The 72,089-nt window shown below is 29.2% G+C and overlaps 3 protein-coding genes across 10 annotated transcripts in view; all 3 read left to right on the top strand.

The window, feature by feature from the left end:
* LOC107165259 (facilitated trehalose transporter Tret1) overlaps nt 1-1,947 on the top strand; it is a 9,519-nt gene extending 7,572 nt beyond the window's left edge. Inside the window, exons 5-7 of the mRNA XM_089227273.1 lie at nt 373-486; nt 570-859; nt 1,373-1,947. Of these exons, the coding sequence (XP_089083399.1) occupies nt 373-486; nt 570-859; nt 1,373-1,731 (763 nt within the window). The 3' untranslated portion in view covers nt 1,732-1,947. The remainder of the gene's footprint in view (nt 1-372; nt 487-569; nt 860-1,372) is intronic.
* A 15,140-nt stretch (nt 1,948-17,087) lies between these two features.
* Nucleotides 17,088-65,295, top strand: LOC107165268 (trehalose transporter 1-like protein). Of its 4 annotated transcripts, none has more exons than XM_089225321.1 (7): nt 17,088-17,116; nt 49,318-49,670; nt 60,087-60,436; nt 62,014-62,292; nt 62,535-62,843; nt 64,072-64,180; nt 64,422-65,295. In XM_089225321.1, the coding sequence occupies exons 1-7, from the start codon at nt 17,100-17,102 to the stop codon at nt 64,724-64,726; spliced, it is 1,722 nt and encodes a 573-aa protein (XP_089081447.1). In that variant the 5' UTR covers nt 17,088-17,099; the 3' UTR covers nt 64,727-65,295. The 4 variants fall into 4 exon arrangements, with proteins under 4 accessions (XP_089081447.1, XP_015368913.1, XP_015368914.1 ...); XM_015513427.2 differs by lacking the exon at nt 17,088-17,116 and adding an exon at nt 17,962-18,550; XM_015513428.2 differs by lacking the exon at nt 17,088-17,116 and adding an exon at nt 32,508-32,657.
* A 2,834-nt stretch (nt 65,296-68,129) lies between these two features.
* Nucleotides 68,130-71,754, top strand: LOC107165254 (PSME3-interacting protein). 5 transcript variants are annotated; one of them, XR_016191333.1, is made up of 7 exons: nt 68,145-68,403; nt 68,549-68,660; nt 68,725-68,823; nt 68,986-69,193; nt 69,285-69,451; nt 69,697-69,766; nt 71,357-71,754. XR_016191333.1 is itself a non-coding variant. In XM_089225322.1 (6 exons), the coding sequence occupies exons 1-6, from the start codon at nt 68,350-68,352 to the stop codon at nt 71,422-71,424; spliced, it is 708 nt and encodes a 235-aa protein (XP_089081448.1). In that variant the 5' UTR covers nt 68,130-68,349; the 3' UTR covers nt 71,425-71,754. The 5 variants fall into 5 exon arrangements, 3 of the variants coding, with proteins under 3 accessions (XP_089081448.1, XP_089081449.1, XP_089081450.1); XR_016191334.1 differs by having other exon boundaries at nt 68,151-68,403; nt 69,285-69,418; XM_089225322.1 differs by lacking the exon at nt 69,697-69,766 and having other exon boundaries at nt 68,130-68,403.
* Nucleotides 71,755-72,089: the final 335 nt, after the last annotated feature.

The raw sequence follows: 72,089 nt of genomic DNA, 5'->3' as shown, positions 1-72,089 counted from the left end.
TTGATAACGAGTTTTAATTATTACAGTTGATAGTTTTGTAAGTCTTTAGTGATTCAACACCCGGGCTATGAATACATCCACGCCTAGTTATGAAGTTAACTTAAGTATTAAGAAATATTAAGCGTGAGTAAATGCATTCACACTCGGATGGATGCAATATAGATGCATCGCGTGTTTCGCGGAATTTCACAGATTGTTTTTAAGGGGTTCAGAGTAGGCAATATCCACTTGAATGCACGTTTGGAGGTCTCATATCGCCGTCAAACATGGTCGACAGTGTGGTAGTGTACTATAATACTATATTGTATATATTATGTATTATGCGAGGATAACGTAGAGAATTTTTATACGATGTGTGTTATCTTAATACAGATGGCTGCAGGGAGACGACTCCACAGTTACCGCGGCATTCGATGAGTACGCGAAATTACAGACCGAAGACGACGCGCTTCCCGTCGACAAGGATTTGCAACCCTCAGGAAGAAAGTACGGTCGATTCGGTCAAATCGGTTATTCTTCTCGGACAACCACGACACTGACATTATAATCACATCACAATGTTGTTTCAGGCGAGCTTTCATCAAAGCAGTGGTCCTGTCGTTGGCGTTGGCCACGGTGCAGAGGTTGTCCGGTGCCGGAGCCATCATACAGTACACTGCGAAACTTTTCTCCATATCCGGATCATCGGTGGCGCCGAACACAGCGTCGATAATAACCGGAATTTTCCAGCTGACCGGTTCGGGCATCACCATTTTCCTCATCGACCGGGTGGGCCGCCGAATACTTTTACTCGTCTCGTCATTTGTCGTGGTGGCGTGCTTGGCAATGTTGACCCTGTACTTTTATTTCTTGAACAAAGGTGCGTGCTATACTTTTTTATGCGTATATAATTTACTCGTATGACGTATTGTATGTCTTGCTCCGACGCGATGACAATATCCGCTTAGGTCGTCGTAGAGTTACTCTCTAATATTCGACGCAAAATAATTAAAAGGTAACACTTTACCAACGATTTGGTGCAACAGTGTCACAGTGACCGCACACCAAGCGGTCACCACTGAAGGACTCCCGTTTTTCTAGACCTACTGCTTGTATAATATGCATTATTGTTCAACCTAGTTCTATTTCGCTACATGTGCTAAAAACTTATACTGACTAATACTTACTATTAAAAATGCTGTTACTTATTAATTATTACATACATGCGTTTACTTAATCTAACTAGGTTAACTAGATTTAATATTAATAATAATCTATGATGTAATAATGTATAGTGTACCATTTCAAATGGTACGGAAGTCGACTTGGGTTTACTTATAGGTGACGTGAAATAATATGAAAAAATGATGTAATGTTTTGACGCTATTTGCAGGCATGCTGGAGGACTCGTTGAAAATACTACCGATAATCATAGTATGCACGTTCATCTCGTTCTTCAGGCTCGGTTTGGGACCGATACCGTGGTTCATAACCACCGAGCTGATAGGAGCCGATCACTCGAATCGCGCCCAATCGTACATAGTCTCGTACTCGTGGATATTGTCGTTCGTAGTGATGAAGACGTTTGTCATGCTGGTCGACGAGTTTCCCGTAGCCTTGTGGCTTGTCTACACCGTCATATCGGTTTTCGGATATCTATTCATATTGTTTTTCGTACCAGAGACCAACAACAAGAATGCCGATGAAATCCGTCTATCACTAGCGAAAACCTATCACATAAATTCGTCCTGATTATATTGTATTAATAAAAAAATTACATTAAATTAAATTTTTTTTATATATTATAAATATATTTTTTTCTATGAATTCATTATTGTTCTAAATAATGCGTACAGAAATTTACTTTTTTGTAAATTATTTATGTTTACGTTATTCTTTGTACTTTTTTATTTTTTATAGGTGTATTATTCTCCTTATTATACAAATAAACAATTATAGTTAAAATAAGTTATTGCAATACATTTTTTTGTGAACTGTGTTGAATACGTATTACATTATATAATATTGGTCTTGAATATATCAGAATATTGATATTCATAAAGTAATATATTTCACATAAAAATATTTAGTCATATAAATTAAATATAACTACATTCGTCATAGGCCAAAGGGGGGTTTTTTTTTTAACCTAAAACGCGTTTGAAACTACGTGGATCAATATAATTTTGTTGTGTTTTATTTAAGTATCAAAATCGTATATTATTTATAGAATTGGACTTTAATTGAGACATATATTCAGTAGATGTGCGTGTATTATATATTCGTACTTACATAACATAACAACTATTACAAGACGTTACCTTCACTGTCTGTTGATCTTCAGTAACATTGTTGAATAATTTCTTCCATTTGTAATAAATAGGGTTCAGATTTGAAGGCAAATGCCTTTCTTTTATTTATCATAATAGAAAAATAATTTTTATACAAAAATGTGTTTCATTTAATTCCTTAGACGATGGATGCATTTTGTTTTGCCTTTTTACTTATAAATGCCTATTTTGTGTTTAATTTTTTCAGTTAATTTTATAATTTTATACACAGCTTGCGTATTATCGCTACAAATGGGTTTTATTATTCGCAATATTTATAAAAATATTTTAACCCCTAACCGTAGCCGTTTTACTGAAGACTGCCTATCAAAATACATGGTAGTCAATTTTTTTTAAAATACCAACTAGTTTATTTTGCATGCATAATTTTTAATTTGTATTTTTCTCAAAATGTGTGCAAATGAAAGTGTTTAAAAAATGTTCACTTTTTTATTTTGTAGTATATTCATGAATTGCCTTTTCATATAAATTAAATGCCTTTTTTGCCTTTTTTTACATTTTAAATGCTTTTTTTATTGATTATATTGCCTTCAAATCCGAACCCTGGTAATAAAAATATCAATTGCCGATTGACAATCGGTGTATTATCATAAGTTCATAACAATATAATATAATGCGATACTAAACCCTTTGTAATCCTGAAATTCCCACGAATGCACCAATACAAGTCTAATTAGGAAGTTAAGTATCGTTCAGAGACATAATATTAAATGTTCTACGTATGTGTCAAGTCGACCAGAATTTTGTTTTAACATATCAAACTCATGTTGAATAATATTATGAAGAGTTTGAAGATTTTAATTTTACAACAAACTGACAATACAATAAACAATTTATACATTTACATATACATGTATTACGTCATGTTATTTACCTCATTTAATATTGACGTTTAATAATTAGTATTTAATTTATTTTTAAAATAATGCTGTTGATTCCTTATTCAAATAATTGTATCAATTATTACCGCTAACGAATCTCATAGAAAAAACATTAATATCTAAGGACTTACGGATGATCAAACTTTATACTTGTATCGATTTGTTTACGTGTACTGTTAAAATTTTAACTCATACCCATTTACATAATTACATACGTATGACATCTGTTTTGTTCAACCGTAACGCATATTGTATTGTTTCTCCTATAAGCAGAAAATACCAAAAAGACTGAATTACACCATTTACCGTAATCACCTGACCGAACGGTATAAGTTACGATGTTGGTTAAAAAAATTAAGCACGCGTGCATAATGGTTGTTGTTACAATGTTATGTCCACATTATCATATATATGTAGAGACAGTTTAACGGTGTTTAAAGTAGTATTTGGAAAGCAAAAATAAAAGTCGTTTTAAACAATATATAATCGAATATTATATTGCTATTCGTGTTGGAGCAAATTACTGCAGTTATTAAGTCGTTCAATACATCAAATATATTATAGATATAAATACGAGTAAACTAAACATTTGACGAGTTTGAAAACTATGTTGGTATTTCGAACGATTATACAAATTTTATACTTGGACAATACGTTTAGAATTTCAAGGTCAAATTTTTTATCGTAATAATAGTAAAATATAGTGCTGCGCTGACAGAATTTTAGTTGGTCATGTCTATATAGTTCGATGAAGGACAGACGATACTAAAATAATATTGTTGAGGTGTACCTACCTATACATAATAGTATACTAAATTAAAAATTAGAATATTGCATAATACAACTGTACATTGTACAAATGTTAAATTTATGCATATGAATTTATATCGATGTGACAACTCATAAGATAAGGTTTGAAAAATAATGTAGGTACTTTCTTAGAACTATGTGTTATGAAGCATAGAATATACACAAAAAGATATTTGAAAAATTTCTTTATCGTAAAATACGATTTTATTTCTGTTTTTCTCAGTGTAATAATTTCAGATGTTGAAGTGGAATATTTGAAAATATTCGTAGTTATGACTTCAACTCTGTCAACTCTTCTTTTTATTATAATGTTGGCAGTTAGCTATACATATTCCGTTAAGACATTAGACGTATATAATAAATTATATGTCCTTGTTCACTAGTTTACTACAATTTAAACTCAATAATAATTAATATAAAACAAAAGAAAATTATATGGTAATGGTGGGGGGAGGGGGACTTTAGCTTGTCAGGATATTCAGATCATCTGAATCAGATGTGTGCATATTCTGATCAACATGAGGAAACTTTTCATATACATACTACTATAAACTCTCGTATTGTTAAGAAAATTAATAAACAGAACTCTAAACGAGAAATAATATCATAAGATTAATTAATGTATTATACTTCAAGATGTGACAATATTTAAATAGCTACTATTCTGTAACAGAATGATCTTTATACACAGTAGTAAATATATAGTTTTTATATATTATTAGTCCACATACAAATGACCATTGAGTTTATGCTGTACAATATGTATTCAATGATATTACCTATACAAATAATGTTAACATCTAGTGAACATATCGTATTCTTGCGTAAAATCAATTCTAAAAATGTTCGCACTGCAGCTATAATATCATTATAGCGCCAACTGTTTTAACAAGATACCATAATATTACTGTATTACTCACGTACAATAGTAAAGGTCACTCACTTATTAATTGATGAAATCGACACTTCAACGCACTGCAGTGCAATATCCGTATGTATAATGACATAATATTTACAGATATTTGGTTAGACGAATGTATAAACTCTCCTGGCTCTACTTCAGTACTAATAAATTTCATTAAAAAAATACTAAAAAATATTGCCTTTAGGTATCGTAGAGTATAATTATAACCAGTGTAGTATAGATAAAATAAAAAATCATAGAACAAATCAAACATTTAAAATTAATTTTAAAAAAATCAATAATATAATAATAAAAACTCGGGAGCGTTTATACATTTCTTTCGGATAATATTGACTCTGGAGACCAGAAGAGTTTTACATACAATTGAGAGTGTTTACAATCGTCCATTTGATACATTATGTGGGTACCTATAATAGATTCCACTAAAATATATTTGGCACCCCTGTCAAAAAGGAGTCTTACAGTACAGTATTTTGACGATTTATTTTTATCTTACAACATAATATTATTAAGTATGATGTATGGGAGAATGCACTGAAAACAGTGGTTATGACTTGTGAATGCAGTAGACAATAATAATAGTATGTTCTCGTGGTACCGGTTTACCTTGAAAGTTCTAGTTCAAGTGCATCTTGTTCGAAGCGTAACTATATCTGTTTATGGTTGGATATCGTACAAAATACGACGGAATGAATATACAGTCTAAAATATAAGTTCAAAATTGTATAAATTAGTGGTGTGTAATAAAACGTAGATTAAAGTTGTTTTAGTTGATCAATCTCGCAGAAAAATCACGTAACCTAATTAAATCACACCACGGTGTGAAAATAAAGAAAATGTTTCTTGAATGAATTGTTTAGAAATTGCGTTTTTTAAGTACAGAATAATCATTATAAAAAGTCAGACAATAAGTTATACCACTTTATTAAATATAACCTCGCTTTAAAAATTAAAGTAAAAATATAAAATACAATATAATATTGTTGTACTTATCAAGTCATTATTATTTACACTAAAAAAATTTAAATTGTACCTAATACATATATATATATATATATATTAACAATAGTAAAATCATAATTTTTTTTAAACATTTATTTTGAATATGCAATTTATAAAATATTTACGAAGCATAAGAAAGATAGGTTATTAGAAACTACCCATCAATGTTCTTATGTCTTATAAATTATTATATCTGGATATTATAGAATAAGGGAGAAATGAAGAACACAATATTATGGCATAATTTGTTCATACTATTATTATTATATTATCACTATGATTATCAACTTATTATTTTTATTCTGTGTGCTTTTTCGATCGATGTATTACCTAGTCTTTTTGAATTTTGAAATTTGAATTATTGTATTTAATTGAATACATAATATTATAAGCACTAAAAAGTTACTTTAATGTGTTATTTTAATTTTGGGCTTATGAACGTATTTTTGAAAATTAAAAATTTTATTGAAAAAGAAACGTATAATGATCTTCACTCCTAGAACTTCTCAAAGAGACAAACCTGCTGCAAAAAATATAACATAAATAGTAAATACTTAACATACCTACATACCACATACAATTCATATTGTTATATATCTATTTGTATCATATTAATTATCTTATACACATCTTTTTTGTTTTTCTTTATAATCCTTATGTAAATTAAAATTAAATTATACTATGTATTTCTAAAATGCCAATAATCCTGGCAGTTGAGGCGTATTTCTAAATAAAAAAAATAAAAAAACATATAATTAATACTGAATGAAACTGTACAATTACCATAGTGATTGTAATAATCTATAATTATTTTTATATTATTATATAATATTGTTTATAGTACGATGTTAAATTTATTGTTTTTTATTCTTTTACAATTTAATAAATTACCCGTGTATAAATTAATAATTAGAATCTGAAGTTAATATACTTGCCGAATTATTTGTACCAGTATGTATGAATAGACTAACTCTGGGAAGGGGATTGATAAAAACTTCTGTCTCTTAATATTGAGGTTTGAAAAATCCTTGAATTATAATATCATAGTTAGGTACCTAAATCTGTAACAAGAGAGGGTTATACAGTGATCCAGTTCTCTCAAAATTATTTAAAAATACGTTTAAGCTTAACAAAATATGAATGTTTAATGTTTTGAAAAATTTGTTTACAGTTATGGTCTTAAAAGTACCTATAATATTATATAGGTGAGTATAATTGTAAGGTACTGTTGGTGAGAACTCATTAAATAAGTTTCAATTTGCCCCTGCTATATAGTGAAGTATAACGATAACTTTTATTAACATCTATACTACATGAAATGCAATTTTTCATAGTGTTATCATATGTACAATAGATTTTGTAGAATCATTGTGTAAACTCTATAGAAAACAATAACAGATGATATAAATCAAACTGTGAAAATAATATCATTTAGGTAAAATTAATAATATTTATATAATATGATGTAGTATAATGAATTTATGATAACTGAATATTATATTATATTGTATACTTGCGTAGGAGTTCGGGTCAATCTGTTTCCGGTCCTGTTCTCGTCTGGTCTGAAATGCTCTGAATGGAGAAAAAAATTGTGGGGTTAAAAACATTTTTGTTTGCACAGATTTATATTGTACAAAGACATAATATTATATACAATATACATAATAATATAACATCAATAATTCCTTTCTCATCACTTGTTGATATTAAAAAAATATAAATATATATTGCATTGATTTATGAAATGCTAAATGGCACAAGATCACGGAAAATAAACTAAGAGAAATTAAACACTCTGTTGAACTCTGGCCGAGGTTCACTGATCTAAAAAGAAAAAATGAAGTAATTCTTCATAGACTCAGAATAGGCCTTAATAGAACCTTATGGCAAAGACAGATCCACCCCTATGCGGCTATTATGCCCAACATGCTATGAAAACTACTCCATCAAACACATTATCGTCCACTGCCCAAACTTCAATGAAGCTAGGAAACACTTCGACATCTCCGACAGCCTGTACGAAGCCATTTGATACATGTTCCAACCACCATAATATAATCTTAAACTTGAAAAATATCGATTTGTATAATAAAATGTAAATTGTAAATATGTAAAATTTTTGTAAAAAGCTAATAACCTGTGTAGTTGATGCTTAACAAATAAAAAAATAAAAAAATATAATATCCATAGACCATAATAAACGTCATAGATTCATGCATTATACTGTAGGTATGTAAATGTAATATTTAAAAACATTCGTAAAATTATTATTTGCTAAACATCTGTAGGAAGTATTGGAAGACAGTGGCGGCGTGACAAGGGTTCTATGAGACCCGGGTCTCATGACTTTTTGGGTGGGTGGGTGGGTGGTCGTAGGTTGATGTCGTGTTGGTACACATTATACCTACGGGCGGGTAGGTTTTCTGGGGTGGGTGGTCCCTAAGACTGTTTTGGTCTCATGAACGAACAATGTTCACGCCGCCACTGTTGGAAGATATACAGTAGGTTTTTTTTTATATATACGACAGTGTATAAAATATTTTCATGTATTATAAGTACTATTATAGTAAATTTTTGTATGCAGACGGAGAAACTCGTTTTTTTCACTGCGTTTTAACGCTGTTTATTTTATTAATAAATCATAGTTGTTTGTATGATTCTGTTGTAACAGACAATCTATTTGTATAATCTTAATTTGGGAAAAATTACGTTAAAGGAGGAGAAACATTTTATGTGAACTCCCTTTTATAGATCCGTAGATCTGCCTTATAGACACATTAGCACATTTTTACTTCACTTATAGACGCCTTCGAGACGATTGTTGGCAAATAGGTATACGCATAATATAATAGGAGTACCTACGACCACACGAAAATAGTTGACTGCGTATACGAGGTCATGTCATTCTGTGTCATTGTTAGGCAGGTATACCTATAACGTGAACGTTAACTGACGTCAATCCTATACAATATTCACAATAATAACGTCAACACCAATTAATTTATGATGAACGCATATTCTTAATCTTCCCTCTCACTATGGAGTGGATTTTTAAAAATTCTAATAAAAAAGTTACTACATACGTTATGTTTTAGTGGTTTATATGGTACTAAATTTGAATGAGCTCATTTAAAGTGAGCTACACTAAGTGCCATTAATCACCATTAATCCACGAATACCCAATAGCGATTAGCGGTATACACGAATAGCAAAAGACGCGTAATGACGGGCGTAAATTTTGTTTAATATTTGAACATAAAATTGACAAAACTACATGATTGATGATCATTGATCAAAATATAAATTTTTTTTTTCCTTTATTTATAAATACACAATCTGTTCCTAAAAGGTACAATAAGAGTATTTACTATAAGTTAAATAAGTAACACGAGAATTTGATAAAAGAAGCCACCCAATGATGACACTTTTAGCAAAATATAAATATGAAATAAAAAAACAAGGGGTTTTAAATTCGTATCATGGCTATATATATTGTATTCTAAAATTTAAACTTTAATTTAATTTTTAAATTATTTAATTGCTATTTTTTGCATTGTATACCACATTTACCATACACAAGCATCTTACCTTCTATTTCTTTTTTTTCAACTTATTCAATTAAAATATTACGCATTGTGTCTAGAAACTCCCCCTATTATAGTACCGTAATGGTTTTTTCAGTATACATGACCACTAATTATAACCGATATCAGTATCTGTTATTTTTTTATTTTTTATTTATTTAAACTTCAACAACTAAGGTGATTGGCTAACAATAACATTAATAAAGATACATTGGTACATTTTATAAGGTTGTAAAATATAGTTCTTTGTAGAAATGATATAATAAAATGTTGCTGTAGTTTTCAAGACTGGATCCAAGTGCTTCATATAGATAATCCGGAATGTAAAGAGATGTTCTGGTATCGGCGTAGTTGCGGCAGTGTAAAAGGATGTGTTTAACGGTAAGACTTTCCCCATATCTGTTATTTGTATCCGGTCTTGACGTCCGTTTACAGTTTTTGATATTGAAAAATGTAAATATTGTAAAATATTATTACATAAAACAATGTTTTAAATGTTTTAATAATAAAAAAAAATGTTTATCACTTTTAAGAGCTATTTGGTATATATAAAAATCAAATTTTGAACAAAAATTAGTCTATCGATTTTTAGTTAAAACTTTGAAAGTATTTGAGAAGAGAATAGTATACATCAACGTTTGGTATAGTAACTCTGTGACTCTGTGTCCTGTAGTCTTACTGGCTAAACAACTGGAGGGGAGGTTAAATTATTTATTCATCAACATTTAAATTATAACATAATTGTATGTTTATGGGCCCGTTAAAAAAGGTTAGCTTGAAAAAAAAAATATGAATATAACTCTGTAATTACAATTATTCTGTAATAATAACTCATGAGTCATAAAATTATATTTTTGGGTTATTTTTTTAGCCCAGATAATGCAATAATGTTGCTAATACGTAAACTACATATTAAATTTTTTCTTTATTTTAAAAGATTTAAAGAGTTCTGCTATAGTGTTAGCAAATATGAGGAGGATGATACGTTTATATACACACACACACACAGACATTTACGTTATTACCCGTGACGGCGAATTCAATTGATGAACTTTTTTACTACATATCAAGTTCTAATAATTATAAATTATTATCTCCACATACAAAATGTTTTAATCGCATTGAAATTGCATTCTAAAAAAAGCGACTAAGTCGTGGATGTCGCTCTGCTGTACTGTAGGTTACAAGTGGGTTACAGTAATGGATGGAATTAAATTTGAATCCAATGATATTATATCATTGTATACGAAAAACGATTCTGAGCGGAGACGGTTTATCTGTCAAGGACATATATTATAGATTATTAAAAATGTCCAAATCTTGGATATAAAAGGAAATTTTTTATGAATTTCTAGCATAAAATAATTTGCGAATTTTCGTGATTATTACGTATGTTGTCAAAATTCAAACTTTGAATGTTTATAAAAAAAATCGTGCCTATGCATATTTAATATTTTTCAACTGCAATTGTAACAATATATATATTAGAAGCCTTGTATTAAATTTTCAAGCTTTTCTACCCAACAAATACATTTTTATCGATATTAATTTAAAAAAATTAAAAAACTAATTATTATCGAAAATTAGATATGCCTATAAATAGTTCAACTTAAGTCGAATTTCTTTAAAAAATGCATGCTGGATAGAATATACTTATATAAACATTCGGTGAAAATTGCATGTATCTATAGTCATTTACTTCAGTTACATCAAAAACCAAAATCGATTTTATCGAAAACTGATTGTTCGTATAAATTCCCGTTTTTTCCTTAATTTTTAGTTTGTTTATCCCGATTAATTAGAATTATTGAGAATATTTTATTTTTGACACCCCCCCCCCCCCAAAAAAAAAAAAAAAAGTACCAACTAGATTCACTTTCTGATCGAACGAGGTACTGACTCAGTACTACTGAGTCGAAAATCGAAGCACTTTTACTGCTCCAAAACGTGATGATACACAAAAAAAAAACCAGTCATCAACATATAAATATCATTATTTTCAAAATTGTTTATTTAATGTTTTTATAATGACTTAAAACTTTGTATAAATATATAAAATAAAGTATTTTGGAAAACGTTATACTTTCTTTTAGAGATATAGGTAATATTGGTAATGGCTAATGATGGTGTTTTATGAGTTGTGTAATTGATTAACCTAGTGTAATCGATCGATAATGGAATACGCCCGACCCAGCCAATGGTAAAAAATCATCGCAATTTGTCTAACTGCAGTCAAGTACCTACTTGACTAAAACATTATATATGTTATATTAAAAAGTGTATTATGGTGTATCCGAATAGGTTCCGAAATGTCTAAATTGGTTCCCTGATTGTTATGAAGAGTGTATCCGAGTTGGTTTCTGAATTTTAACATTAATTCATAATCCGAACGATTCCAAGATTATTTTAAGAGCGTATTAAATTCTCTTGAATTTCATACAGGCTTAGGAATATCTACGTACGTATTACGGAAGTATGATTAAAATAACCTATGCCTTTTTGTTTCGAAATAGACCATAATGTATTTAATTATCTTTTTTATTGTATACACCCGTACATAAATATGCGGTAAATATTATGTTATATTAAACATGTTAGATAAAATCATTTTATTGAATTTCAACTTTTTCGAAAGTCTTTATCGGTAATCAATTTGGATGTGTGTCACCTAGAATATCGGGAATTGTAAGATGGGAATCAATTGGGACGTCATGCGGATACGAATCGGCACATTACATTAATCAATAATGTAGACTATATTCAAACTCTAAGGCTTTTCTCGACGACATACGGTAGTCGCGTCACCGGAAGGTATACTTCAACAAGTTTATGACAGCTATATGTCTGCAGACTGCAGCAGTGTGATATCGTTTTCGATTAGTTATGATCGTGATTCGTGTGGCGCTTGGACGGTACATTATATAGCCGTATTCACTGTAAATTTTTTTGTTAAATTTCAATTAACGACGCAATGTAACTTTACACAGAATATGTTTGCTAATTAATTTTGCATGTAAAAGTAAGTAAATTTGTCTCAATTATTAAGATAAATAATGTTCACATACATTTCTGTGTGAATTTCAACTAAAAGTGTTGTAGGTATAAATATACAAAGGTTTTCAAAATAAATTCATTTTATAAGTAAAAATGTTACACATGTTAATTTATCTTCAATTTTTTTGAAATTAATTAATTAAAAATAAATTTTTTTTTTTAGTTTTTTTACCAAAACATTCAATTAAATTTAAATATAAAATATTGTAGTCCTTGTTTCTGTGAGACTTATAAAAAAAATTATAATTACCTTATCTGTTGTAGCTTGTCTTGGTAAGATTATAGTTTTATAAAATATAATCAATTTCTTTTCTTGAGTAAAAATGTCTCACAATCAGACCCAACTTTAAAATAAAGATATTGCTAGATGAAATATTAATAGTTCCCAAACAATTGTAAAATCATTCATACTATTTAAACTGAAAATAGTATTATGTTGAATAAATCTCTAAAATCATTGCAATATATTATCTAATTTGAATTTTAAAAAACCTGTTGCTCTAAAATTTTTTAGTACTTTTGGATATTTTGATGATTGTAATTCCTAATTGATAGCTTTATGTCATATATATAATAATCAGTAATGTAACAAATGCATAGGTGAAATTTGGTCCAATCCTAAATACTAGGTGTTTGTGGATAAGCAATGTTTATGGCGTATTATGTGTTTAACATTCAGACCATTCAGTATTATCCAAAGGAATTGGCTGGTGTTTTGCAGTTTCTCTAAAGGTAACTCTTATATTTTATGACAATTTCTATACTAAAAATTATTTAATGTTTTTTTACAGTTGTGTGCTTAATATAAACGAAAAGGGGAATAAGGTAAATAAGAAAAATTCTTCTAAAAATTTGTGCCAAAATTGCTTAAACTACAGCTAACAGATTATGATACTTATGTCAAAAAGTGGACATGTTAATTTTTTTTCTGTATTAAAAAGGGTACCTTTAGTATACTTAATATTATTATTTATGACATCATTATACAGAGTGTCCCACAGAGATCTGACATTCTGACAAATGAAATAACTTTTGTTCTAATCAATATTTTAAAAAAAATTCTTTTAAATATAATTCATAGACACTTGCGCTACATTTTTAGAATACATTTTTTATTTTTTAATACTAAAAATAAAAAACTTAAAAATTGATAAAAAATGATTTCGAAATATTCAATATAGCCAATTTGTAAATCTGATTTTTAGAAAAATGTATATGGTAAAAACACTTATTTAAGTCAAATGGCTGATTTTTTAAAATTTTTTTAAATATCAATATTTTCGTTAAGTAAATTATGATCTAGTTTATGTTAGAAACCTTGTAATTTCAAATAATAATAAAGTTTATTACAAATATTTTATAAGAACATTTTTAAATAAATGCATGTTAAAATCTATTATTTTTTTATTGTATTTATTTTAATAATATGTGATATATAAACTATAAATTACTATAATTTATCGAACGAAAATATTGATATTTAAAAATTTTTTTAAAAAAATCAGCCTTTTGACTTAAATAAGTGTTTTTACCATATAAATTTTTCTAAAAATCAGATTTACAAATTGGCTATATTGAATATTTCGAAAACATTTTTTATCAATTTTTAAGTTTTTTATTTTTAGTATTAAAAAATAAAAAATGTATTCTAAAAATGTAGCGCAAGTGTCTATGAATTATATTTAAAAGAAGTTTTTAAAAAATATTGATTAGAATAAAAGTTATTTCATTTGTCAGAATGTCAGATGTCTTTGGGACACCCTGTATATCCTTTTATATATGTATTGCATATATTATATATATATATACCTTTTTGTTTTTTATTTACTAAACAATATATTTACAATTTATACAAACATTGTATAATAAGTAATTCTGATGAAAAAATTTAATAATGACGTTAAAAAATAGGAAAGCTCCAAGTTGTGCCACCTGACAAGTTTAAGTTTATATTATTATGCAGGTCCTTGAATCATTTGTATTTTTAACCTTCTGGGTATGGAGTGGCAGAGGATAGTCTTAGGATTGGAATGCTAGAGGAACTTTGAATAAAATGTGTGGGTTCGTAGATTCAGGTCTTTGTGGAGGTTTTTGTTGATTACATACCAAAGCGGAGGCAAATAGATTGAAACGACTGCAGAGTTTTGGTGTTTGAAGGCTTTGCTAAAGAGTGAGTAAATTTAAAGAATTTCAATTTCTTAACATTCAAAAATTTGGAACAATTTGAATTTAGTAAAGCTCAATATGATAAATTATTGGGAAAAATCCAATGGAATATATACATTCACTATACAAATAAACGTTATAGTTCATATAGTTAAATGTACAATATAAATGGTATGAATTTCAACTGTTACTAATCCTTAAATGTACAAACTTGTAAGTGTAAATTTACCATGAGTACAAATTTACGCTTATGAGTTAGTACATTTAAGAATTAATAGCAGTTGAAATTCACTCACTTTTTAATTGTACATTTAAATATTAACTACTAACTAACATTACCGGTTACACTTATGGTAAATATACATTTACATTTTACAGGTTTGAAAATTTAAGAATAGTAACAGTTGAAATTTACTAACTTTTAACTTGTATATTATTGTAATTTACTAACTATTAACCGCTAACTAATATGAAATTAAAAGTCACGTATGTTGATAAATATCAACCCATAATAATAGATAAATTTACAAATCATTAAGATAAGTAAATTGCAACTATGACCTACTGATAATTTTACACATCAAAAAGGTTAATACATTTCAACTTCACTATGATTGTAAATTTAAACACATAGTGTTATATTAATGTGTGTTGCCACACGTTTTGTGTAAATTTACACAAACAATTATTAACAGTGTAGGAGCCACGTGGCGACCAGAGCTAGACGCCTAGACATCACTATACATTTATCAGCGTTATAATAATATTGGCACGCGAATTTCGCAATACAATATTATATTATTATTATTTATTTATTTTCATTTAAAAAAAGAAATGTATACAATATACATACGTCATATAAATTAATACAAATATTTATACTTATTATAATATGGCATTATACATAAATGATTGTTTCCATGAGCTTGACTTGTTGACTGTTTTTATTATATAATAATATAATACAAGTATATTATAGTTATATGTATATTATTAAATTACTATTATACTCATAGCTGCACCGATAGCCGATGTGTTATATACCAGCTACGTGTCGTTTTTCACATGCAAGTGCGCACTCCGTATGCGTAGATAATAAAACGCTCATCTTTTCGACTAGCTATAGGTACATACGAGTACATCCGAACATTTTAATTTACCGAAAAAATAATTAGTGTTTTGGCGGAATGTGCACCTATATGTTTCTGCTCGATATTAAATACGTTACAAGATCCGAAGTACTATTTATTTTTTTAAAGTAAACTAAAAATATGATTGTCTTGCTTAATTTGTATGATGATTGATGACTACCATCACTATATTCTAATATTATGCACTTTCGCCTATAATGAATATTATTAATATATTTTGTTCTAGTCATTTGAAATGAATAAAATGTTCGATCATCCGAACACACCATCGTTTGATAGTAAATAAAATAATTAATAATAATAATATACTATAATCAGTATATAATCTATATTCTATATTATTATATAATGTAAATGTGGTTCAATATTGATGATTTACAATGATTTTTTCTGTTGTATTCCGTGAGCTAATTATAATTATATAATTATAAAAACCATCACGAACTTAAAACATAACATTATAAAACAACCGTACACGTGTGCTGCGCAGAAATACTTAAAACGTAATATTGTTAACCATTTATCAGTAACTAAATTTTTTTAGACGCCTTACGTTTCCCTTTTAGACTATATAGATACATATGAGAATACTTTTTATTTTATTTTAGCTATGAATTCGTTATCCGTTAATCGTTTACAATTTTGAATTAATAATATACAAAATATGCATTCCGACAATATACGTGTTGTTCGTCATTTATATTACATTTGCGTAATTACATAAGGCGTTCAAAACACTATATTATCCCATAGTATATTGAGGATCTATAGTAACTAATATGTGAACATGGTATAATGTAATATGTTAAATATAACCGTATTCAGATATTATATTAAATATACATATTATTATTACATTACATTTTTTTTTTTTATTGTCTGCAATATAAACATTTCTCGTCCGCTGTTTTTATCGTATATAACGGTATGCATAAATTGCAAAAATGTACATATTTAAATTTCACAGTTTGTGATGGATATTGTTCACGATTATATTATTGTAGGCCGCGAGTTGTCGCGCTGTCGAGTGTTAGTCTCAGAGTGAAATCGCGAAACAACGTTTTTTTTTCGAGAAGAAAAATACGCTTACCTTTATTGTATGCACACAACCAGACGACTCATTATTATTATTATAAGTGCTACAACGAATATAATATCAGGGGTGGCCAACGTGGGATTTGAGTACGCACACATGTATGATGGTTAAAAAAAGGTTTGTACAATTATTTTATAAATGTAATAAAAACAGTACTTATATGGCTACGTAGTACATATCCTATTATATGGTACTATACACATGTTATGCGCTTATAATATAATAATTGAATGGAAATAAAATTATATTAATATCGAGCACATTAAGTTTATTAGGTTAGGTTTTTTTTCTACAGCCTGACCAGTGATCACCCGGTAGGGGAGGGGGGGGCGAGCACTTAAAAGTTTTGTAAATGTCACTGGGCCGTCCGAAAACGAAATAAAATCTAATAAGATCCATTGATGTAGCCAGGATTTCTAAAATGGGACGGTCAATAAAAATATTTCATAAAAATCAGTTTGTATTGTTTGCACTAGGGATAACTTTAATACTTATTTTATGACCAACCATATAATATTAAATATTTAAATAGATACATCATACATCATCCAAACATCCATTCGTTTTCAACATGTGGCTAAAATATGGCCGATATTGGGCGGATGTCCGCTTTGATCTTCCACTGCTAACATCATATAAGATCTGTCTATCTGTACTCTTTTCATTATTCGCCTTTTTGACTAACCTCGCAAATAAGTCATGCTGTATATAGGCCAACCCCTGATAAGACAGTAATAATAAATAAGACCTTCCCTGACAGGGTTTTCTCTGGCTTCTCGGGATCGTCGTCCGCTAGAGAAACGCGCAGTGGCCTTCGCCGCCGCCGCGTCGCTCGGTCGGTGGTCGGTCATCGGCGGCGGCTGTCTACGTCGCGGTCGCCGCGGAGGAGAGCAACCGCAGCTGCGTGCGTCGAACGAAACGCGTCGCGTGTGTCGGCGGCGGTGGCACATCAGTCGCGTTTCGATCGGCAACCTCGTCGCACTGTTCCGCCGCCGCAGTCGTAGCGCACAATCTTAACAATAATAATAATATCACAACAACAACAACAACAATACTATTGACGTGATAATAATAATAATACAATTCACGTCAAACGTTTCCCTGTCTCGCTGGAAAATCGAATGCCGTGTCAACGTTCGGTTCAATCATAATAATATTATTATCTATTGCCATGGCCCGGCCGAGTTGTGTTGCAGTGCGTCGTGCGACGGTCGCAACGACTTCGCGGCCAACTGACGCGTCGCAATAATAACGACGACAACGACAACCGACGACGTCGTCGACAATCCATAGTTACGAAAATATTATTAAACTATACTTTTAAATCGACGACAGTGACGTACCATCGACGCCGGACGACGGACAGCTGACGCTACGAGTTTTATGCGCGCCGCAGCCAGACTACGACTCGCCACCGACGCCAGAACGCAGACGCAGCGACACCGTCGCCGCCGACGCCGTCGTCGCATCTTCCTCGACCCGGAACCGTTGGCCGCACGCGCGCGCCATGTACGTGTCGCTGTGCAGGGGAATCCCGGAGAGTTCGTTCAGGTACGACCGACGGCCGCCGCGCGACACGTTTAAATGCACTTTTTGCGGGCGCATTCAGATCAGTCGTCGAGGGGACGCCGTGCCCACGTGGTCGCGGTGTTGTCTCCGTCACACGGATAGCTAATTTTTTGTTGGACTTATTGTGTCGGTCGTCACGGCTAATAAAATTAGAGCTAATTTGTCGCGTTGATAACACTATCTCGAGACACTCGACGGTAAGAACGTGTAATATTAATACAATTAGGTATTATGTGATATTCTCTTGAGCACCTTGGCCTCTGTCCATGTATACCATAATATTTTTTTATTTTAAACCGATTGATGAACGTTTCTAATTTAAACATTTTACTTTAAGTATTAAAATATAAATTAGATCTTACGAGGTGCCCTAGATAATGTCCTTGTCTTCGAGTTACTGATCATTGATAATGTCGGTCGATTCGCTCTAATATTAAACGCCTACACGACGACACGATATCGGTTCAGAGTTTAGACCGTGAAAATTTACTACGTTTGTATAACGGATGTAACACGTGCGGGTTCGGCGTCCTCTTAAAATTCAGTTTTCGTACAAAAGAACATTGTACCCGAACACTGTTTGATTTACACTGTTCCGAACAAAATATGTTATTGTTTTAATAATTTCACAACAATAATATGACGTATCGTTACTATCGTTGGATGTTCCGAACATTATTGTCTGTCGTGGACTATATTTTTCGTCGGGGGGCCAATTCCAACGAAACGCGTTCAACAATATTTGTTTGGGATGTAACTATATAAGTATAGGAAAATAATATTGCTCTGAGCATAGTTCAATTTGTTTGTTTGTACGGAAACGAGTCTGTATAATACTAGGAGGGGTGCTTAGGTGGGTCGGTGGGGAAGAGGGCATTGAATGAAACTGTACGTAAAAAACGATATAAACGTCGTAATAATAATGTAATGTAGTGTTATATATATAGTTATTTATATAATAATAGTAATAACGGATTCGAGTCTACACAAATCGAGTTTGACAATTATTTCAAACAATAGAAATATGTTCACTCAAGTATTGTAACCACAGATTTTCACATAGAATATTGTATGGAAGCCAAGTGTCCAGAAAAAAAAAATCAGACCGTGTAACATCATAGTTCATAATATTATTATAAAACAACCGCCGGACACAGTCTGTCGGATTTATTTTCACCACTCGACGTAATATGCCAGCTTACACTCAAAAATTTGTGATTTATTAATCGTATTATGTCATAAATATTATTGATAGGTACTTCTTATTTAGAGTCTGCACGTGCGCGACGACGACGAACTCACTGATGCGATATAGTAGCTTATATGCGGACTGACTTGAATGGTGTTTCTATTTAAACAGTACAATTGTGATGATATATAATTTAAAATATAATATAATGACGAAGGGCGGGGATGAGTCGTTGTGCACGCACATAGTGAATGGGAATGATGGGGTGTGAGAGAGTGAGAAGAGAAGAAGAGAAGAAAACAAATTCCAATTGGCTAGCGAACCCCTAAAACTGTACGTAGTTGGTTAGCTATAAACTATAATATATAAAATATATGTTGCATTATGGATGACAACGATGACGACGGCTCTGGGGTTTCGTCGGAATTGATAATATAATAATAATAATAATATAACATAATATTGTAATAGTTATTGCGGCGTACGCGCGATGTGTGATTGTATAAAACACTGTTAGTTTTTGGCGCCAACAATAAAATGCGGTTTTCACTCCTATACAATATGAAAAAAGATTTCACCAGTAAGAAAGCAGTGAGGGCCGAGGGGCAGCTGCAGGAGTCGCGTGTTTTCGTGTTCACGTTTATACGCCGTAAGAAACCACACCGTGCAGATGCCAGAAAAAAATAACAACAACAACAACACCACCAATTTCGATAGGTCGGAAAGATGGAGACAGAAACTATATTATTATTATTATTATTATTATTATTATGTACGTGCATAATAGAGGTGTGCTCGTGACGTCACTCCCACGTGGAGTTGCATACTGCATTATTGTTAGTCGTACACATAATATCGTGCGCGTTACAGTTGCACCATGATGCGATGACATACAGAGCGATTCAAGAAGCACACTCGTTTATTCAATTTCTGATATATGAAATTTTTAAATATACGAAAAGACAATATGATTTTCAAATAGGTGCTTCGATTTTTTATACAATAATATTGAGATGAAACGTCCAGGAATGATAGTATACACTGTTTTAATCGTGAACCATTCCTTTTGTCTTTGAATAATTTCTAAGAAGATTATTATTTTTTAAATTTTAATGCATTTAAATCAAAATTTGGAGTTCTAGTTTTGATATCATTAAACCTTACGTGAGCACAAGGCTTATAATACATAAAATACAAAAAAATTAATATTTTACTAAAGTATTTAGTAGTAATTTATTATACTTAAAGTTTAAACCACTTTTACTTCTTGAGTTAATAAAATTTCAAACTAGTAGATTATTATCTATAAGTTATTACGTCATATTACAGCTACTTGTTCTATTTCCCCCAATAAATATTCTGCTTTGAAGTATGAAATTAAAAATGCATCGTTCAAAAATGTAAAAACTTAACAACAGTGGTCATACTTATCAAACAATTTTCAAAATAGTAAAACATTTAATCTATTGTTACTAAATAGTTGCTTTGTAATGATATCTTACGATTGAATAAAAGAAAAAAATGTTTAGTAAAACCGTTAATACTTTTCGCCGTACTTTAGTTACTTACCTATATTATGAATGTTAACTGTTAAAATAATTACCCTATATGGCTATATTGTAATATTTTTAATACATCTAGTTACAATTGTATAACTATTCTTGGTGACTTGGCATTTATTTGTAAAATATTATTATAATATTATTATGTTTCATCATTCGTAATGTCGTAATGTGTGTATAATATTATTGTGCGTGTACTACACCTGGTGACGAGCATCCAACATACTATAGTGTGATATTAGGGCATCAACCTGTGTGACTTACAATTGTCAATAATGTTTATAATTATAGCATATTATTATAATCATGTTATTGGTCGGATTTTCTTGGTCTTTGAACGATGAAAATTATATAGGTATGTTGAAATAGATAGACAACAGTTATTCTGATATTATGTTATTTTTTCTGGTAGGAATCCACGCTATACGCTATATTATAATAGTGCGTATTAGAATTTAAAAGAGAAAGTACACGCTGCAGTCGAATATATTTTTATCTGTTGGGACATTTTTATACATAAATAATTGATATTAGTATCTACCTACAGTTAAATAATTATTGCACATTCCATGCTAACTATTATTTACCGTAAAAACGATATAGCGAAACGCGTGTTTGTACTTTAAATTGTAATAGTACTCAAATCATTAAAAAAACATCACACGCATACTTTTTTCTTTGTCTTACATACGTACGACGTAGCAAATTTTCATTCACTAATTTGAAATTTCAATAGTGTATACGTACTGCTAGTTTTGATATTATTATAGAATGAAGAGTGAATCGACTTATTATAAAATTGAAATTAAGATTATTGTTTGGGGTCTCGAGTATGCTTTTAGCATTATTATTATTATTATTATTATTTTTTTTTTTTATTTATTAATTAAAGGCTTCAAATACAAATGTTTATTGGCCTACAATGGTTTACATGTTTAATTTATTGTATTATTATTATATTTGAGTAAATTATCATCATTTTAAAATATACAGTTTCAAAAAGTTCATAACTTCTTTAAAAATAAAATCAATAAAAGATAATAATCTTACGTTTAAATTTTCGAATATGTCAATTCACTACGGTATATTATCAAAACTAACGGCACACTATATTGAAACAAGTGACCGAACATTTGCCATGTCAAGCGTATGTAAGACGAATACGACACATGCGGAGCGACGTCTCCTTAATCATTAGCCATAATAAAATACTCCAAAAACGCGTGCATGATTTTTACTTCTGTAAATTATATAATAATTTGTCTTGTGTCATATCTCCCGGGGAGCTTATAAACCAGGGCTGAGTAAAACATTATTGAGGTAATTATAGTTATAAATTAAATTACGCTTAATGGCCGTTCTGAAAATCACGAATAAAATGTAATAACATTAATTTGATATAATTTCTTTAATTTTATTTTAAACTCTGCAACTGCAATGGAAATAATAAGTCAATTATTGCATAAACTGTAAATCACGTATGTTTTAGATAGGTACCTACTATACTGTGTTGTAAAAATTGTTTATTAGATTAAATTTAAAAAATAATTTATCATTTTAGATGGTTTACAACAATTTTGAGTGGTACGAAAATAGGATTTTATTCTGTTCTTTTGGGCCCCATCAAATCGTAATTGTATTCTACATCAGCTGTATTAACCTGTAATCATACAGCTGACACAATTCTTCAGATAAAAAACATATTTTTGGTGTGCGATAGGGGTAATTTAATAATTATAACTTATAAGATTTTAATTTCTTTTTGATGGTACCCAAGTTATATGCCTTGTAAAATATTAATTCTGTTGAAATAAAAAACGTCAACACACTATTTATTCCGTTTTATTTTTACGTAGTATCGTATGCAAATGTATGTTTCAAAATCGAAAGTGATTTTTTTTTTTAGTCACACTTATATTGGCCATTATCGTATCTTGGCAAGAAAATTGAAAACACTATATTGCGTATAGAGCTGCAGATTTGTGTTTTTATTATTCACTCTAAACAAAATGCATATTAATATATTGTATACACAGAGCAGTTTGTTTAAATCTGATTCATTAAATCGTATTGTAAACGTCGATATACACTTTATTTTTTAACCATCATTAATCCTTCGTTTCTGGATAATTTTTTTTTTTATGTATATTGGCAAAGTCGAAAAAGTTAAGTTAGTAAATAATATGTAGTATTGTAGTACTAGTACACAAACTTTGTATTTAAATCTTCAAATGTATATGATTCAGTTGAATCGGTTTCAAACATTTTGCTTAGTTCGATTTCTAGTTGATGCGATCAGAAATAATGTATGACGACTGACGAGTTTAAAATATATTCTGATTATTTGAGGAATCTGATTTGTATATTACTTCCAAAGAATTATAATCATAACGGCATTTGAGCATTTCATACAACGCCTTAATCAATATATTATATAATCGCAGCTCTACATATTTGTATAGTACCTATATATAGGCATTTCTTTACACAAACAGACAAACTACGGTTTTTAAGATAATATTGATTTTTTTTTTACGTCTATCAGATAATGTTCTGTAATAATTTATATTTTATTTTATTAACTCGTTTGCATTACACAGTGCCATATATTCGTGTGCATATGTATATAAATTCTCGGAATTATGTTACATTAAATTATTAATATGTAATAAGAAATGACTAATAGAAATTATTGTGTATTGATCCAGAGTAGAAATTTAAATATTCCACATCGTTGTATCGATTATTATGATATTAATAAATTGTGCATTCTGATTTTGATTGATAAATCAATATTATGAATTTGAACATTTTCATGTGTGTAATCGAGTTTTGCTATACATTTTATTATATTCACATGTTTTGTTAAACACGTACCTCAACAAGGCATCAGAAACATGGTTTACCTCACCCAAGTATTAACATAATATTATGATATAAATTTGTCATTTGATGCGAAAATGTTTATATATTTTAAGAGTATACCGTTATCGAGAGCAAGTGTGACGAAGAAGGATGAAAAGCAAACGATGTGGATAAGCTCTCGCTGTCAAATTTGAAACGTTTGCATGTGTAACAATTTATAGGTTATGTGGTTAGAAATAAGATAATTCTCAAATTAAAAAAAAAAAAAAAACATATTATATTGGCTCATCTATTGATCCTACTACCGGTTCCTGTTACTGCACTCACTTGTGAAAAACGCCATAATAAGCCACTTCTCAAGTGTGGAAATGATAATTATAGTCGTGAGTCATGACTATTATACCTATCGCGCGTGAACGAGTATCATATAGATGTGACGACACTGAATTAAGATATAATTTTCCAGAGCATATTGTCCAAAATTTTAATACATATTATATTGTTGACTTTATTATAGGTAGTGCAAGTTCATAACTAATTAATAATTATCTTAACGACAAACGACAACAACAATAACAACTTTGACAAGGAAAAAAAAGTCTGTACAAAAATAATGTTACAGATTATAATAATATAATACCGCTACAGTCGCAGTTGAAGTTCATAACATAATATTTTTATGGTATGGAAAAGGTTACAATATTCATGCAGCAGTTACGTAATAATAATAATTGTTCTGCCCATAAACTTGTCGTATCCTTATATATTCACTAAAAATATACAATGTTACGTGGGTGCATAAGTGCATTTAAATTCAGTAGTAATTATTATATTTGTTCTTAATATAGGAACACTGAAACGACTATAATATTCTTGTGCATTGCGTACCTACGCGGTTTTAACGTTCAAATTTATTCGTATTTTAAACGCATCGTTTGAGTTCCTATTGCAAAATCTATACTATTATCCAACGTGTTATCTATCATTATATGATGATGATGATGATGAGGATTTGATGATATATATATATGTATACATATTATATAAATATCAATAAAATCAAATTATTGCAATATGTTGTGCTATTTTAAATCATGCAGTTTCTAAGAACTTATTTTTCTTGCGTAAACTCTATATTGTAGAAGCCGCAATAGTACTAAATAGTAAATATCCATTTTTATATGGAAAAACTAGCTGAACCCATGCACGTCGTACTGTCGTAGCCCGTTAACAATCCTACCTCCTATATATTTTCAACTGTGTGTCGTCAAACCTTCGTTTCATGTGATTATGATAACAGTATATTATTATACATATAGATTGATAACGGTTTTGTATAATGTCAAATAAACTATGGCGGCGCCGCGGAAGCAATGCGAAAGCAGTTCCCGCGGCGTCGTCGGTTCAAAACTGAAAAAAAAAAGATTGATAACGGTTAAAATATACTAAGTAATATAATCTTACAACGATCTTCAATTTAGTTTATCATTATGTAATTTTATACGTTTTATCGAGAAAAATTTGACAATTCAAATATTCAATATAATGATATTATTTGGCCTTTCAATTTTTAACTTAGTCTATATTTTTTGCTCATAGGTTTTTAATATATCTCTGTACAAAATTTCATCGCAATCGGTCCAGTCGTTTAGAAATGCATGCATAAAGGACGGACAGGCAGAAATTCATTTGTATACATATACCTATATAAACAGAGGAGAATATTACTCATGCATAGGCTTGTAGATACTTTTGTTATATCAAAAGAATTGTTTTTTTTGTGAATTTCAAAGTGCAGGTTTTTAAAAAAAATACATAATGAACTCCTTTATAAATTGTGAACATTTGGTGACTTTACAACAATTCTAAGCGGAGCCCCTACACGGGTATTCACGTGTAGTGGGTTTTGCCTAATATCTATTTTATTAAATGGAAATATATGGAGGGCCTTGTTTCAAAGACACAATGGATGAATGGACTATGGTTTTGATTAATGCAAATCATTTTTTGTTCGAAAAAAATACCACTTAGAATGTGTGTGAAAACCTTCTAAAAGAATTCGTGGTAGAACTACGCGCTATTGCATACCCATACACAATAACTTCCTGCAGTTTGAACTTTGAAAAAATGACCAACTCGTTTTAAAATGTAATGATTTGGACAGGTAGATGAGTATACCAATAAATCAAAATTACGTTTTGTTTCGTATATCTATTATTTACTGTCTTGTTACATGTACGTCTTCTTAGAATATTTTGTTTTCTAATATTGAGATCTTCGTCTCATTTCCGAGAAATTTTAGTATTTTTTTTTTTTTTACAAATTCACATTATACATAGACTATTATACACGCCACTGTCGTTAGACATTATATAATTTTCTGGTTAAATTTATAATCTTATTATAATGTATATAGCATATGATGCCTTTTTAAATAGGTAAGCAATTCGTCAGCGGCCGAACCGCTTCTGTTAACCAACTTCGTGCTGCTGATAAAAATATGTTCGTTATCAGTTGTCCACGTGCGGTCACAATCGCAAAGTTTATTCTGAATTATCAATGTTGTCAATCGTCGTGATGACTCACCAACTTTGACCGTTGTGGTGTGATTCGTAGTTTCATGGTTCAAATTTTATAACTCGAATAATAAAACTCGCTCCACCTAGATAAATAGTATTTATGTTATTCGTTGATTTTGATTTTTGTTCGAATATTACCTAAAATTAACTATTACTTCATAGCATTGATTCAGTTTTGTCGGAAGAACAATAAACTATTATTATAATATTGGCGAATATCTATTATATTGTAGTAAGTATACTGAAAACTGCAGAGTGGTCACTATTTTTCACTCTACTAATAATTTTAAATGCACGTCTTACTCGCTTTATGCGCATCGTATGCATAGAATTATTATTAAAATATAAACTTAGTGTTTAACTAGTCACGTAGTACTGCTGCTGCTGCTACTGTCTATTAAGTTAATAAATATATTTACTTTAAAATGTTAAATTGAAATGTTTCATAATTTATATGATTGCTGTGAATATTTAATGAAGTATCTATTGGGAACTTTATAATATTATGCTAATATTATGTTGTATAGAATGGACAAATACTATAATCGTACTATAAAATTATATGTTAATCAAGAGGAGACAGATATTATAGCGTATGTTTAATTGATTATAGTTTGTGTAATTAATTTTTTAAGTAAAAAAGGTATTTATGGAAGTCATTTTGGATTTTGACGAGTAGTTTTATTTTATTTGGGATTATATTATATGGTTAATTGTTTATTGTTATGGTAAATTTATTTTATATTTTCAATTCAATAGATTAATTTGGATAATTTTACTATTTCGGTACCTACTATATGTGTCGAAAACTGTAGTTTTCATAAAACATTATTAAAGGTCCATAAACTGGATCTATTTTGCAAACGACGTGTATTGAGCTGATTAATTATCATGTTGAAAACCTTGATATCAATTGCCTAAATATAAAAGATTGTTATTAACATCACAAAGTATAGTTATAAACTGTAGTAGATCACGTATTCCGTTGAATGACTCTGTCAATTCGTAATATATGTTAAAATAATTTAAATTGTTTTAGATAATTATTATTAAATTAGACCAATTGATATATAATGATACAATTTTATGTACATTTTGTAAACACTTTAACCGTATAATTTATAGTGAATATAATATTAACTCGAGAGTTTTCGTATATTATATATTATATAGATAAGTACTTAAATTTAATTAGAGATCTGAATTTAAAACTTTTACAGTGTCACCTGAAGTAAAAAATTTAAAAAATCATCTATTTCTAATATTCGATGTGTGTGTGCTATTATAGTTTAAAAGTTTAAATCATAACTATTCCTTATTTTGAATGTGAATTCACAATATGGCAATAATGTTTGTAATAACATTTGCAGCATGCACTTCGATTTAAGCGCACGTATAGTATTATTGAACTGTTGGTTTTATTTTATTATTCTATCTCGAGGAAAACGTGAAAGTTACAACAGTTTGTTTTTCTATTAATAAATTACTAATTGATTTTCAATAACACACGGTGTCATAATGTCGAAATGTTTAATAAAGCATATTTTTGATGTGTACTCGTTGTGGCGTGTTAGTGTTATAATACTTTATCAATTTTAGGTGTTGAGGTACAACGAACCTTAACCCGATCACATCATTGGAAGCAAAAAACAGTAGTAGAATACACTTGTCTTAATACACATATATTTCAATAATGAGTTATTTTTGGTTCATTATATCCTTGATTAATATTATATTTAATCGTTATCGGATGTAATATTGAAAACACTTTCTAGAAGCTTTTTGTCATTGGTTATCTAAACAAAAACATTTTACTCCTAGTGCTATAAATAATATGTATTTGAATAATTAATAACTCTTATATACTGCACGAGTCGAGAAAAATTTAATTCATGGCAATATTTTGAATTATAAATCCATGATTTTTGACTATCGTACCCAATAACAACAATCAACTTAAAAAAGTGTGTAAAATATATCTAAATTATTCACATTCGACAGTATCGATTAAGCCCTAGAGGTATTTCGAATATTCAAACCAATGTCTACGCGGCCATGGCTAGTTAATATTATATTATAATTAATGGATATAATATTCACGAATATAGAAGTTCCGATTTTTGTTATATATTTATAATAAAACATTTAGTGTATTTTACTTAACATTGAGTGTTAATTTCATGATGAAAAAACTTTAATTTTTGTCTGATGACCATTGGAAAGCTAATTGCTATTGTGCGATTATTATTGGTGTATTTAAAATCGTAATTTTATTTAGTTGTATGGTTATTAACATCGAACTAGAAAATTCAAACTATTGATGATTGACTGCGTTCAGTATTTCTTTACTATACTCCTCCTGGCTCCTACTACTATTATACGTAATATACCACAAGTCGGTCAATATTGAATGAGTGAAACGGACTTAACTTCAGAGTTCATTTTGATCGTGGAATAAATCAAAATGTCCATGGACAGAATATTTATTAGATGTTTCTTTCATTCTTGGACGGGGCGAGTTGTAGTAGTGTACTCTTCCCTGGCGGTATCGAAACTTGTTTTCTCTTAAATAATATTCATTTACAGTTCATGACATTTTCTATACCTTACGTTTAAGTTATTAGCATTCTTCTTGGTGACTGGTGAGGCGAAAAAATAATACACATTTTGCTGCTATTATAGTGTTATATAAACATCGAGAGCTGTTGATTTTCATTATTATTTTGTCTATGCCTGTTTATCTATAAATTGTTTAAAATTTAAAAATCAAAAACAATAAAAATTATATATGAAACCTAAAAATTGGTCATCATTATTTATATCGTTATAAAATTAAATAATTTAAATACCGTAGTTTGCATACTTATTTTTTTTAATTTCCTCGTCTATTGCGAAATATTATACAAACCTACAATATTCTTTTTAATAAATAATAATTATGCCATTAATTAATATTTAATACGTAATATTTTAGTTATAAAATGTTTATACTTCATGCATTGAAGTTTCAAATGTATTGTATTACCTACTATTAAATGTTTTATCAGTGATCCATTTAAGTACAGCAAACTAATGTGCACAACTACATTGCATAGTCTGGTACACTGTTCACATAAAGTATAACAGATAATATTACATCATAATCAACTGTAATAGTACGAACTATGTACTTTTATATTTTTAGACTTTCGTATTGTTATTATATTACCGAAAATTGTATGTAAATAGTCACTGTGTAAACACATAATATAAGAATTATGTATACAATTTACGTTTATACATCTGTCATTAACATATATTAATTTACTTTGAAATAAATTAACTAATATAAATTGCATATAGGTATAGTTATAGCTAATTATGTATTTATTTTAAGGTTGTTAAATTTGTGGAAAACGAATAACAAAACACTTTACGTTAATTTCAATTCTTAAGTAAACAAAAAAGGAAAAGGAAAATGTTCGTAACTACCATAGTCAATGAACATGAAAATATTCAATCGAAATATTTGTAAAATGTTTTTGTTCTCAACCAGTTTTAATGCTTAGTTCATATAGTTCACGGTTAGGTTTATAAATAGAATTTCTAAAGTTTAGATTATGTTATTTAATCAACAACTTTTATCATTTTTATTACAATTACTGTTTGTGTATTTAGTGATATAAACCTACTCTACGTGGTTTGATAACGTTTACTGAAATCGAACGGCCTCCCACCTAATTGCACAAACAAATAATAATAATATAGTTCCCACTTAATAATAAAAATAATAATTCGTTTAAAATCCAGAAGTGAATTTGTTTCAGAAAAAATGAATGCATTGTATAATAATATAGAATTTATGTAACCTACGTCCTCACTATTCGCCTACCAAAGCATAATTTATTAATATCACAGTAATAGTTCATGTATTAAATTATTCAGTAAAACGGATTCGTAGGTATTAGAATAATATGATTGTTTGATTGAATCCATTGGCTGTTATAATCTCATGCATTTCCAACAATATCACATTATGCTTATTGTAATAATATGATTATGTTATTATTTAAAAATTTTATTAATTTGTGTAATGGAATTTTAAGATGACGTTATACTCGTATCTGTTGTCTCCGTCTTACAAGTACGTAACAGCAAATTTTACGCTCAGCAGATTGCATTTAGTTCCGTAAGTTTAAAACGTAGAGTGAATTATAAAAATTAAAGGTAACATTATTATTATTATTTTTTCTTTGTTAAGCACTAACCGCACAGGTTGCTTTTTACAAAATGTTTATATTTTTTCAATTTACACTTTATATTATAAAAATCGATATTTTGGTAACATTATTATCGAGGGCTTTTCATAGGCTTTTTATTATATTTAAAACGAACTATGAATATTTTAAAATTGTGAATTGTTTGTATGTCTTAAAACACTCACGGCTCGCTTTAAAATTAAAATATAATAAAAAGCCTATCAGAAACCCTCAATAATAATGTTACTTTTAATTTTTATAAGAGGTCAATTCACTCTACATTTTAAACGCACGGAGCTAAACGTGATCTACTGAGCGTAAAATTTATGTTACTCACTTGTAAGACAGAGACGACACATGCGGGTATAACGTCCTCTTAAGCACTTGACTTAATGTTTTAACACTACGTAGGTACAATATAATAGCGAATTATCTGATACAACTGCAGACTACGCTATTTCCTAAATAATTGTTAGATAAGATATAGAAACTATATAGGACTAAACATCGCTGTACACCAAACCACTATAGTGGAATAATATGATTTTCGACATAATTTTATTTTAAAATGTTGTAACGAATTATTTTTTACATTCAGCATTCGTGTAACTATAATAATATTATTATGTTATCTATGGTCTAGAATAATATTTAAAACACGGTGAAAGAGGTACAACTACGGCGATGTTAAAATTAATTGTAACGATTTGCTTTCAAACTCTTATCGCTCAAATGCCCATATCATATTATATATCAACTTAAACCCACAGAGGTGAAAACTCTTGCAATTGAGCGCTTACAGAAACGTCCATAGTTGAATATTAATAATATAATCAGTAAATAGACAGTTAGTTTTACATATTTTTTAAATAGATTTTTTAATTATTTTTAGATGGCCTTTAGTCTTATTAATAACTCATGTCTTATAGGGTTTCATCAAATGGTAAGGAAAAACGTACGTGTAGTTTGTTGTCAATTAAATTTCGTAACCAGAAATTGTAATATAACAATATTAATTAAAAAGTATAACAAACCGAATAACCTAGATTATTTGCAATGAAATATAGGTATATTTTGAATTTAAAATACTAAAGTACATTATTTTTCTAAGCTATTTGTCTGTTTGTATAGTACCATTTTCTAGATCTAGAGTGTTTCTAAAACGCGTGATTGATTAAAATATGTTTTTTTTTTTAAATAACCGTCAACGATTTGCCATTAAGCTAAAGTCGATTTGGATGAAAAGCATTGCTAATAGTACTATACAGACGTAACCCTATTGGTATCGATAAAATATATTATTCGCTAGGTATTTAGAAGTGAACAGATAGGTAGGCACATGTAATAAAATATCTCTACACACCGAATAATGTAGGTAGCAATGGACTTATTACGATTTAAATCATTATCAAACTAATCAGTATTAGTCGTTAAGTCATTAAGTACGGTAGTTAGTTCGGTAGTTCTGACAACGAGTGGTTACTACTAAGTGTATTATTCCGTTTTATACTTATTATGTGAATCTAAAAACCACCAACATCTTATAACCGAAATAAAATTGATGTGTTCTCTTTGGAATTTTTACATCAATTATTGGGACCGCAGTAAGTCGTCGATTACTTAAATGATCAGCTCAAGTCTGAGGACGGTTTTGAAGTAAGCGTTTGGCTAACATTAACGATAATAATATTAATAAATTAACAATTAGCATTATTTTGGAGTGCCACAAACCATGATTTGTAGTTTTTTTTTAAATAAAATGTTTTGTTTGAATATCATTTAGCTAAGTAAAAACTATCATAATTATGTACGCAGTTGATATATTATTTTATTTGTATGTATTTAATTTAACTAACTATTTTGTAAATTGAAACTAATTCTGATATAAATCGTGAAAAAAATCGCAAATAAATGTTTAATCACAGTATAAATAATAAATTCAAAAGCAAAATAACACTATCTTTGTGCACAATTTAGATCATAACAATGATGTCCTACACGTATCATATTTTATTATGTTATCGTGCTTATTATAGTTATTACGGTTACCAAAACAATTTTGTTGCATATCATTTTATAAAGATATAGTATTATTATTCGTGGTTTATAAAATATATTATATTTCTATCATTGATATTAAAAAAAAAATCAGATGAGTATATTATAAAAATTCTCCAACTAATATTTTTGTGTGGAAAAATTAGAATAAGTTTTTTTATTTATTATCATACAAGACAAATTAGATGTATTGTACAACCTAACGTAAAACAGCAATTCTGTTATATTTTAGATACCTATCCTAACCACTTTTAAGGAGTTCAGTATAGGCAAATATTCAAGTATTAACGCACAATGTGTCGTATATTGTATGCTTATTTCATCATTAGTGTGGTGACTGAAGTGTAAAAAAAGTAGTGGAACGCTCCTGCACGTGACCACACGTGGCACATGTCACCAATCTGTTGCCGAAAAGTAATATATTTCAATAACAAACAAGTACGGATATTTTTTCCCACCCTTGCTGTCAAAACTAGTAATGCAATATTCAATCTGAAAAATATATTTAAATTAATTAATTAATAAGTTTACATGATTGAGATGTCCCCACTTTTATGTTTCAAATTTTGAAAAAAGTGGTATAATAAATCTTATGAAAACTTCGTCAAAACGAAAATGTTATTATTTCCAATACAATATACTAATCATACATTTTGTACAAAATAGAAAATACTAATATAGTACATAATTGTTTGTCGACTTGGTTGGCTCACGCAATTACGATTGTCGCCATGTATCTTAGGTGGAGTAACGTATTGATGGAAGGCGTTGGCTATCCAATATTAAAAAATGTATGATTGTAATATTTTATTTTTATCACGAGACTGGGTGAAACTGTTTTTTTAAAATACATACCTAGGTTTTCGTGCGATAGTTATAAAATTTCCATGGAACATTTTACTCTGTGACTTATGATATAATTAATACTCAAAATTGATATGAATCAATCACGGGCTCTGGAACATAAAGGAGGTCTATAGGCTCTTCAGACTATAATATATATTATGGTCTATAATACGTCATGGAATTTTTAAGAATTTTTATGAAATAAATGAGAATAATTTCGATGTTACACGTATGAGTTGTTTGGTTTTAGTTATTTATTATTTTATATTATTTTCTTTAAACAGTTTTTTTGATGTATAAAAGTAACATTCTTATAATGAGTTTGAATCAGAAATGTTACAATCAAAATTACAACGGAACGTGATAAGTTAATTTTTCCAGGATAAGTAGTAGCGGTAAAGCAATCACGCTAGAATATAAAATATTTTATACGACGTTATCATATTCACAAAGCCAACATTTTGTAATTTATGATTTTTACTTTTATTATCAAATATTATGATACCAATCTCAAAAGAGCATTGAGCCAAGCTACATTATCGACAATGATATCGATTAAAAAATTGAATCCAAGCAACCAAATATTATAGACTATCCGTAATATACTGACCGTTATACAGATGTAACGTTCTTAATATTTAGTATTGGGGGAGGGAAATATAAGATAATTTTATTAAGATAAGTGACAACTCCAAAATTAGTAAGTAAATAATTCAGTTTATGTAGTGTTCGATTACTTATAAAGTCGTGTCACATAATAGTGCGTTAAAAAAAAGTGTCTGTTTAATTTTTTAATACGGATATAAGTAATACAAAAATAATTTATTAGTGACTTTATACTCTTACCATATTTTGAATAATTAAAATTATTTAAATGAATATTTTGTTTTATAATACGTTCAAATTTTAAAATAGCAATATCGCAGATTTTTAAGCTCAAACGTGTAGGTTTTTTGTATTATCTACACTGACAATTTTGCTCAATTATTTTGTTGCAAAATAGTAGTAACTGGTAATATTATAATACAAACGATTGTCAAACGACTTTGAAGTTTGAGGAACCTGCAGTCACCAATATAATATTATTTCTGGTACCTTATATGCAGCCATTGCATGCTATACCAGGTGATTTAGTTGTGTGTACGGTGTACCCTCATTATTTTGAAAAGTTTTAACTTTTTTGGAAATATTCTTTTTATGATATAATTTTATGTCATATCAAAATAGCATTTAGAAAATAAAATATATATTTTTGCTATTTTCTATTGTTATTGTTTCTTCAGTATTTTACTTTTCTGACACACCATATATTTTTAATTTTTAATCCAAAAGCAGAATATTTTATTTGGAGTTTTTCAATCATTTGACTTAAAATGTTGGACAATTAATTCATTAGTTATAACTTATACGCATTTTAAGTAGTTTACAGGGGTATCCCGCAAAATGTTGTCCACTACTCCGTTAATCTAAACTTTAAATACTTATAATTAATTAAATATTTCTCAAAAATTTGATTTTCGAGATTTAAATTCTCTAATATTCTACTCTGAAAATATTTTCCTTAGGAATATAATTAAAAACGATATCATACAAAATGGTAAAAAAAAAGATAACGATAAACAAGAGTAAGAGTAAGAGTTATATAGGTATTTTTTTTTCTGAAAAACTTATAAAAAAGTTGAAACTTTTAATACTTAAATGGCACACTCTGTATACATTTTTTTTTGTTCAAAAACGGAATTAATATAGTATCAAATCGCTTTGAATTGCAACAACGGTTAACGATTAGTGAATGTTTTTACTCTATGGCTCCAGTGGAAACGCACCCATTGAAGTGTTGAACTGTCGGGTGGACGGAAGTTTGAAACAGCATTTGTTTGTCGTGTATCGTAAGTTCGTAACCATGCACATTTCAAAAAAAAAAAAAACAAATTAATTTTATACTTGGTAGAAGCGCGTTGTGCGCGTGTATCGTTGTTTACACGCCGAGACATCGAGGAGGCTCCACGCGTCACAATCAATTATTATTATTCACAACACCCGAATCAATTTCTAGTGGTAGATTTTTGTTAACAAGTCGAACAATATACATTTTACACGTATATTCGGTGTTCGGACGGAACGCACAACAGGTGTCTGATTAACGATATGTGTACATTGTAAAACGATATAGGTACCTACTTATTACAACAATTTTTTTGTACATTGTGTACGGTCGCGTATACAGAGTCACCGCACTACCGCCAGTCATCGAATACGCGCGTCGGTCGCTATTGTTCGTCACGACCCTAGTAATTATTAATACTGTCATAATATTTTCGAATCATACACGATCGTCTACCTTGCGGTTTTCATTTTTGAATCTCGACCGTTAAGGTTTTTATTTTTTTTTTTAAGTTTTTCCTCCTCGTCTACCGGCAGCCACGACGTTTATCGATATTTTCATATTATTATTATTATTATTATTTTTTTTTTATTATTGCATTCTTCGCGGTGTTATCGCAGTGCACGCAACAGGTAAAGCCGAATAGTTGTTCATTATACTATCGCAACATTATTATCACTATAATAGTGATGCCGTTACGGATTCGAAATGATCCAATGGCCAATGCACAACCGTGGTGGGGGCACATCGATTTGAAAATCGTGTGTGTATGCATGTGTGTGTATGCGCATATCTGTATTTTGTCCGATCGAATGCGCGCGCGTATTTACACTGCAGGGTGAACCGGTGGGGTCAGGATCGGCTGTTTCGGCGGTGGTCGAGGCGCCAAGCCCCTTCCCAATGTCTGGCCAAACGTTACACCGATATTGGTTTATGTAGTTGATTTTTATATCCCACTCGCGTATTTCATACTTCCAAATAATCAGTGAATCGAAACAATACTGTCATTTTCTAACATAATACCCGTTCGTCGACGACGCCTTTGACAACCGTAAGTTTTAATATTCAAATTTTGTCATCACTTAACGCTACGAGTATTGTTTAACAGCTGGCGTTTGATTAGGGACACAGAGTTTTGTCACGAGAAACCACGTGTGTAGTTAAAAATTTCTAATAAATGTTTCAATTATGTTTGGAATCTTGGAGTTTTTTCCGGGCACACCTGGCACCTATATTAAACAAATTATTGAATTATTATATATTTTTAATGTACAAGTTTATCGTAATATTATAACGCTATTGTAAAACATTGTCGTTTCGGTCGGTAATAATTTTTGAAATATTTATAACGATGAAGAGTCTCAAATCGATGTAGCAAAAAAAATAACATATTTCAATTAATATCCTTAGTAAATCAAGGAAGTATTTTAAATCGTTTCTGTAGTATATACCCACAAGTGTCATTAGTCTTAAGTCAAGTGTAGGTATCTACTATCGACTGCTGTCTGCAGGTCATGCGTTTTTAATGACAATAATAAAATTCGCATTTAACGTTCGTCTTCCTTCGGGCGTCGTCGTCGTTGTTGTCGTTGTCGTCGTAGTATATTCCAAGGGGCCTTTTGAACAAATCCAGAATATCGTCCCACATTCACTACCCCGATGCTCATTCCGCATATAACATTAACATATGACACGAAATCCTACTCGTCCCCATAATATTAGGTCTGAATTAGTTAGCACAGATTTTATGTTTAATTCGTTCGACGACGATTATTACTAAATACAAATAGATGAGCACCAGTTAGGAAATGCGTTTTTTTTTTTTCAAATCAATTTGAGGCTCTCCATTATAATGTCTAATCGGACTCTAGTCCGGGGCTTATAGAGAATACAATTTCGGGGATGACATTGTGTTGGGTTTTTAGGATGTCAATGTTATATAATTTTTGTGTGTTATAATTTATAAGTGTTTAGGGTGTATAGCTCTTACTTATTAGTAAAACAAGGACTTTCATTCACCAAAAAATCATCAAATAAGTGCATTTAAAAATATACACTTCCGCATAAAAAAAAAATAAAAAAGACATTAACATTTTTTTATATTTTTATTTAAATATTTAATTTTTTAATTTTCTCTATATAAGTTTTAAATTGATTTATTTTAGTTACCTATTTTATTATACTAACCAAGTTGATTTATTGCAATCTAGTCCATACCCATTCAAAATTAAGATAAAATGAGTCTCTATCGTCTTTATGAGAAATTATATAGAAACAGTCAAATATAATTATTTTTGTCATTGATTTATGAAAAATATTCACCGTAGTACATGGTTTTCGAAAAACCTTCACATAATATGCAATAAAAACTTAAAATATGCTCTTATGATCAACAATGTCTTTTATACCCAAAAATATGAAATATGCAAAAATATTCTCTAGAACTTTGAGCTTTTGGTCACAAACGTTGTGAAATGTGTTGTATACTTACTCTACATACGATAAACTTAATCAGAAAAAGACGTATGCGAATACGTGAAAGTCCTTGTTATATTTATTAGTAGCCTGCAGTTGATACTAATATTAGTTTAATAGTCTCTAATCCCATAGATTTAAATGTAAACTCAAGATAATGTGTTAATGCAAACCTAATATGATAAAAATATAAAAAATATATATTATCTTGTCCCGTAGTAACAATAATTTATATATCTACGTACTAAGTTAACCACGTCACTACATGGGCCCGGGGCCTTCTATACTGTTCGTGATTGGATTTCAATATTATAATAATATAATTTGTACGCGCAGATGAGCACGAATGACATTAATATAATATAATATTATAGTTTATAATATTTATTTGCAACTCGGTTTTTACGTATGGTACCGTTCGGTCGTCGAAAGTTATAAAAATATTAAAAACGTGTGTTGTTTGTTCAGTTATTGCAAATCATCCATATTGGTACTATAGGTATGCCAATGTTTATGTTAAAATAGGTACCTACAATTATTAATTATTGTCACACACGTTTGACTTTTATATTATCACATATAATTGTATAGTCTACAATAATTATGATTATTATTAATTAAAGAATAATACTGCGCGAGTATAGCAATTATTATTATTTTATATTTTATACTCTTTGAGGGGCGACGCCCGGGTTCTCAGAATTCTATTGGATTATTATTTTTTATAATGCAATATTGTTTTAAAATTTAAGTTGGTAACTATGTATACGTAATATGTATGTTACAATACGTTTACAATTTAATATGCATCGCGTAATTTACTGATACTGATTTACAAGTGTTCATTTTTCAATTAAAACCAGCAGTGTAGGTTCAAAGGTCTTATGATATACAAACGAATAAATTCATCGAGGATGGTATTTTTGGGTGTTTTAATTTATCAGGATATAGAAAAATTTATATTTTATCCCTACTTTGATTAGGTTGGGTTAAATATTTGACGTTTCACAAGTGTTACTCGGTTTTATTAGGACATAAATTATAAAAATTATTTTTAGTTTGTTAGGGTTCTCAGTTACAGTAATTTTCGAAGAATTGAAAACATTTTATTAATTATTAAACTCTATTTTACTATTTTTTCGTTGTGGTATCTCCACACGGGAACGGACCGTTTTTACAATATCTATCTCCATATTATAACATAATTGTATTCTACCTTGACTAGAGGGATTTTTAAAAATTGGTTAGTAAATTTAGTTTTTCAACAACCAATTATTCATGTTTGAGTTATCCATAATACATAAATATCTTTATTGTGTTAAATATATAATAATATAAAAATATGTTAAATTTATTATATGTATTTGTTTCGTACTTGTTTTAATTATAACTTCGATTTCGGATAATAGTTATTATGTACTCATAATTTTACTCATGTTATATTCAATAAGATTAAAGATTTATCGTAAATAATATTACTAAGCTTAAGTACTCAAGGATTAGACTCCTTATATTATGTTATCGTTTAGTGATACACCTATTCATTTAGATTACGCAGCTTTTTAATATAAGCCTTGTAAACTATTACAATTTCGACACAATACATTACCTATAACTCAATAAAGATTTAATGGCATATTTACAAAGTATTTAAAAACTAAACTCGATTTTCTTTTATAAGTTATTAATCCCTGCATGTTGATTTAAGGGAAGGGCAAATAATGAATAAATAATCGTTAAAAAGGGATATTTCCAGCTATAAGCATCGTTTCATCAAAACTTCCAAACTTCGAATAGGTTGCGCTGACAATTAACAACAACAATATCACACGTCAAAATCAACAGGTGTAAATAAAAGAATTAACCACTTTAAAAGACGTAAAAAAATAAATCCTGCTATATGGGAGTATATAATACTTAATTATGACTAAATATATTATAAGTATTAACTTGTAAGTAATGTACGCACATTATTGTTTTATTATCATATATCCGCATAAATAGAAATAAATAATAATAGTTAGATTTACGACATCGAATTCACAACGATACTACGTGCAGTATTCTTGGCGAATGCCTATTAGATTTAAGGTACACAAGACAAATAAATATACACAATATACCTACGTATGTAATGTACCTTGGCAACAAAACATTAATTTATAATATTCTTATTCTTGTTTTGGTTCTTAGGTTTCGTTTATGTAAAGTATATTACCGATGCTATACATGCGATATACAATATATTTATACGAACGCGATTTTGTGAAACACTACCCGCTGTATAATAATAACAATAATAATAATAATATAATGTGAATTTGGTGTCCATGGATTATCTGAAATTAAATTTATACGAAGCTATTCTGAACATACGCGAACGAGATACACATAATACATATACCTAATATTATAATAATTCAAAGATAAAAAACTTAGCACAACAAACTCTTCATAACCATCATCAGCTGATCTGTACCCCAAAATCAAATCTTATAAAACTCGCATGAAAAAATAATTTTTCTACATTGTACTAATAATAGGTATAACGATTCAAATAACTTATTGAATTCGTTTTTCACCTTTGAGTTATTTTACTACTTGTTTTTGATATGTCATAATAAAATTATTATTGTATTTTATTATTTTGTAACCATCATGTGTATATTATGTTAGTTGTGCGATGTTCTATACTCGCGGGCAACAGACTCCTTATACTGTTTTGAAGTTTTGTATTGTGTGTAAAATAATTTATTACTTGTTTGCTATTTTCGTAGCAAGCTAAGTATACCTAGTACCTAACCCGTAACCGCATTTTCGTCGTAATTTTATATAAGGGACTACGTGAGCAATGGACATTCTTTTAGAGTTTTTATTTTTTTAACATTTTATTTTTAATTAGTAAACAATTATTTCATTATTGGAAAAAATAGCTTTTGAAAATATTTTGAAAAATAAATTAGTTATACGATTATATTAGCAGAAAAATTTGGGTGGGGGCATGCCAAACACACCAGTTGCATGACACCTTTGATTACAATAAAACACGCCTGGAAAGCATATTTCATGTATATTAATTTTACTATTAATATCAGTTGTACACCATCGGTATTCTATTTAGTTATTCGTTTTAGCGACCGGACAGCAATATCGCTGTATAATGTATAAATATAATCAATTACAATGTATAATAACATAGGAAACGTATTGTGGTGCGATCGAGCGATAATCAATGAGGTTCAATTGTGATGATATGATTGTTGTAGTTCAGCTATTGAACTAAATGCAATACACACAATCGCGCTTCATTCGAGTCAATTTTTTAGAATTCACTGTACGTCTATACATGATAATAATATATAGGTATATATATTATAATAATATACTACTGACATTGAATTGAATTGAATTTGCCAATATGGTTTTCGCATTTATAAATAATTCACCGCATTGAGATAAAAAAAATCTTAATTCATAGTTGTACCTCAGTATATCATAAAATTATAATAGTAAACGGATCACGTGCGTAAGGGTTTAAATTTATTTTGTAATTATTAGTTATGCGTCGCAGTTACAAGTTATAGATATAGCCATAACTCATAATATAATATATATTAGGACTAGACGAATGCCATAAAGACGCATAAAAAACAAACAAATTTCAATTTAATTTTAGTTCAGTGGTTGTTATATTGTTTGCTCTTTAACACACATTATTGTATGGTATTTTTATTGCATACCATAAAATAAGTTATAAGAATAGTTTTTGTAAGGTACGGTTTCATTGGATGGAATTGGTTGATAACTGATATTGTCATAATCATAAATTTATCGATTATCTTGATCTGTTAACTTATCAAAAATTTCAGTGCATATAAAGTTTTCAAGAAGTAAATAGACACATACTTAATAGTAATTTTTATACTTCGATTATTTTCCAATTTTCATAATAATATACAGTATATGTCAATATAAATTCTTCAGTGTATTGTTAAACTGTGCAATTCGTTATGAATATAGCTATGGTTTTAATTTTTGACTGTGTTTCTTGTAAAATGTAAAATGTATATTTCCATGATTTATAATTTACCTAATATAAATGTTAATAAAAAATTTACTAAACTCTCAGGTATTTATTAGCAATAACAAAATTAATTTATTTTACATGTGTATTTTTTTGAGTATTTATCTAACATTCCTTTTCATATAAAAAAAATATATAACCGTCCAAAAATGCGTGATCATGTTTCTGTCATATTATTTTACTATAGTTGTTAGATGATAAGAGGTAACTTTACTTCAAAGGATTGTGAATATTTTAAGCTAATATAATGAATATTAAATTTTAAATTCATCGTTTTTTCAATGTTATCAAATACAAAAAAATCTTTTTTTTTTTAAATTATGAGTGAAGAGATTAATATATACGTTTTACAATAATGTATAGGTTACATTATTATTTTTTTGTTTTCGTTTTAATGATATCTCATGGTAAAAAAAAAATTTGCTTCGATCTTAAATTTTGATTGTTGTTTTTGGTAGCAAACTAGATTTTATTGGTACTTACGAATTTAGATATTTAAACGAAAAGTTATTTTGTTATAATTTTCTAAAAATATAGTTCGTTGTATAGGACTAGGAACATTTCACCGTTATGGTATATAAATATATATTTATTATTATTTAATAAGTCAAACATATTGACATTTTTAAAACCTCAAGATTAAATTTCTGTTTCTACTTTCTAATTTTGGCTTATAATTTTATAACAACTAGTAATTTGATACAATATTAGAATAATTATTAAAATATTTACGTTATATATACAGTTCAACCAACCGTATCATCAATAGAAACATAAATTACTATAATACTCGTACTATTATAAAATATTGATCGTCTTCGCTTGGAATCATTTTTCGTATGCGATGATTTATCCTTGGATTCATACTTAAGACATATTATATTATTATTGCAGTGAATTATATTCAATAGCCAGGTACGATTGACACCTACTGTACAGCAGAGTGACTTCCCTGGTCTGTGATAGTTAATATACATAATATACAATCTCATATTTTTAGTCCTTCTGCGTGTAGTTAACATTATGTTTAATTTATAAGGTTTAGCTAGGTATAAGGTTATGTAGGTACGATTTCCTTAAAAGGATGATTCACTCACATGCGTTATTATTATTGTCTCCGTCGTACATAGCAAATTGTACGTTCTGGTAGTAATCCATTTAACTTTTAACTATTGTTATTAATATTAAAATATAAAAAGTATTTAAAGTCTAAAAACAGAGCTTAATCCATTTACTTCAGTCTGTACAATATGTCAATTTATTGGTTTGTAGGATTAATTAAATATATTTGTCATAATAAGTATTTCACTAAACCCATTTTTCAATAGATCAATTAAAACTGTATTCATTTACGCTATCTACTGATAATCGATTTGCTGAGATAGGCATTAAATATCTATGCAAAAAATTTAAATTGAATGGACAAGCGCATTTGGTTTATACGTTTAACTCAAACATTAATTTGATGAATAATTGTGTTAAAAAGAAAATGATGATCCACTCTATTAAAGTGACCGGTTAAATGTTATTGATATCCCCGCTTTCCATTATCCACGTTTACATTATCTTAATAAAGGTAGGTACTACTTTAAAATGATGAGTTTTCAATGAAAATGCAATGATAGAACAACCAATACTATAATATGTTAAAACAATACAGCCGATACACTTTCCTCGATTAATTAGAACATTTTCATTGCATATCCATATTAATCTTCCCCTCAGATAATATAATAATACGTTTATTGATGATTAATTTGTGTAAATTTTAAATGATAACAATTCAGATGAGTCGTAATCCATCGAAAATATTTCACTTCAGTTAATTCACACAGAATACACACATAAAAAAAAAATTGGGAATTAATCATAATGTACACTGCTGTGCAAAATGTGTTTTTAAATAAAAGTTTTTGATGGTGATAAACATATAGCGGGAATGTCTTATCTGCATACATACGTCATTATCTTAGTATACATTAATGTACAATCGTGTGGTAGATTTATTTCAACCAGCATTCATTATAAATTACCTATTAGAATATACATTTTAAATTTATAAATTATTTGATATAACGGCATGCATAGTAGCTGCGATATCTTTAATATTAAAACTAAACTAACGATAATTTATTGACGTTATCACTGTTATCAGTAGTAAATATTTAAATAATTTTGAAAAAATAGAATTATACTATAATAGTAGACGTACAGTATTCCTCCTACGTGTAATAAATGAATGATAAAACCATTTTAATTATTATTGAAACGGAATTTTAATCTCTGCGTATTATAGATTCTAATAATTTGTTGGAAAATGTGCGTATTACAGACGCGTTTTAAAGATATCGTCGATAGCATGGCCGCAATATTCTGAAAATATTTCGAAATATTTCGATTTGAATGACGAAAAATCAGTATATCGTTTTACGTCTGAATAATGTGATGCGCCATCGAATTGTCGTGGCCAAATACATACTAGTATACTACCGTCCGAGAGTACGTCACTTGTCGATGACAATCGATCTACACTACTGTTATATGGAAACCAGTGGAACCTCGATAACTCGAAGGAATGCCTTGGCCCCTACCTTCCAATATACAAAACTACTATATATGTCATTGCACTTGTTAATTATTATTTGTTATTATGTTTGGAAAGCGAATTGAAATTGAAGTTGAACCGCACTCATTCTAAACCGCGGGCTACGCTTGCAGAATTTGTTTTGAACGTTTAGACGATATTAATATTATTATTTCCTCTGAAATCGCGAGTAGCAGCTGCAGTCATCCCACCGCGGATCGAACGTTCGAACTTTGAACGGTCCGGAAATCCAGAACTTTCCAGTAAACTCACACGGTGAACAACTATAAATGTTGCGTGATTGCCTGCTAATTATCCACTGTAATTAATACGTGATTCATGCAGATACTTTTTGATATTCCTGTATAGCGTTCTTGCAGCGATCACGGTCTATATTGTAGCCCTGTGTTACGACAAACCGTTCGGATCGTCACACACAATCAATATAAATAGCAGCTCGTTACACAGTAAAGTACTAAATATTTCCACTGGGCTTTCCATCGTAGTTTTTTAATTTTTTTTTTTTTTTTTTTTTACCGTGATCTCTGACCGACCGCATCTGCGTTAAAAATATATATGTCCAATCTGCCAAAACATGTATCGGAGATTCGTGGAATTCCGTACTGACGGCGGCCTCGCGTACTTGACCTGTCGGGAGCGCATGACGGGCAATATGGCATCACAACCATTATCATCGACCATTATACGATTTACGTGTTCCATAATAACCGCACGACGGATGCAGTTTAGGTATACATCTGGAACATTATGTTATGGTGTTGTTAACGTCGTGGTTTTCCGGTATCCACACTTATAAAATGTATATACGCACGTGCCTACAATATAATATTGGTATTAGATAGTGTCAGTATTATAATAATATTAACGATATTTACTTTGTGCCGATAGAATATTGCTCCAAATTCGGACGAGATGCAGAAAATGTTTAGTGTTCCATTCAATTAACATTTTATTCGTATTATTCTATGGATGTAAATATACATTTAAAATATTACAATTAGTTTATTGCATACAACGATTATAGACACCGGCGTATATAAATACGTAGGTACAATCTATAGACGCTGTCGTTTAATTTTCAGATGAGACACGTATCTGCTGATCGCTATCTTCTTACGTTTTATTTTTTATTCATCTTATCATCGTTACTACATTTATATACTTCTTGCTCTCTAACTCGAATACTTATTATTGCCGACTGCCATCCTCTATTCCTTGGTCAACACTGTTATCAACTCAATGTGAAGTACAATAAACGTCTGTACTTTTAAATTTAACACTTCTTAGATCACACATGATACACCGGTGCTGTTTGGGTTTAAAGATTGGATCTGCTTAGGGACTCCCTAAAAACGATTACTTATTCGGAGAGTTTTAACAACACACATTTTGGTCGGAAACATTTTTATTAATATTCCGGAAACAAACATAAACAATGCAATTTATATTACTCGTATTAAGTTTACTTCATCGAACTCTATAGGTCTTAAACAGACCTGTATAGGAATTACTACAGTGTAACACAACTGCGAATGTCGTTCACCGTGATACACTCTACGGTATGTTGGGACTATGTACGAGTTATCAAACTATACTATCGTGTAACACACAACATTAAACATTACTGCAATATTATCAGTGTGTTCCTGCATATACCTTTTATGATTTTCATTCTCTACATTTTTCGAATATTTTATATATGTTTGATTAGCAATTTTATTTAAATGTACACAATATGCATTATATCCTTCTCACACGACTCGTGACCCTGCACGGACAAGTTTAATGACCACAAGCAATCGAAAATAAAAATAATATTTCTGTCTGTATAAGTTAAAAATAAATTACCTTTTTCATGTGAGAAACGTTATAAATAGATACAGAGATGAATTGTTCATATTATATAGGTAGATGTTCAATTGCTTTATCGATTAACCCGGCACATTTACGACAAGCGCCTAAACATCTGAATCGTGTCTCACACCTCGACATAATTAAAATACAATCAAAATCTTTTTACATTTTTGTAAACTCATTATAGAAGCATAGAAAATAAAATATATATTTTTTAAGCAACATTTTTTTTTTTTTAGAACTAACTCATGTCATATAGATATGTTTTAGTAAAATTGTAGGTTATTAAATTACAATTGCCCATTTATAACCATTTATAATTTTATTCATAATAAAATAAAATTTATTTCTCTTAAGTTATAACTTTAGTTTACAATGATAAAATTATTTTCATAGTTCAAAATATGTACTCATTTTAAATGGCACATTTATTAATTTGTGTTTATAAATTATTGTTGTTTACAAATCATTTTATTTAATTACAAATAAAGTGTTATTTTTACCATCAACACGTCAGGTTTGTTTACTATAATATTTATATTATATTATATTATTGTTCACAAAATCAACTGCACTACGGCTCCGAAAGAGCGTCGACACGAAATTTTACTGAACTTCAAATAACATTTATTTATAGTGTGTGTGATGTATAATATTCACTTGTACATATACACATACACGTGGCGTGGCTATGCCTTTATTTGTGTGTGTATATATAATGTATACAAACACCAATCTATGTAGAGATGCTGTGTAATAGTAGTACCTATATACTACGAGTATTATAAATTACTCAGAAAAATTAATCGAACAGCCCTGTATAGCTCTGTAGTTTTGTTCAAATAAAATAATACAAACTGAGAAGTCACTCATCTGCTGTATAACTTCATATGTTTCGAGTGTAAGTCGTCATTGAATAAGTAATATATATTTACAGTCTTTGTATTGGATGTGATAAATTTGATTCAAATGATAAATCATTGCATACAAGCTGGAGAAATGGTGTGTTTCACAATTTCTAGGGATATTTTATAACCTACAAAAATTGTATTCAATTTATTTTGATATTATGTGCCTAATATACTTTTGTATTAACTTTAGTCAATAGGTACTAACAACTAACATAACATAAACTGGTTTAAATAGGCACACGATGAGGTACAAATAATAGACTCAATTATTCTAAATATTTTTATAGCTGAATTCTATGTAGAAAATAACAATATATATATATTATAGCAAAAACTGCGGAGTTCTTTAAGCCCCTTATATCGTCGAATAATATTTATTTAAATCACAAAAAATGTCTGTAGAAAAATATAGTGTGCTATATGGATTTTTAGAAGTTTCCGTTGGAAAAACTTATGGGAAACCTTGTAGTATATTTTCAAGTTTTTTTCAACTTAAATAAAAATGATTCAAAATAAAAATGTTTTAGTTTTACTATGCACCTAAGTGAAAAAACTTATTTAATTATTTGGTGAAAATGTATGGTCAATAATTTATGATTATATATTAGGTACTTATATTATATAAAAAATGAATTATGATTTTCTCGAAAACAGGTGTTGTGAAAAATTCCTTTCTTCAGTTTTTTTTTTAAATTTTTAAAACTAAAGTTATTTAAAAATATATGGACATTTTTATAAGATTGACGTGTATTTAGCTGCTCCAAAATAACAAACGAAACCTCATTATTGTAAAACAATAAAAATAAAAATCATACTCAGCTTTGATTCTAAGAAATCTGAAACCTCTTATATTTAGACTTATCTTTATATGCGTATAAAATAAATTGTAATTTGCAGTTATGCTTTGATTATTGTAGGTGACTTAAAGCTTAAGATTGTTTTTATTATTTTTCACTTGGCTTAACATTTTTACGCGCCGTTAGAAATGACGTTATATGAATCCACTATGCCATAAATATATATGATGCGATATTGATATAATTATGATATGTATCTTATATACGAATTACTTTAACATAATTAATCGGTATAATCTTTTTAATTGCACTCTTGTAATTTTCTTGATTTTTAGTTTATTATGAAACGTTTTGTTTTTTATTTGAACCTGGATACGCAGTGGGGTTTAAAATACATGAAACGCAAACTGTTAATCGTTAAACGTTAATCTCTTTTATAGTCACTCAAATGTGGATTACTAATTACAAATTAGTAATAACTAATAAGCAATATCCATCCACGGTATGCGTGCGGTTTTTAGAAAATGCCGATTACCTAATTTTTTCGTGGTCACTATTAAAATCTCATTGGAAATCTTATAAGAATGCTTTTACTCGCTCCACCTGTATACAATTATCTGCTGTTTAAAAAATCAGTTGTGGCTCGTTTTTTTTTTTTTTTATGTGGGGGAAGGGGTCGAAAAACCGTTGAATTATTATTGTTTATAATGCATTATTATTATAATATTGTTATATTATACGCGACCCCGGACGGCATTGATATTAATTATTTATATTTTGTTTTTGCCGCACGATGTATAGAAAACCGCCCAAGCCGCTACCCCAGCAGACACACCGGTTGAATCTGACCGGAGGCGGCGGTCCCCCCCGGAGGAAGACGTCTGGTTACACACGGCCGCAGTTCGCCGGTCCCATGGAGTTGGAGACGTTGATGGAGGAAGGGGCCTCGCCCGGCCCAGGTAGCCGAGAAGGCGACGCGCCGACGGCGGACGACGGCACTCGCGCATCGCTCTCCAACGGGGACAAAGCTCCGCACCGACATCTACAAGAACAACAGCGACAGGAACAACAACTCGACTCGGCCGCCGCCGCCATGAAATCGAATTCTGAGCGTCCGCGCAGCTCGCTCAACCTTTACCTGGCTGCATGCACGGGTAAGCGCTACGATTTAACAACAATAATATTATGTCGTTTTTTTTTTTTTGTTTTTTGACGATTTTGTAATAGTTCCATGATATTATTAAACATATTAATCCAACTCATAAGTCTGTGGAAAAGGCCGAATTTGTTTTTTGTCCGTATCGTTTTCATTCTTATTCGGCAGATCTCTTGATTTTTACACATCCGTTTTTCAACGTCTAACCGTCGTAAGTATTTTAAAATTCCGAAGGCACATCTGTTTTTAGTTTACTTGTGCATTGAAATACGACACCGGAGAGGGTTAAAAATATTTGAAATATTAAAACACACATCCGATTCTTTGGTTAAAAACAAAAAAATCATTTCTCAATTATTAGTTTCTATACAATATGGAATATTAAATTTCGATTTAGAGTGAACCCAAAATATTTTTATGCATATTTTAATGCAATAAATAGTATTTTTGGCGTTGAATTTATAATCGTACCGAAACAAAAATTTGTTGGTAACAAAATATCGTATAACTCCTACAGCAATTTAAAGCAATTTAATTTTCTTATACTTAGACTATATTGCGTTTAAATCAATGAATATTATACGGGCTCCACATTAGCTCCTAATATTTCCTACCAATTATATAAATAATTAGGAAAAATATCAACAGTGTATATGATTTTATGAGAAACTCTATTATGTAGAGATTGAATTAAATACAAATAATAATATTAGCAAAACTAAATTAGGGGCGTTAGATGTATTGTGAACAACATTTTTTTTAAATTCATTATCTGTTTTATAACACAGCATATTATTCTCGTTGTTAGGATGACAACAAAATAATGTCTATTATTTAATTGTTTGACCCTATACATTTTCGAAAAGATTTTTTTTATCCGTAACTATATGAATAAGTATGATATTGTGTTCACGTTGAGGTAAAACAAAATAGTCGGTGCGTAACGTTTCTGGTTGGGTCATTATTTCAAACATATACAAAACGAATTGGTTTCTCAATATAAACGGTTAACTTTCTTTTTGTTCGTTCTCAGATTGTTTCGATTCATTTGTCGGGGATAAAAACTAAATAATAATATTATTATATTATATTAAAAATTTAAATGTTGATTATATTAATTAAATTGCAATAGTAATAAAATATGAGATTTTATTATTTTATTTTTAAAATAAATTCCATCAACTTTGGTTGTCAGCTGTCGGTAAATATGCTAACCTCTAAAACACATATTATAATGTAAATTTATTGTTGAAACATTATAGTGATTAACTCATACATGGATGTTGAATGGTATTTAATATCGATATTTCATATTATGTTTATTGTTTATACGTAATATAAATGCCCATAAATTTCCCATATTGATCGAAAACATTTATCTTCCTTTATATATGTCTGTAAAAAAGTGCACTGCAGATAATATAGACTTGCATAGTTGCATTAAATCGAAATAAATAATAATTTTTTAAAAAATTTTATAATTTATTATTAATAATAATAATATTTCCAATAACACACAGATACACAAAAACAAAAATGTTTTATGTCATTGTTTATAATGTTTTATGTAGGTATTTATCTATCTTCGAAACAACATTATTTCAAAACGTACTGTTGGATTACAATAATTAATAATTTGTATTCGATCGAATCCAACTATAACTGATATAAGTACTGTAGTTATATTTACAAAAAAAAAAAAAAAACATCCCGTGGTATGTTTACGTGTTGGCAGTATAAATGCACTTGTTGTGTCATCATATTATTAATTTGAACGTAGGCAAAATTCGTGTATTTTTCTTTTTACTACACTGATTGTAGATATCTATAAAAGTTAATGTTTTGTGGGTATCCATAGCTTGGTGGAAAAAAATTGTTTTAAATTTATTTTATAATTAACTAAGTATTAATTATATTGTGAACGCGGTTGATTGAATTTCATATTTTCTTGTTGTATATATTATATATTCTCTGGGAACTTCTAATTTTTATCGGTAGGTTACTCTACAACAGTCTTGTAAAATATATTTTTTTAAGTATTGAAGTGCAGATACAGATACTTTTTTTGAAATGTATTTAAAATAAGTATTTAGATACTCAGCAAAAAAAAAAAAAGTATTTGAGTACAAAAATATATATACTTTCAAATATTGTATATAACATTTAATTTTAGGTTATAAAAATCACCTGAACTGAATTTTTTTAACATTTTCATGTTTTACATGAATTTTAAAGATAATTTTACACCATGCAATTTGGGTAATTATTCAACATTTATCTGTTTACTTTTCTAAGTTATTTTAATACTATCGGTTGGGTATAGGTAATAGTCACTTAAAACGAGTAAATTACTATCGTTAACCTCACGCATTACTCAGTTGTCCAGATATTCACTAAAAATTGCTTTAAAACAAAAAAATTATAGAATTATATATTACATTAAATTATATTTCTTTTGTAACATTTTATATAACATTTTTTTTTTTTAATAGATTTTATTTCGTGACTAATCCACACAGACATTTCTCACATATTTATTTAATTCGATTGAATTAATAATAGATGATATATTATATTAGTAATAAACAATAATATATCAATTAACTAAAAAGAAAATGTATTTGAAAGTTAGAAAATAATTTTAAAAATAGATGCTAAAAAGTATTTAAATATTATTTGAGTACTTTTACTTAAGTACTTTACAAGACTGCCCAACTTTGAGGACTGAAATGTAATCAACGCGATCAAACAAATATTAATAAAAACTGTACACGGTTATTGTACTATAACTACTAACATTATATAGACTTCCATATATTATATATATTATATTATGCTGTGTTGGGGATCGAACGATGTAATAAATGATAATAATATTTTTTCAGCCCTATTGATGCATGTACATACTACCTACGTATTATATTTTCTTTAAAAATCTCTACACCGACGTGTCAGGTATGGTATGCGGTCGGTGTTATAAAATATCAAGGTGTATAGGCTTATGTATATATGAAAAAAAAATACATTTTATTATTTTTAATGCTTTGATAACTCCACGTTGGGTTGGTTGATTGAAATGATTCGTTTCGTATAATGCACGTGTAGGTAGGTAGGCCTAACTTGTTGTTTTTATCTTCTTAATTTATTACTTTACCAGTTTTTCAAAATGAAACAGGAAATCTACGACAACCGAAAGATATATACGCTGCATTTTCTAAAACGAAAATATGCCTATATACACTGCAACACGGCGTCCCCCAAGGTGTAGTCTTTATTTTTGAGTATAGTGGGGAGCGCCGAACGTAGGATTATATGTCTGCATAAATATATATATAAAAAAAAAACTGATCACGTTGTGTCACAAAGAGCGCCAAGTATAATATTATAAAAAAAAGAAATCGTAAAATCTTATTTGTTGTCCTTTGTATTTTAATATTATATATACATCTCACTGGACCTTCCAAAATGAAAACAAGATTCGTTTAGACCTTAAATTTTCTATACACTTAAATTAAATAATATAAATAAATTATGCCTATAAGCGTATAGTATATAGGTACCTGCATTATGGGCATAATAAAGTTTATGGCAAAAGTTGTAGCATTAGTAGAACGTCCATGAATTTATTAATTTCATTTATACTTTATAACTATAAAATAACATATTATAAACGTTTCGAATTATTAAATTATTACACTACTTGTGTAGATAATTCATTAGTAATTAATTCGTATTTATTATTCAATATTTAATTTGGTGATTCGGTGTCATTATAAAACTACATTTAATAACGGCAGTAGTTTCGTTGATCGTACAATAAATAAAAACGATATTAATTTTAATTCTGAATGGACCGAATGGTAACGGTGGATTCAACGGCTGCAACAATAACATTTTTATTTCAATAATAAATCAAAAATCAAAATTTACATTACAATTTTTTAGTGTTCGAAATATTTGCACTACATATTATTATATATTTACATGTGTCCCAACAAATATTAGTAATAGCTTTAGTTAAACTTAATTTTTAATGTACTACTTACAAAATTATCGTAACATATTAAAATACACTTTTGAAAGTGAATATGTTATATTGTAAAATAATGTACAAACCTAATTTTGATATCATAAATTTCAAAATCGTTAATATTTTCATTAACTATTTTTATTTTACTTCCTGTACAATTTTATGTTTAAACTACTTGACGTTATTATGTAAAATAATAATTGAATGATGTTTCCATGAAATTATAATAATATGAAGACTGAAACTTCAAACTTGTTCAAAAAAGTTCGGAATTTTCTGGGTAAAAATTAATGTGTATGGATGGTTTTTGGTTTTAAATTAATTACATATTTTTGTTTTTTAATCATTTTTAATTTATTTTTTTTGATTTTGGCGATTTATTACTTGCATACTAAAAACATTTGATAGAAAACGATGTTGTTCATTAATTTGATAACCCGTTGATTGACGCAATACGCAAAATACATAATATAAATGTCTATTATAATCTCTCGTCGGAAAATATTCGCTATAAAAATTAGTATTACTATTATCAGTCTATTTCATTTTAATCAATTATTTTACTGATTATATTTCAATCAAATATAATGTTATAATGCAATCAAATGTAACTGAAAAATTAATTTTTTGCCATTAAATTATGACATACAGATTACAGAGTAATTTACTAAGCGTTAAGTTAGTCTCCTGTCTTTTCTTCAATAATGCACAGTTATTTAAAGTCTGATTTTTTAAATTTTTAAGACTTATGTGCTACTTAAAGAGTGTTTTGTAGAGAACAAACTTCTGTTTTTCAAATGAGAACCCTTCTTCTTAACTGTAAATTATTTAATGGATGATTTTCCTGAAAAAATTTTTGTTTTAAGGAAAAAAGTTCATGGTAATGTGTTTATAAGATATGGGGCCTATGTTGATTTGAAAATATCAGTCATTAATATTAATGTGTATCGACACAAATGATTTGTAAAAATGATAAAGTATAAAAAATACTAGTTACAATATTATGCCTGTTTTATATTTTTGTAAAATCAGTTTAAGGACCAAATCCTTAATACAAAGTTTTAATAACTAAGAAACTACTTATACAAATTTTGAATTAGGTACATCGACATTTCCCAAAAAATATTCACTAAATAATTTACAGTAAAAAAGGGGGGATCTCATTTGAAAACAATAGCTTGTATAGTTTTATCACTACAACTCCCAAGACCCTCCTTAAACGGTTTAAAAAAATTCAAGAATTCAAATAAATTCATTAATAAAGGAAAAATGGGGATGAGCATGCCTAGTAAACCACTATATTATATATTTTGTAGTAAATATAACAATATTGTTTACAATATATTATTGTGTGTTATCCAACCCATCGAATATAAATAAATTGTTCATAATTTATAATTTTCCACACATACTGCACGTACGAAACACAGATGTATACTCCTCATATTTATACTAACATAATATTATATTGATTTGCAAGTGCCATAACAAAACATTTACACTCATTATGTTTGAGCATAATAGTAAATGGATTAGTATATTATATTTTGCTAACACCTAGCGGACATTTTATTTTACAAGTTGTACGTAATTACTAATTATTATTGATATAATTAATTATGGTTTTAATAAACCGTTACACAATATTATTACGATTGTCGATTATTCAGTAATTTAATTAAAATAATATGCGTTATGCGTACGACCTTTAATTCGTTGATTGGTGTTGTAAAATAGGGTAAAATAAGGTAAACTATTTTGTTAATAATGATTTAAAAAAACATAATATTTTAAATTTTAATACATTACAAAAAGTGTTTTATAATATCAGGCGATTGAAATTATCTGTTTTATTAAAAGTTAATACGTGGTATTATAGCCATAATAATATTATGCTTGTCTTGTCCGTTTTATCTCTGAACGTTAAAGCCTATTGCCTATTTTATTATTACAAATAGAAAATAAATACAAATATACTTATATATTATTATATATGTAATAGTCGGACAACTCGCATTTTATCTAAACTCGCTAAACTATATTATGACACAAGTAAAAAAAATAAATATATATTCAAATAGGAGACATTATTTTACTATACAATATAAATACGCATAGGTATAAAATATTGTATCTAAATATTATTTTCATTTTTATAATTTATTATTTACGATTATAGGTTAGTTATATAGGGTAAACCTTATTGTTAGGCGAAAATTATAACCTGTAATTGACTGGGTGGTAGTGGATACTGGATCCAGGGGCGTATTTATGGGGGGGCTGAGGAGGCTTCATCCCCCCCCCCCCGAAATCCAGGAATTGTTTATGAAGTCCCCTTATTATGTCCTATCAGATGCAAATTTTCGAACTCATATAGGCTGAATTGGGAATTTCAGTTGGAGAAAATACCACAGCACCCCCCCCCCCCCCCAAAAAAAAAAAAAAAAAATCTAAATACGCCCCTGACTGGATATTATACTATACGCAGATAACTCGGGATAAATGCTATGAGGAAATCTAGAAATCTAAAACCTTACACTAAGGCCACGGTAGTTTTAAATGCGAAAAGATCTTTGTAAATGTGTACCACTGCTGACGATTATCTGAGGTTTTGTTTTTTAAAGTAGGTTGTATATATCTCTATAATTTTAGAACGGCGTGCCGTGGTCGTTCTAGAGATAAATAATGATTAGGAATGGGCGAGAGGGTGAGTGATAGAGATGCTTTCTCGACCGTCTCATATTATTTATTATTTGATAATATTTTAATAATAAATTAGGTAGATAATAATATTTATTTTATATATTATATTTATAATATTTATATCCATACATGTTTCTGCGACAGACATTTACACGATTATTTTCGTCACCCCATCACGTACCAGTTCCTGTAGCAATGGGATAGTATGTGATCGTCAATTTAAAGTTATCGTTTTCAGCGTGATAATATACGTAAAACGAAGAATATTCGGAGGGTGGTGATTTTTGTGCTTAAAGTATTCATATTATTTGATGTTAACTCGTAGAGTAATCAACTACTTGAAACCGCTAAGAATCTAACATTTTAGTTGCATATTATATCGCAGTATAATTATAGTATTAGTAGAATAATATGTACACATTAAAGAAATGCAATGGTATCGTAAACTAGCGTAATATATTGGTTTTGAGTTTTTGACAAAAACCATAAACATCCCATTTCCGTTATCCTGAGTACGTGACGATAGACCAAAACCATTCAGTAATAAACACTTGTTACATGCTGAGAGAATGCAAATTAAAATAGATAATTGCAGCTACTGTGGAAAAATAATAAATACATTTATTTTACTGTCAAGTCACAAGCCTAGACGTTATGAGCTGTATAATCGGTACCACGCAATGGCCTTTATTTGGATGATGTGATTTTGTCATTGGTTCGTTATTGGACATAAAGCGTAATCGGTTATTAAAATGAAAAGGAATGTCGCTGACAGTGTAGATAGACTGATAGAGTCAGCAACACACGCATGTATAATAATAATAAACAAACAACAAGGTCGAATAAAAAAAAAATTCAAATTCCATCAGACGTTGACAGTAGGTAAACGATTAATATCAAATATATATACGATATATATATAATATATATAATATATATAATAATGGTGTATTTTTGACCAAGGAGGTATCTACTTTAGATAACTGAACTTTCAGGGAGCTCGGATATGTATGTATCCCAAGCTGGTAAATGACTTGGTCTGTACATTTTCGTAAAATTGTGATTTATAAATATACATACTATAAAATAAAATACATTGGTGATTTAAAAAAAATATATTTCAATAAGACATTCCTAACTTGCGATATCTAAAAATGTCAAAATAAAATTATATATATGTACTTACGAGTTATTTAAGAGGTTAAATATTTTTGCTAATAAAAATAAATATGTTATAATGTTATATTATAAAATATTAACTATTTCAAAATGTATGATGTGATATTTTATCATCATTAATGTATAACTGTATTATACTATTTTTACGAAGTCATTACTCATAGGCATTAACACAAAATTCAACTTTTTATTAAACTTATGTTTATATTATTTTAAGTATTAATTACCAAATATGACATAATTATTTTGATATTCCTTTAAAGCAAATCTATTTACATTTGTGTCCCATCTTGACCAGTAAATTATTTTTGGTTTGTTAGAATATAACTTGATTTTATGATTATAATTTATTTACCGATATCTGATTATATACAGTTAATTTTTGATTACTTGACTCTCAAGAGCAATACAAATAGAATCGACTTATAGTTATATATAGCTCAAATACAACTTCAAAATATTTCAAGAAACAAGAGAAAAATTTGAGTACACGAGGTTCGTGGTTTTGAATTTTGATTAATATTCAAATACCCATCAAGCTGATATGTTTTCCCGGGCTAGGACTCGTGCACTAAAGCTTGGACTGATATCGTCACCAGAAAAATTTCAGATTGGGTTTATATAATAGGTACCTACATGGCTATATATAATATTACTATATAGATTATACAGCCAACAATAGTCAATGACTTGAATACAAATTTTAAGTTTTAACAATTTTAATCAATGTTCCACCTACTATCACAATTATATCAGTATCACCTGCTCGTGATGTGAACACATATTTTGATAGTTGGACAGTACTATCCATATTCTCATGATATAGTAACTATCGAGTTTTACTATCATCGTGCGACCGTGGCTTAACACATATTACATTTTCCACGAAAACAATATTTTGTTCGCCATCCCCCACTCCGGGGCATGGCAGAAACCTACGGGTGCCCCAATAGAAATTCTGCCAAAACTCTCACCCACGTGTAAAACCAACCTACAGTTCCCTAAGAACCTACAGTACTACCCCCTTCCCAATGGCCTTAGTTGCCGCGGGATAATAAAAAAAAAAATAAAAAAATAAATATTTTGTCGAATGCCATTATAAAAATTACCAACAAATATTTTTCAAACATAAAATAGATAAATCACGATACACATATACCTACTAAATATAATAATTATTAAAATAGCAAAGATATTTTAATATAATATATTTAGAAGACAGATAGTGTATATACGGGTTTTTATAATTACCAATCGATTTGATTCCGTTTCTCGTCCATTAATAACCGACACATTAAACTACCATACTTTTGAGTTGTACAGATAAATTCATTTCGTTTTATAGTAATCGAATGTACGTACTATGTATAACCTAACCGTATGCCCGTATGTAAGTTGAGTATGCGCATTCCTTCGGTGCCAGAGTATGTGATTATTAATGTGGTTGCAGCGACTCGTACAAACGCGACTTGTGCTGAAACAGAGAAAAACATATTTATTGACATCGGAAATTATTGTACGGTATACAGTATGGATATAGTCTCCAATCGAGATTTTATATTAGTATCAAACGAGATGTCGTGAATATATTTTTTAACTTGTAATCCTGTACAGTTTATCGGTATTAGTTACTTAAATACTTTTACTATTTACTTCAACCTATTTACGCTCGTAACTCTAACGATTCGACCTTTCGTAAAATCTTATTGACGAGTCACATCGAGTTATAAATAATTGTCTTATAATCATAAAATATAAATATATAATATAGTTTCTCGCATGGTATGAGAATGTGTACTTTGTAGTATGTTTACATTTGACGAATCTATCTTTATTTTATCGTTTCTAAACCCCGTGTCTCTTGTAATAATATTGTGAAGCGGTTTCGGAAATAAGTTTAAGAGAACAGAGAACGCTACACAGAAATGTATTGTTTCCATCTTACAAGTACGTAGTTTAATATTTTAGCAAGTTTTACGTTTATAGTATTTCATAAACTAAAAATGCTCATAACTTATAATCCCTATAAAAACTCTGATACCTAATAATGTTCTTGATACCATCAAGTTTTATGATAGATCGATTCGTTCTAATTTTTAAACTAAAGAAGTCAAACATGATCTGCTGAGCTTATAAAGTTGGTAGTTACACATTTAATAAACTGAGTCAATAGACAAGTCCATGTAGCGTCCTCTTAATTCGAACGCATATTGATGCACAAGACTATAATATTAACATATAATAATAGAATAGAATAACAAGATTATTTTAGATTTAATTTTTTTATGGACGAATTTGATAATGATATATCTATATGTGCCTATTGTGCCTATAGGTGTCTAATCTACCTATATTACTCGATATATAATGTTCGCATTAAAATTTACAAGGGACAAACATTTTGGGGTGGACTCAATGAGTTTGCCACCATAATAAATGATTATTATTATGTATATCGAATATTTTATAATACCGTAATAATCATGTTTCTCGCGTTTGCAGCGAACATGGGTGCGCTGGCCGCCGGTTGCGCTCTCACGTGGTCGTCGCCGACTCTGGTGAAGCTTCTGGATGGCGACACCGGCATGAAGATCACGAAAGACGAATCATCCTGGGTGGGCTCGCTGGTGACGCTGGGTGCGGCCATCGGACCAATACTCGCCGGGGTCGTGCTGGATCGGTTGGGTCGCAAGTCCACGATCCTCTTGAGCATGATACTGTCGGCGATTTCGTGGATCATCATCGGCTCAGTCCCCGGTCTCATGGCTCTGTACGTGGCTCGCGTGTTGGCGGGTATCGCCGTCGGTGTCATTTTTACTGCCGTGCCAATGTACATCGCAGAAATAGCAGAGGTATATTATTATATCATCACTCATCACACACACACACATACCCTCTAAAAATATTAAAAATTAATATTGTTTTATATATAATGTTTCCCTAAAATTTGGTTTGCCCCTCCTGAAACATGGCTACAGGCCTGCTATGCATCGATGACGTCTTAGCAGTTGTAACCCCGAGTCGGTTGAATTTAAACACATTCTCTTATGAATTTATGGATTTCTTTCTGGCATTAGTATATCCAAAACATAACAATGTTCACAGTACTCCACGCTAAATAAATGTAATGAATGAATAATATGACGTATGATGTGATTTTTTCGAATGACGTACCCGAGTTTATTCATAATAGCTCAAAGTATTTGATTTATGGTATATACTCGTACATTGATATACCTAATTGGCGTAATTGCCTTCATAAATCTTCGCAAGTATGATTAGAAATTATTTATTGTATTCAAATAAGTACTTGGCGCTATTGATCATCATTGATAGACGGTTGCGGGAAAACTACACACCAATATAAAATAGATAACGAGAGTGAGAAATGCTATCATGCGTATGTTGTTTTTGTTTATAAATATATATAAATAATTATACTCTCATTAATATACAAATTAATTATTTTCCACATACAACAATATTATAATTATTATTATATATATACTATACGTGTGTGAATACGCATTTTGTAGGAAGCTGATAAAATATCTTGAAAGCAATTGGGTTCATACCTTTTTATTATATAAAAGGTCTTTAAACTATTTTATAATATAGTAACATATTATTCAAACATTTTTTTTAACGTTTTGACTAATTACCATATTTTAAATCTATTCGTAAATTGTGTGTTGTAAATTTAATTAATTTACTATACAATAAACGTAATTTTTGTAAAATTACAATTTTTATTCTAGTCAAAGGTACCTAATAAAATAATTATTAATTTTACACTTGAGAAAATTTCAATTAAACATTATTTGTTTGTATTTTAAATTCAAATGACATAAAAAAAATAATATTATATAATACTACATACTTTGTGGCTGCGGAGTGCGATGTACTTGAATAACATTAAATTAAAAATATCAATTTATTTTTATAATAATCATTACCGCGTATACCTTTTGAGTTTCAATTTCCGCTCATATGGCTCATTTTTTATCAGATGTAATGCCTATTGAAAACTGTTTAGTATTTAGTATTTAGTATATTAAATTATTAATTTTTTATTATTAATATATATTAAACTATTTAGTATCGTTTTTATAATATTCCAATCATGATATCGACCCGTTTAATTATCGGTTGATTCGTAAATTCGTAATAATATATAAACTACGCCGTCATAGTAATTATTACAATACAAATTGTAGTGTTCGCCTTATACAGACATACCTACGGCGGTAGTTGACATTGTGAATCCCGTTCGACTTCTGTATAATATGCATATATGTATATGTATGCACAATGCACGTGTGCAATAATATGTTATATATGGAATTATGGTCGATCAGTGATACTTGAAAGTCGCTATATATTTTATGTTTAGAATTGCACATAATATGGTATTATTATTGTTATTTAGATGCGTTTGAGATCGTCGTTGGGCACACTGATGCAGTTCTTCTTGGTCGTCGGATTTTTGATCGAATACATAGTCGGACCGTACTCGTCGTACCTGACGTTGGTCATCGTGTCCCTAGCGACACCCGTCCTGTGTTTCGGCATGTTCATATGGATGCCGGACTCACCACAATCGCTGTTGATACGGCCCGGTGGAGAGCAGAAGGCCATGGAATCGTTGAGGTGGTTACGTGGTAACCCACAAGAGACGGCTCTGATCAAAGAGCTTGAAGAGATCAAGGTACCTACACACAAACATTATCCCGCCATGATATTTGTTTTTAATATTTTCAAATTTAATTTCGATTTTCAATATGTTTGTTTAAAACAGAAAAACACCCTTAAAAACGTTTTAAATAGTGACTGGCTCTTAATATAGTGTACACTAATAAAATATTACGGATTTAATCATTCTGTATAGCAGAGAAATAATAATCATAATGTTAATCAATAATTAATATTAATGCTTCGTTTGAATTGCAGAAATCCATTGACGAAGCGAAGAAAGAAAAGTCTGGTTTCGCCGAACTGTTCGCCAACAGGGGCAACATCAAGGCGGTGATCATATCCTGCGCCATGGTAGCGTGGCAGCAGTTCAGTGGCATCAACGTGGTGCTGCTATACAGCGAACCAATTTTCTTAAAGACTGGCGTCCAATTGTCTGCCAGCGTGTCCACAATAATCGTCGGGACGGTGATGTTGATCGCTGCCGGTGTGACACCGTCTTTGGCTAAGATTACTACCATGAGAACGTTGCTGTACATTTCGGCAATCGGAATGGCAATTACCGACGTAAGTATGACATAATTTTTTAATACTTTAGCGACGACTCAACTCAACAGCGCTAATACCTATATCGGCGTAGTGTAACTTCTTGTAGTTGGCAGGACAGTTCATAGGCGTGCGCAGACTTATTTCGCAGGGGATGCCAATATATTTAAAAATAACTAAATTTTTAACTTCCTTTAATGAAACATAAATCAGAATTAAAAAAAAAAAAAACTAGGTACAAAGCTCTCAAAATAATAGTCATTACTCATCATAAACTTTCTATTTTATTCTTAATATGAATTTAATTCATCTGCAATCTGCTGTTTAATTGTTTGTATTAAGCTGGCTCCGCAGACCACTGGGTATGCCATGGCTTACCCACCATTCTCCCTGCGCACGCCTATGATCCAGTTAACACATCAATAAAATCAGGGGGGGAGGGAGGGACAAAAGAAAAGAAAATATATATTTTTTTTTTAACATATCTATTAGTTATTACAATAGTATAATATTATAACACATATGATGGAGATAAGATATCTATCATCTTTATATCGTCATCATCACATTTTATAGAATACGACGTGATGTATAATAGTACTGCTCGTGCGCCAGTTTTTTTTTTTTTAAATTCATCACACTTATAAAACTTAAATTTTGTGGCTTGGTGAGGCGTGGTCGTACACTCAATTTGTGGAAACACACTGAGCGTGCGTAACGGCCACAATTGCTAGCTCCCGGGTGGTCACCCATCCGGGAGCTATCAACAAATCATCCTTGCCACACATACACAAATACGTGTTACAACCTACCAACTTAAAAACCTACTAACAAATACCTACATAAAAATAACCCCTATCGTACCACTCCACGTCTTCACACCCAATGACCTATGTTGCCGTGGGTTCCCCCTAATAAAAAAACAAATTAATAAATATTTCTATCATAAGGAAGGCTATAAAAATGACTTGGAAGGCTTTATTTGGTCCACAGGTTGGGCCACCCAGACTTAATGGTATATAAATATATAATAATCTATACATTTTAATATACACGTTTGTTTTAAGTTTTAAATGTTTTAATATACAACCTTAATTTGAACTCGTGTCGTTCAACTATGTTGTTCACCACACTTTCTGAAATATTATTCACTTACTCCTTCGTGTGGTGTGAATTATTTTAATATCTGTATAGTTTATATTATATATTTTAATAAAAATATCCAAACATTTTTCTATTGTTACTACAGGGAACGCTTGGTCTGTTTTTTTACTTACAAGAATCTGGAAGAGATGTGAGTTCTATCGGATGGTTACCGGTCACAAGTTTGGTGCTTTTCATCATCACTTATTGTCTTGGTACGTTCTCTAAGCATAAATATTTTTTAGCTGTGTGTAATGAATAATGATCAATGTTATGCGATGTTGTGCAGAGATTATGATATAATATAATACAGTATGCTATGTTATTGCTTACATATAATATTAACTACCTATACAACATTTTAGACTGTAAAATATATAATATGCATATATACTTTATGAACGTTTGGATAAACACGAATGACTTGAATTGGTTATATTTTGAAATCATTTTCAGGTTTCGGTCCGCTACCGTGGGCTATAATGGGAGAGATATTCCCGACCAATCTTAAGTCAGTGGCTTCGGCTTTAACCGCCAGTTTCTGCTGGATTCTTGGCTTCATATTGACGAAGTTGTTTGGTGCGGTATCCGATGCCATCGGCATATATTCTGTATTTTGGATATTTGCCGTGTGCTGTATATTTGCGCTGTTGTTTACGGCGTTTTTGTTGCCACAAACCGAAGGAAAAACACTCCAAGAAATTCAGGACATGCTGCACGGCAGAAACAAGTCCTCGAACCACAAAATGACCAGAGCATGATACATGACACAATTTTGTACAAAAGTGACTGATTATTTTTCATTTGATTAAAAATTCTCTAAATTGTCTACATGATATATTTATATTTATGAAACATTTCATTCCGTTTATATAAATATATTATGCAAAAGACAACAGCCAATATATTAATTATCATAAGTCTTAAAACAAGATATTAGGTATAGTAGGTACATAATATATATATAATATATATTAATACGATTCAAAAATCAATACTGTAAATTTTGTACTCAATATTTTTATTTTATTTTATATAATGAAGACTTTATTTATACATTATTTGTTTATTATAATAATATTTATAATATTTAAAAGAAACTTATCACACACCGCTATTTCTATCAATCACGATACACTCTGTCGTGGTAGGCACACTTTCATCTTTATAGTCTACAATCGTATGCGTGAAATAAGTTTAAATTTTGGCACACTATCGAATAACATTATATGTATACCAATAATATGTAAATTTTTATTTTCATTTGTTAAAATCAAAGAGTAAAAATATTTTTATAGCATTTGTTGAATATAATTGAATTTTTTAAGTATTTATGGTGCATTTGATATTTTCAAAACGGGCAAGTAGGTACTTCTTAAAAAATATACTTTTGGAGGAAGAAAGAAAGAGTAAAGATTTATATCCACATGTCATCGCATAAGCAAATAGGTACCAATAGTTAAGTATAATAGGTATGAAAAAAGTCCATTCGTATATATTGTTGTTCAACACGAAATCAAACTCACATAAAGGTTAATTTACTACTTACCTATCTATTCAAAATTAAACTTAACTTGAGCTACTTATATTTTTAAATGTATCTGTTAATACTATATAGTTTATAATTTATTTTACCACTGTAAAATATTTAATCTAAGTTTAATTGTTTTTTTTACTTCAATATATCTATATACCTACTTAAAACAGACAATAAATAACTACTATAATAACTATAAGTATTTTTTAAACAGTTGATTAGACAGAAAATAAATAGATAATATCTATTTATATTTTGAACTTTTTTTGTTTACATACTTATTGAGTTATGACGGCTATATATTAATATAAATTGCGCTAAATGGCTATTTTTGAACGCAAATTAGTATTATTATAGTCTTATATACTTTATGCGTGTGTGTGGCGTGTGCATCTATTTACTTCAAACATTTTATGTTCTTCATGTTTTATGATATATATTATGTGGGTGAGGTTGGTATGACCGATTGTTGGTATGAACGCAGGTCATAAGTTCCTTGCAGCAGAGGAGTAGTAGTGTTCATACAGATCCTCCTCTGCTGTCGGTTTAAACAGAAAAAAAAAGGTCAAAGTTATTCCTAGGACCTGTAAAATATAACTTTTTTTTTATTAAGAAGAATATATTTACAATCTATTTTTACAATAGTCAGTAAGTATGATGACAAAATTTTATTTATATGACATTAAGAATATTAGAAAAGGAAGGCCCTCAGTAGTGGCACCTGACAAGAAATTACATTAAGTTAATTAATTGGTATAGTTTTAATTGTTTTTGTTTTTTGTTTTGTTTTTGTATTTATGCTTTGAGCAGGGCCAGCCACAGCCTTTTTAGTCTTTTGGGAGCATGTGTTGCAGAGGATAATTTTTGGATTAAAGGATTATAATGAGTGTAGAGTTTGGAAAAGAACTTGGTATAATGAGATTTGGCCAAATCGTTAAGGGTAGGTAGATTTAAATCTTTGTGGAGATTTTTATTTGTTACGTACCAGGGGGTGGAGGTTATTAGGCGTAAGCATATTGATTGAAAAGCTTGTAGAGTTCTGGTATTGGAAGGCTTTGGAGACCCCCATAGCTGAATGCCATTGAGCTAGACTGGGTAGATTATCGCTTTATATATTGTCACCTTGTTTGTTAGGAATAGTTTAGATTTTAAAAGGGGTCTACGGAGGTGCAGCCTGGAGTTAACTAATTGTTTCCGCTTTAGTTTTAGGTGTGGGCCCCACGTAAGACGTTTGTCAAATGTGAGCCCAAAGTACTTAACTTCGTTTGCTGAAGGAAGGACTTTGTTGTTAAGTGTAAATGGAGGGCAGTCAAAGTTTCGTAAAGTGAATTGATTTGGTTTCGTTTATTTTTATTTTCCAACGATTTGCCCATAAGTTGATCATATTTAGGTGATTTTGGATCCTTACTCTAGCAATTTCAGGATCGCGATGTGACGCCGATATTAGAGTATCGTCTGCGTATGTGCCAACTGCCAATGAATGTGTAAAAAGTGTTTGGGATATCATGGGTGAACACAGAGTATAGGAAAGAGGCGATGTCGCTTCCTTGTGGGACACCTGCTTTTATGGGGTGTGACATATTGAGTAGCTGTTTTTGAGACGAACAGTGAAGAAACGGTCTGATAGATAGGATTTTAATAGTAGAAAATGGGGGGCTGGAAGGAACTAAAAAATATAACTTAGGAAACTTTATTTGTATCGATCCAACAACCCGGAATTCAAGACCGGTTCGTGTAGTAGGAACAGCTAACCGCGGACTACTCCTTAACTGGATAGGATTTGGTATAAATATCGACAACCACTTAGTTTTAATAAACGAAGGAGGTGTGTTGCAGTCTCCCATAAGGGGAGGGATCAGAAGAATTATTTTAAATAATTTTCTACATTTCATTTTATAACATTTTATGGAACTTATAATTTTAATAATTTGATAAAATATGTATAAAGTATATAATATTTATTATTATTATTATTATTTAGATATTCTTATATTTTAATTAATTTTCTACATTTTATTTTAAATTTATTATATAAATTTTTGTTTTGGTCGAAAAGAGAATCGACCTATTTCAAATTTATTCGAAAAGTGAATCGGCCGAAAAGGGAAGGGTATGTTTTTGGTCGAAAACGGCCATGCCCGGTCAGATGGACCCATGGTAATTTGGACTTATGAGGGACCCGGCGTGCTTGTAAATAATTACTTCAAAATTACTTATTTATTTCATATTAGAAAAATGTTCGGGGCTCGGATTTAGTTTTCTATACTATGGCAAAAAATATGATGTGGAAATACATTTCATATTCATCCGCGTTAGAATAAATCATGGCAATACATAGGTACTTACGAGTTACGACTTACCTACTATAGTATCATTAGTATCGATAAATGTGGAATAAAATATGGTAAAAAATTTAAATATTATTTCACCAGTGAGTGATATCCTATAGGTACCTACTATGTACACTATAGATATTTTCGCCTACTTGATTTTATGTCCCTGCAGAATTTGACGAAAATTCGTCCTCGAGAACAATAATACTAACTTTGCCGGCTCGCGAGACTTAATTTACCGGAAAAAAGCACATTGCAGAATTATATATTAATATTATTACATAATGTTATTATATTATTATTATGTGTATTTACCTTACGCCACGGCTTAGATATAATTAGATTGATATCAATCCACCATGGCCTATACCACGAAATAAATAATTCTGTATCTATACTCTTTGGAACGGTTGTTGATAACGTTGTATGTGATAGCACTATCATTTACCGACAAGCGTAACGTAAATAATAAACATAATATTGTTAATATTATATTATTAGTCATTAGATACGTATGAACTATGAAGCCTTTACTCATTACTTTATTGTAAGAAAACTTAATATTCCTGTAAGTATTATTAATGCAAGTAAAATCAAACATCGTAAAATAACTGCAATAATTTCCATTTGTATTATTGTAAAATTAACTAAATAATTGTGTATTAAAGAAAATGTAATAATCTGATTTATCTATAACTTTTTTGGTGTAACAGAGAATCGTTACAAACATGAGTTCCGGATTTGTTTCTGAAACAGAGCTTGCAGAACGACGCAGAATCCGTCAAGAAGAATGGGACAAAGTTAGAACGGCTGAACAGCCTTTGGGTAATGTGAAGGTTCTAGTTCGTCTCAAGTTGGTAATTTTTATAAATAAATGTATTTTGTACAGTGGTGCCTGAAGAAGAATATGATCACCGATCATTGTTTGATAGACTTGAAGAACAGCGCAGAAAAAAAGAATACGAATATGAAGAAACTCATAAGCTCAGTAAATATTTTGTGCTGCATTTGTTTAAAGTACTATACATAACACATGAATGTTAGCAGTTGATAAATGTTTAAAATTATTTAGGTCTATACTTCAAAGTGTAATGGGAAGTTCTAGTTTTTCAAATAAATATATTCATTTCTTTCATATCAATTTTTTTAGAAAACATGATAAGAGGTCTGGACGATGATGAAGTAGGATTTCTTGAATTGGTTGATAAAACAAAAATGGATGAAGAAAGACGTCAGCTAATCGAGGAGGCCAGACAGATTGAAGAATATCGTTCAAAAGTATCAAATCTACAGTGTGAAACTACAGTTTCTCCATTAATGGCCCCTATTTCTAAACCACAGACTTTGAATAGTAGTGTGTAAGTATTATGATTGACAGGTTACACTTGTAAAATATTATTAAAATAAATATGTGTTTTATAATTTTTTTATTTATTATTCTATCGACAGACCAAGAAAAACTCAGAGTAAGCTATTGGCAGGTGCAATCGTAAAGAAAAGAACATCCGAGGAAAACACTGTTGTTTCAAAAAAACACAAACTTGTCACTGATAAACCTAAAACATCACCTGGAAAATCAACAAGTATGGTGAATGATGATAAAAAGTATTATCAATGTAACTAACAAACATACATTTCAAATATAAACAAAATCCATTTAAAGATTTCCCTTATAACAATAATTAGTTTCAATCGTATTTTTTTTCATAAATCCATTGAGTACTATAATGTGTATAGTTAATTGAAGAAAAAAATTTACAGTAGTAGCCATTACACATTTAATGGGGAAATCAATTTTTATAGTTTTATTTTAATTTTAATACATATTTTATAACTTAGTTTTACTAAATAATTTTTACAGGTTAACTACTTATTATTAAAAAAAAAATTCAATACATCATAATTAAAGACCGGATTTAGTTATTAACACTGTAAGTTAACAACAATTTGATTGCACTAAAAATATTTCAAAATTGCAATGAAAATAATACAATAATTGCATAATAAAATCATCTAATTGCTTCAAAAAAGTACAAATTGTATTATAAAATGTATTCTTAAAATATAAAACGTATAATTATTATTTATTTTCTTACAAACATGATAGACATTTACAAATTATAAAATAAAAAAGTTTTTGAAAGTATTTAATAATTAAAATATATTATTTTTCTGAATTATGATTTTTCAACATTCATTTAGCGCATATTTAAAACAATTCAAAAAAGATGATTATGATATATGATAGATTATGTATATGTTTATATCTAAATATTCTAAATTAACATTTAAATTCTCTACTGTCACCTAAGAGTAAGTTTTAATTGTTTTAAATCTATCATTTTTGTCTAATACATAAGTAAATTTATCTTTTATTATTTTTCCATGAGGACCGGGAATAATTATTAATATATTTTCAATTTCACTTAATATATTTTAACTATTGAATAATTGGCTGTTTGATTCTTCTAAATTAATGACCTATAGAAGTCCATAATTATCGCCACGTATATCTATAAGTATACTTATATTATACTTCTTAAATTGAATAATTTGACCAATAATGAAAATCCACAGTAATTTTACTATTTTTATATTATAAAATTAGTTAAGAAATATTGATTTGTACATTTAATAACGTAAAATATACAAAATTTCAAAAATTGCTACATAAAATTAAATAGAAAGGCTGCAATTAATACAAGTCGTGTACATATTTGATCAAATTTGATTGATCTTAAATGAAAAAAAAGTTGAAATATCAATTAAATTTGGTCTTTAATCATAATATAATTCAAGTGTATATTATAACATAATATTATTGACTATAATTGAATAAGTACAGATAAATATCTACTGCCATTTACAACCATTTATACCACCGCCCCACTACTGGGTATGGGCAGAAGATTTATGACAAACTAACTCACAATATGGAACTTTTATCAAATTCTAAAACCTGTATGTTTATGTCAATACTTAAACATATTTTTGGCATTGTGTTTTTTAATACAAATTGTCATAAAATTTGACTAATTACATTTTCTTCTATATTCAGTTGTAGGTATTTATTATACATGGTTTAGTTATACATTGTACTTTCCGTTGTATTTATGTTAGTTCAAATGTTTTGAAGATTTAATTCGGTACCTATTATAAAATCAATAATTGTCTAAAATTAATTTAAGGCTTATAAATTATGCATAATCAATACTCATATAATACAGACCAATAAGTTAATACATTGTAGCTTTCCCTATTTGTTTATTAATTCATTATTTGAAGTTGATACACAAATTAATAAAAACAAACATCACTTACTTTATATTTATAAATTTAGCAAATTATAGCATTATTATAAGCCAATCAAAACTTTATTCTATTTTATATCACTAGTTATTAAAATAAGTTTTTATTAACATTTCAATAAGAACATAAAGTAAAATGTCAATCATTTATATCTAAGGTATAAATTAGGTATATTATGTAATAAATATTTTGTTTTACTGTTTTTTTTTCAGGTGAAACAAAATCTAATATTTTACCAGGTATTGCATATTCAGATAGCTCTGATAATGAAGATGACTAGTTCCTTGTAAATAATTTAGGTAAAATTATTATTCTTTATTTTATTTTGATATCATAATTGTATAAATAATTTTGTTTTTTAAGAAAATAAGAAAATTGCAGTTAAATAATTACTAAAATATTTAAGTGGATTATAAATTCAATATAAATGTTCTGATATGATAAAATATACATTTAGAACTATATTATTTTTGATTGTATTTCTTTAGCTTTTAATGAAAAGAGATAAAATATACCCTTGTTATTTTGTTATTATTTATTGCATCATTTGAATTATTTAAAATAATCAAAATTGTAATTTAATAAAGCAGTAGTAAAACTTGTTTTTGAACTTTGTTTTCTTTTAACTATTTCTTTGTATAAAATATTTAAATATGCTCTTATAATTTTGAAGGTATTTGAAGACGTTCTGAATTCCAAATGTGGCCCTCCTAGAATATTAATTGGTAATCTTTGTTCAAATCTTCATATAATAATAACTGTACGATACTTTTATCATCTACCCCAAATATTCTTTTGATGATATTGCTATGATTTTTAGTATGGTGATATGGATATGCATTTCAGTTTCAACACTTTTGTGGATATCTTATTATTATTTTCATTATAAATTTATAATATTATTATAATATTCAGCTGAATAATAAATATTATCGATTTTTCCAT

Source organism: Diuraphis noxia, unplaced genomic scaffold, assembly GCF_037042655.1.
Source record: "Diuraphis noxia isolate RWA-SAM2 unplaced genomic scaffold, SU_Dnox_SAM2 contig0004, whole genome shotgun sequence".
NCBI lineage: Eukaryota > Metazoa > Arthropoda > Insecta > Hemiptera > Aphididae > Diuraphis > Diuraphis noxia.
This window is presented reverse-complemented; position numbering and strand designations above follow the sequence as displayed.

Coding starts and splice junctions, on each gene's coding strand:
- LOC107165254 (XM_089225322.1), top strand. CDS start 68,350: ATGAACTATGAAGCCTTTACTCATTACTTTATTGTAAGAAAACTTAAT. Junction 68,824..68,985: donor TGAAGAAACTCATAAGCTCA/GTAAATATTTTG, acceptor CAATTTTTTTAG/AAAACATGATAAGAGGTCTG. Junction 69,194..69,284: donor CAGACTTTGAATAGTAGTGT/GTAAGTATTATG, acceptor TTCTATCGACAG/ACCAAGAAAAACTCAGAGTA.
- LOC107165268 (XM_015513427.2), top strand. CDS start 18,507: ATGTACGTGTCGCTGTGCAGGGGAATCCCGGAGAGTTCGTTCAG. Junction 49,671..60,086: donor TTACCTGGCTGCATGCACGG/GTAAGCGCTACG, acceptor TCGCGTTTGCAG/CGAACATGGGTGCGCTGGCC. Junction 64,181..64,421: donor CATCATCACTTATTGTCTTG/GTACGTTCTCTA, acceptor AATCATTTTCAG/GTTTCGGTCCGCTACCGTGG.